This window comes from Dipodomys merriami, unplaced genomic scaffold (assembly GCF_024711535.1).
Source record: "Dipodomys merriami isolate MVZ:Mamm:240054 unplaced genomic scaffold, mDipMer1.0.p SCAF_294, whole genome shotgun sequence".
In the NCBI taxonomy this organism is placed as follows: domain Eukaryota; kingdom Metazoa; phylum Chordata; class Mammalia; order Rodentia; family Heteromyidae; genus Dipodomys; species Dipodomys merriami.
In genome coordinates, this window is record NW_027204426.1 from 999,299 (window position 1) to 1,071,387 (window position 72,089).

At 38.7% G+C, this 72,089-nt stretch overlaps 1 long non-coding RNA gene across 1 annotated transcript; it reads right to left on the reverse strand.

The window, feature by feature from the left end:
* Positions 1–11,435: 11,435 nt before the first annotated feature.
* LOC138839132 (uncharacterized) lies at positions 11,436–32,575 on the reverse strand. The gene is made up of 4 exons (XR_011375858.1): positions 32,447–32,575; positions 12,720–12,926; positions 12,190–12,296; positions 11,436–11,457 (listed from the first exon to the last, which is right to left on the reverse strand). It is a non-coding gene; the product is annotated as an uncharacterized lncRNA (long non-coding RNA).
* Between the last annotated feature and the right edge of the window lie 39,514 nt (positions 32,576–72,089).

A 72,089-nucleotide genomic window follows, 5' to 3' on the forward strand; every position in this document is an offset into this window, starting at 1 on the left:
GACAGAGACAGAGAAAGACACAGAGAGAGAGAGAGAGAGAGAGAGAGAGAGAGAGAGAGAGAGAGAGAGAGAGAGAGAGAGAGAGAGAGAGAGAGAGAGAGAGAGAGAGAGAGATCATGTTTCTCAAGGTACAGCCTGTCTGTGCTCAGGTGAATAATCAGTTGTCAAATTCATGGATAAGTCTTCTGTCACTGGTTTGGATTTTTGTGTGTTTGTGTTCTCTCTCTCTCTCTCTCTCTCTCTCTCTCTCTCTCTCTCTCTCTCTCTCTCTCTCTCTCTCTCTCTCTCTGTGTGTTGGGATAGCAGGGAGATGAGAACAATGAAAATATATTTGTCACTGTGTCTAAAAAGAGCAAGAGCATTTTATTTGTTGTTCTTTAATCACTAATGTCCAGTATGAGCCCAGCCACAATTTTTGTATTCTCTTTCACCGTTTCATGGCTCCTTTAGGGAAGGTTTCAGTAGATGTTCCTTTCCACCTCTTTCTTCCCCTTTCCTGCAGCCCACAGTAGCTGCTGGACCTGTGTTGGTCTCCCTTAGGAGGCCTGTGTGAACTGCAGACCAGAGTGGACACCTGCCCTTCTGTCTTCAGCCAGAAGGCTCATGAGGCTACTGTGACAACAGCTGCACTCTTCCAGCCAGACAATATGCTCTGGTGTGTATAATTGGAGCTAATTCAAAGTTGGGAATGTGTCTGCCAAACATAAATAGGGAATGAGATGGGGGGGAGTAGGGCAGTGGCTGTGAAGCTAGGAGGGTTGGGAAGTGTCAAACGGTGTGACATGGCAGATGGTTCACCGTGACCGAGAATGAGAGGGGAATCTTACCCAGGCATTGGCAGTGTCTGTGGGCATCAGGGAAGGGGGCTCCGGGCACCCAATGGTGGTGTGGATACCCTCCCGGGGCAGTGCACTGGTGGGCAGTCCTCCCTGGAGTTCTGCAGACTCCAATCTGTGCCCTCCTGGGCTGTTTCCAGCTGGGCAATGATAAGCAAGTGTGTTCCCCATGCTGGAGCCTGCTTGGGATCAGGACATGGCAGTTAGCTAGGGCTCTCTGAATGCCATTTTCTGTAACCTGCTGTAGGCTGTCTGCAAGGAAAAGGGGACCACTGACTTTGGAACCCTTTAAGTTTGATTGGGACAAGTGAAATACCAGATTTTCCAGGGTTTTTTTTTCTTGAAGCTGGCAATTTCTACTAATGCCTGGGATTCTGGATTGGTCAAATTAGATGTACCATTTCAGCCACCAAACAATGACGTTCAAAGTGGCACAAGCAGAGTTCCCAAGCCAGATGGTCTCCTGCTATGAAGGTCATGCCTTGACTGCCTTTCTCCGGCAGCTGCTGATTCTCCTCCGGCTCTCTCTAGGGTGACCACTACAGTTGAGGATGTCATGGGGAGCACAGACTGTGACCTCACCATCCGCAGCAACCTGCCAGCTGTGAACAGAGACAATTCCCCAAACCTGTACTGGACTCTGGGAGATTCAGAGACCCGGGATGCCTCAAGGATCCTTTCTCTGCAACATGAAATTTGGGGGCCGGATATGGTGAACCATCCTTTCTGGCCCCAGGGAGTGGAGAAGAGGGCTCTTGAGCCGGGCATTCACTTCCCAGCAACCTTGTTCACACCAGAGTAGGGAATTGAGTTCCACAGAGCAGGTCAGTGGCTGGATAGAGATCTTTGAGAAGATAGGCATCCCAGAGACCCCGGAATCCAGTGAGTACATCATGGCTCACATCCTTGGAAACAAAACAGTTAAGTGGGTGGCACCAGGAGGGTAGGAAAGGAGAGAGAACAGTGAGAAAGCTACATCAGGCTTTGCCCCCACCAAGGATGCTTACCTGAATTGAATGGGACTTTTCTGTAGTATTGTTGTAGGCAAATGCTCATTTATTTATACAACAAACGGTTACAGTGTGTGCCAGGGCCGGAAGGGAAGGGGGCGGCATAGACAATGAAAGGTTCCAGTGCTGGTTCCACAGCACATGAAGAAATCTTGGTTTGAGTTGGATGCCGGTGCTTCACACCTGTCATCCTAGCTACTTAGGAGGCTGAGATGGGAGGATTGAGGCTTAAGGCCCAGGCAGGAAAGCTTGTAAGACTCTTATCGCCTAGTAACTACCAAAAAGAAAACGCCAGAAGTGGATGAGTGGCTCAAGCCATAGACTGTTGGCTTTGAGTAAAAAGGCTCAGGGACAACACCCATGCTCTGAGTTCAAGGCTTAGGAGTGACACAAAGAGAGGAAAGAGAAAGAGAGGAGGAAACAATGGAGGGAGAAAAGGAGGAAAGGAAGGAAGAAGGGAGCATGCAAGCTTTGGTTTGGAGTCCCTGGATCAAGGGAGCCAACCATTCACAATCTCTGTGGGGTCAGTTTAAGAGCCAAAATCCAGTATGTAGGACCAAGCCACAGACCCCTCAGTCACTTCATGACATCTAGAATCTGTATGGTCGCTGACTGCAGAGGGAAACAGTCTCGGGTAGACCATAGGGTTCAGGGTGGGTCACAGAGTTTCAATCTCCCCTGTCTCACCGAGTTTATTTTCCTGTCAGATAAGAAAGTGTCCAATGGCTAGAGAGGTATAGAGTGAAAGAGTGTCAAGAGGGGTTGTCAAGGGATAAGCATTGCAACGGACCAGCTCGGCCGGAGCACTGGGACCGATGGGACAGGGATCTCGGGATAGGTGGGCAAAGGAGTTGGCGAAGTGACAAACAGACATAGACTCAAAAGAGTTGCATCTGAGTGTATCTTTATTGAGGAGAATTAACATTTTTATACAGTGTGTGATCGTGACATAGATTTTTTGTTTATTTAAGCACGTAATCAAATTTTTAAAGGCAAAGCATTGATGAATTACATGAAAATTAATGACTATTCCACCAACTGTTTAAGCTAAGTGGTGCGAAACAAGTCTAGCATATTGTTTAATAGAATACGTCATCTATTCAGCCTTTTTTATGTTTAATAATTAACAAACCTAAGACAGGGCTGTACTTACATTATACTCTTTTTAATTTTATCCAATTAATTTCATCTTTATAAGCTCCTGTATAAGGAAATGGTTCTTGGTTGGTTCAGGAAATATGTCACTAACTTTATATTTTGTGTGAAAACACCATCTATTCCCTATAACGTAAGTTGGACTAAACTTAATCATAACTGTTGGGAGAATCTTTCTTTTTCTTATATAATCAGAGGTCCCTTCTTTTTTAGAACTCTCTAAACTACTGGGATAACTCTTTCTAACTTAGTTTAGTTTATTGATTTTGTCTGTTGGACATATCTAGAAATTTTAAGTCTCTATATTTACTATTTGTGAGCTGCAAAACCGCTTGTGAAGTTGTAGGAGTTTCTGGAGGCAACGTCACATCAGATGATAGATTGATTGGGGGATTGCCCACATTTAATCTTTGGCCTTAGTCTTTATTACTTAGAGAAGCCATCTCTATTGGACTGGAAAAATACAACATGCTCTGTTCACGGATCAATAGAAAAATAGCCAAAATGAGAATAAAGGCAACGAATGTACAGCCAAGAAGAATATAGTAAGAATAAGGGTAGAGGCTATAAAGGTGCAGCCAAGTGTATGGGAAGCCTTGAACCAACACTCCTTTCCTGGGGGCATGCTTCCTTGAAGCTCTTTGTCCAACACAATCTCTCACGCAGACTCCGCAGAAGGTGGGGTGGCACCCACTGGTCACAGAAAGATGTCCACTCAGCTGGAAATACCAGGAACCACTGGAAGTGAAGAAACTTAAGCGTTTGACCTTGTTTCTCTGGCCAGAGATTATTCATTGAACTTGCAGTCCCTTATTCTGTTGTCCATGTCAAATCAGAAGCCATTTATCCACCACAGGCAGCTTTATGGAAGTGCTCTGCCCACCTGCGCCGGCCTCTCTTTGCTGAACCCAGCTAAGGACTCATTGCAGACACATCTTCATGGCTGCTTTGCCTGCTGTGATCTCTGCTCCTTTCCAAACGCTTGCTTCGGCAGCTTTCTCTCCATTGTGCCTCTCGGACTGGGTTCCCATGGTGGTTGGATACTGAGCTGCTTGTTAGAGGAGGAAACAAGAGTTGTTGTATACAATGGCAGGTCTGAATTGGCCTGGAGGCAGGACAGACGCTCTCCCAGGTGGGACTTGTCAGGGCACAGGGCAGGCATCCTGCCACTGGGCCCTGGGACACTGTGGTGAGCAGCAGTCACACTGGAATGTCTCTTTCTCAGACAACAACGGGTTAAGTCTGACCAGATTGTCTTTTTTAGGGAATCCAGTTCTCCACCATCTCCTGGGGGATGCCTGGGGCTTGAGTCTATGCCAAGCTCCACTTCTGTCCAGAACCTTTCATTCCAAAAGTTTCAACCAAGTGTATGTGGCATGGCAAAGCATGAAGATGAAGAGGGAGGACGATCCCAGATCAGGCATGTCAGGCCATTGTAGCCATGACCTCAAATGACAACCTAGACCATCAGTGATAGAGCCTTCGACACAGCCACATGGCACTTAAAATCCTGGCACTCTGGGTTCACCATTGACGACCTGGTTGTCGTTGGCTACAGGATGCCTGTGCAGTACATCCTTGGGGAATGGGAATTTTGCTGGCTCAATCTGAAAATGACACCTGCAGTGTTCATTCCTGGACAAGAGACAGAGGTAGACATGCCACTGGCACAGGACAGCCAGGAAATGAGGGCGGGAGTCAGACCCGTGTTGCTCTGAGACTTCCTCTAGGGAACTCTAGGGCCCCGTGACTGCCACTCTCTGAGGTAGAGGTGGGTCTCTTTGCTGGCTCAGCCTTTATTCTAGAAGACAGATGTAGGATTCAGAGAGGGCCGACTGAAGGTCGAGGCTGGTTGGAAAACCAGAGGCACTGGGTTCTGAGCAGGGTTGTTTCTTTGAGGATACTCACAACCCAAGATCATTCCTGGGATGGATCAGCCCATTTCTCCTTCTCGAGAGAGAGGGACCTAGAGCCCTCCAGTCTGCATCCCATGGCTGAGAAATCTATTCATTCCCATATCCTTGGTTGGATAACTAGACCTCAACTGACTGCCCAGTGTTGAGGCAGGACAGGGAGAGATCTTGAGTCCTTGATGAGGTCATGGTCAGTATGAGATGTTTTTTAAAATTTTTGTATTGTAAAGATACTATACAGAGGGTTACAGTTACATGAGTGAGGTAATGAGTACACTTCCTCTTGAACATTGTTACCCCCTCCATTGTTTTCCCCCTACCATCCCCTCCCTCCCTCCCTTCCCTGAGGTTCTTTTTTTTTTTGATTGTGATTAAGTGATTACATAATTTCCGGAAATTCACAGTATTGTGGAATAATGATGCTCATTTAAAGTCACAAGTTCATTCTAATTTTCCTGGAGCAAATTGTCTATCACAGTCTGTAATATATAACGGTGCTCACATGTTATATACCATATATGTGATCAGCAGCATGGGGATATTTGGTAGTGGTTCAACCAGATGAGTGGGAGTTCTTTGTTTCTTAAGTCCTATTAGTTTTGTCATATCACCTAACATTTTGGATTTAGCATCCACTTATCAGGGAGACCATGTACTGTTTGTCTCTTCATTCTTGGCTTACCTCGCTCAACATGATTCCTTCTAGCTCCATCCATTTCCCTGCAAATGCCATTATTCTGTCATTTCTAATGGCTGCATAATATTCCATTGTGTATAGATACCACAATTTTTGGATCCATTCATCTGTGGTGGGGCATCTAGGTTGTTTCCATATCCTAGCTATTGCGAACAGTGCTGCAATAAACATGGAGGTGCACGTGTCCTTGTATATTGGTTCCTGTTGTTCAGGGTAGATGCCTAGAAGTGGTATGACTGGGTCGTAAGGGAGGTCAATCTTTAGCTTTCTAAGGACCCTCCAGACTGCTTTCCAAAGTGGTTGTATAAGTGTACATTCCCACCAGCAGTGTAATAGCGTTCCTCGTTCTCCACATCCCCTCCAGCATTTGTGGTTGGCTGATTTGTGGATGTGGGATATTCTGACTGGGGTAAGGTGGTGTCTCAGGGTTGTCTTTATTTGCATTTCCTTCACCACCAGAGATGATGAACATTTCCTCATGTGTTTCTTTGTTTTGGCTATTCTAGGTCTTTTGTTGTTCCATATGAAATTTTGGACTGTTTTCTGTATTTCAGTGATGTACGTCATTGGGATTTTAATAGGAATTGCATTGAATTTGTATATTAGTTTTGGAAGTATTACCATCTTTACTATATTAAGTTGGCCTATCCAGGAGCATGGGAGGTCTTTCCATTTCCTAGTGTCTTCTGCAATTTCTTTCTTTAACTGTTTATAGTTCTCAATAAATAGTTCTTTTACATCTTTGGTTAGGTTAATTCCTAAATATTTTATTTTTCGGGAGGTTATTGTGAATGGGGTTGCTCCCTTTATTTCCCTCTCTTCCTGTACATTATCAGTGTATAGGAAGGCAACTGATTTTTGTGGGTTTATTTTGTATCCTGCTATTTTGTCGAAGAGAGTTATGATTTCTAAGAGATTCGGGAAGGACTTTTAGGGATCGTGGAGGTATAGTATCATGTCGTATGCAAAAAGGGATAGTTTAACTTATTCTTTCCCTATGCGGATCCCTTTAATGTCTTTTTCTTGCCTTATTGTCCGGGCTAAGGGTTCTAGGACTATATTGAAGAGGAGTGGAGACAGTGGGCATCCTTGCCTTGTTCCTGATTTTATGAGAATTGGTTGTAGCTTTTCCCCATTAAGTATAATATTGGCTATTGGTCTGTCATAAATGGCTTTTATTGTTTTTAGAAATGTTCCTTCTATTCCTATTTTCTCCAGAGCTTTTAGCATGAATGAATGTTGAATTTTGTCAAAGGCCTTTTCTGCATCTGTAGCAATAATCATGTGATTCTTGACCTTGGCTCTGTTGATATGTTGGATTACATTTATTGACTTACGTATGTTAAACCATCCCTGTGTCTCTGGGATGAAGCCTACCTGGTCATAGTGAATTATGTTTTTTATGTGTTTCTGGATTCTGTTACCTAGAATCTTGTTAAGGATCTTTGCATCTGTGTTCATTAAGGAGATTGGCCTGTAATTCTCCTTTTTGGTTGGGTCTTTGCCTGGTTTGGGAATGAGTGTGATATTGGCTTCATAGAATGAGTTTGGGATAGCTCCCTCCTTCTCTGTTTCTCTGAAGAGCTTGAGGAGTATGGGTATTAGTTCTTGTTTAAAGGTCTTATAGAATTCTGCTGTGAATCCATCTGGTCCTGGGCTTTTTTTTGTTGGAAGACTTTTGATAGCTTCCTGTATCTCATTGTAGGATATTGGCTTATTTAATTGGTTAACTTCTTCTTTGCTCAGTTTGGGCAACTTGTATTTCTCTAAAAATGCATCCATTTCTGCCCGATTTTCTTCCTTTAGAGAGTATAGCTTTTGAAAGTAGTCTGTTAGAATTGTTTGGATATCTTGGGTACGTGTGGTGATGTTTCCCGTGGCATCCCTAATCCTATTAATATGGGTTTCCTCTCTTCTTTTTTTAATTAATCTAGCCAATGGGCAATCAATTTAGTAAATTTTTTAAAGAATCACCATTTTGTGTGGTTTATTTTGGTTATGGTTTTCTGATTTTCTAATTGGTTAATCTCTGCTTTTAATTTGGTTATCTGGCTTCGTCTAGTAGCTTTAGGTCCCATTTTTTCTTGTTTTTCTAGCTGTTTTAATTGCAACATGAGATTATTTACTTGGTCTGTCTCCATTCTCTTGATGTGGGCACTGAGGGCAATAAATTTGCCCCTCAGGACTGCTTTTGCTGTGTCCCACAAGTTTCTTTGTGAGGTGTTTTCATTTTCATTGAGTTGTAGGAAATGCTTTATTTCTTCTCTGATCTCTTCTGTTATCCAGGCATTGTTAAGGAGTGTGCTGTTCAATTTCCATGTATTAGAGAAATTTCTGTGGTATGCTTTGTTATTGAGACCTAGCTTGATTCCATTGTGGTCAAATAGGATACAGGGGATTATGTCGATCCCTTTGTATTTACTTAAGTTCCTTGCATGAACTATGATATGGTCTATTTTGGAGAAAGTTCCGTGAGCTGCTGAGAAGAATGTGTACTGTGTTGTTTTAGGGTGAAATACTCGGTAGATGTCAGTTAATTCCGCTTGAAGTATGGCCTCTCTTAATTCGGTAGCTTCTTTGCCAATCCTCTGGTTGGTAGACCTGTCCTTTGGTGAGAGTGGTGTGTTAAAGTCTCCTAGTATTATCGTATTGGGATCTATTTTATTCTGTAAGTTTGAGAGCATTTGTTTGACATATCTGGGTGCACCAATATTTGGGGCATATAAGTTGATGATGGTTATATCCTCCTCTTGGATTGTTCCCTTTATTAATATATAGTGTCCGTCCTTGTCTTTCTGTACTGATTTTAATGAAAAGTTTATTTTGTCAGATATCAGGACGGCTACACCTGCTTTCTTACTGGGGGCGTTTGATTGGTAGATCCTTTTCCACCCCTTCACTCTGTGTTTGTTTGTATGTTTGGCTGAGAGGTGGGTCTCCTGAAGGCAACAGATGGATGGTTCTTGTTTTCTGATCCAGTCCTCAGTTCGTTTTCTTTGAATTGGCGAATTCAGCCCATTTATATTAAGAGAAAGTATAGAGAGATGCATTGTTGTCCCTGCCATTCCGTTTTCCTAAGTTTTTCTTCTTTCCTTTCCTCCTGTGCTTGCTCAGTTAGACTTTGAGTAACGCCTGTTTGGGGCAGGCCCCAGTTCCTGGTTGCTTTCTTCAGGTTGTGTCCCCCCTCTTAGAATTCTTTGTAATGCTGGCTTAATGTTTATGTATTCATTTAGTTTTTCTTTGCTATTAAAAGTTTTCAGTTCTCCATCGAATGTGAATGCTAGCTTTGCCGGGTATATTAGTCTGGGTTGGCAGTTATTGGCTCTCAGGGCTCGTATGGTGCTTTCCCAGGCTTTTCTTGCATTCATTGTTTGTGTGGAGAGATCTGCAGTGATTCTACTTTTTTTTCCCATTGTAGTACAGGTCCTTCTTCATTTCTGCTGCATGAAGGATTGTTTCCTTATTATTCAGATCTATCATTTTTACTATAATGTGTCTAGAAGTGTTTCTCCTGGTGTCTTGCTTGTTGGGTGTTCGATAAGCTTTTTTGATGTAGTTAAGATGGTCGTTTTTGAGGTGGGGAAAATTTTCATTGATTATCTTGTTAAATAGGTGTTGCATTCCCTTGTTCTGGAATTCCTCACCTTCGTCCACTCCAATTATGCGAAGGTTAAATTTTTTAGCATTATCTGCTGGCTCTTGAATTTCCCTTTGGTTTAATTTGAGTGATTTTTACATATCTGTCACTTTTTGGTCCAGTTGGTGTATTCTGTCTTCTGTATCTGACACTCTACCTTCCCTTTCATTCACTCTGTTGATCGTGGCTTATATTGTGGTTTGCATGGAGGAAATGGATCCCTTTATGGATTCAATGTTGGTTCTCAGAGTACTGATCTCCCCTCTCAATGAGGTATGCATTACCTCTAATTTGGGGTTTATCTCACTTCTTACTGAGGTTTGTGCAGCTTCTATTTTTGCATGCATCTCTTGTTTGATACCCTGTATCTCTTTTGATAGATCATCCTTGTGCTCTTTCAATTTCTGATCAATTTCTCGCTTTATTTTTTAAGTCATTGCCTCCAGCAACCCTTGGATGTAGCTTTTGTCTTCCATTCCTGCTTTACTCCCACTGGGGCTCTCCCCTGCGTGGCTGCTGGCTTTTGAGGTGAGCTTGCTGTCCTACATGGTGGTAAACCTTGTGATTTTTCTCTGTGATTTTCGCATGGGGGTTCAGGAGACTGCTCTTCAATTTTGTTTTGGTGTGTCTGTCTTTGCTTGGTTGCTGATTCTATATTGGTAGAGAGAGTCTGTGCCTGATCTGGGTTCTGTTGGGAGCCTATTTCCAGCTGCTATTCTGACCTACTTAGGATTCTCAGCTCTCTGCTGTAGATTGCTGGCAGTTCCCGCCTTTGGAAGGGTTGAGCAGTCTAGACCGCTTGTGTTTGCTCCTACGGGTGCTCTTTTGAAGAACAGATGCTCTGGATGCACTCTCCCAAATACTGGAGTCTGCTATGGACTCCTGATGCGTTTTTGTTTGTTTGTTTTGGGCTGGTTGTGGGCTTGAACTCTAGGTTTGGGTGCTGTCCCTCAGCTCTTCAGCTCAAGGCTGGCACCCTACCATTTGAGCCACAGCACCACTTCTGACCCTTTTTGCTTTTGTGATGCTGAGGAATCAGTTCCAGAGCCTCATACTCCAAGACTATCACTCTATTTCTGAGCCACCTTAACAGTCTGAGCTCCTGCTTACTATCAGGTGCTGGCAGCCTGTGTTGCCCAATTCCCAGTCTAGTGTATATGGGTGGAGTTTTGGTGGTGTTTGTGCTTCTCTTGTCCTGGGCCTCCAGGTCTTTTGTTGTCACAGGCGTGCTTCCCGGGGAGTGTTGTTTCCTGGTTTTCTCCCCTCTGTTGAGGCGTATGCTCAGCTTTTTACTTCAGTTGGGAGGAGTTGGTCGTGTTGTTCAGGCGCTGGATCCCCGGGCCTGGTTCCGGCCCCAGCCTTGAGCGCGGCCAGTAAAGGTTGGGGGAGGGGTCTTCGCTTTTTCTGTTCTGAAATTCTTCTTTTCCTCTCTTTCTTTTTTGTTATTTTCCACCTCTGGTTTTTCTCTGAGTGTTCATCTTTTTGTTGTTTTCTGTCTCTTGGGGAGATTAAGCGTTGGAACTCGAACTCTCTTTTTGGTTGGAGAGAGCTGTGGCGTTTCCCTACTGCCCGTCGCCATCTTGGTCCCCCCTTATACATAAGCTTTAAAATGTTGCTTCCCCCCTGTTTTTCCTTTTTTGTTTTTCTTTTTCATGGTCATGGGCCTGGGCACTGTCCCTAAGCTCTTAAGATCAAGGCTAGCACTTTACCACTTGAGCCACAGGGCCACTTCAGTTTTTCTGGCTGTTAATTGGAGGTAAGAGTGTCACAGATTTCTTGCTAAGGCTAGCTTTGAACTACCATACTCAGATCTTAGCTCCTGAGTAGCTAGGATTACAGACATCAGCTACTGGCTCCCAGCTAAAATGTTACTTATTTTAAGTTCTGTGATTTAGTTGAGGGAGTAGCATGAGTGTGTAGAAAGGTAACTTACAAATAATCTCCAAATAATTTCAGAGTTTCATTTTCATAATACTTATTGCAATGATTAATAACAGAAGCTCACAAAGTAACAGAATGATCCTTCATTTTCCCCTTCCTATAGGTATTATTGGAAGAAAATGAGTGAGATCCAAGTCTAAGACAATATGTACTTGAAATTATAAAAAATTATTTTGATGACACATAAACAACCAGATTACACAACATCATTTTCATTTTTTAAAGAAAGGAATGTCATACAGGTATATTTATTGGCAGGTTTTTTCATCTGAAAAACAAAGAAAAAAGTATCATAAAAAAGCTGATGGGAATCAGCAGCTATGTAAGTGTGATTGGAGAGTTTAAGACATGAATTTATTCAGGTAAAATAATTATTTGGGAAAGGTATCTGTTCACTGAGTTTATTCATCATTAATTTTATTCATGTATCACTTAATATATAAACACATACATGTGTGTGTGTGTGTGTGTGTGTGTGTGTGTGTGTGTGTGTGTGTGTGTGTGTGTGTATCAGCAGTATCCGTCCAGTGAACTGTTTGGTTAGGTAATTTCATGTTAAGTTCATCAAAAAGATGGACTTCCATAAACTTTAACAACCCTGCAACACCACTGCACATGCAAACTTAAGGGTTCACCATTGTAAGCCAGACCTGTGTTTTACCAAAGCATATACAAAGCGTATATAGTGTGTTATTTTTTCATTTAGGCTTGACACAAAATGTGTTTGTCCCTAGAAATAAATGATGGTATTATAACTACAATAATTTATTGTAAATCTTTACATTGAACACATGTTCAACATGAGTTGTTCGTTCTTTCTTTTTCATATTTTAATTTTAGGAAGTTGATTTGAGTTTTGATGTTGTGTTTGCCAGACAGGTACTCCACCACTGGAGTCACTACACCAATCCTTTTTGTTTAAGTTACTTTACTCATAGATTAGCAATTTTTGCACCTAGCCTAAAAAGCAGGGATCATAATTGCATTCCAATATCCCTACCTAGTAGGTGGATATGGGTGATACTTTCCTTCCTAGAATGTCTCAGAAGTGTGATCTTCTCAAATTCTACCACTTTAGTTAATAGTGTGTGATCCAGTTCTGCCTATCTGTAGAAGACAGAAATAAATGATTACCGGTAATTTGAGTTAATCATTGGCTAATATAGGTGATTTGATATTAAAATGTAGGGTAAGTTTAAAAGTATAATCACAGTAGTCACATTTTGCTAAGTAAATTTTGTTTCACATTAAAAACACATCTTAACCAGAATTAATGACTTATTTTGCTGTCTGTCAACTGGTATGTCATTTGGGAAACCTCATGTCTTCCATGCATGATAAAGGACTTTGAATGATCTGATGTACTGGCTCACATCTATAATCATGGTTAGCAATCAGAAATAAATAGATCACAATTTGAACATAGCTTAACCAAAAATTTAGGAAGTCCCAGCCTCAACAAACTAGTGAATCATGTTGAATCATGCCATTAATCTCAGTATCACAAGAGGCTAGGTTTCTGCCCAGTACCTGAGTCACTTAGGTAACTGGTTCACTTCGAGGCAGTCACCTCTTCTGATGCAGAAACTGGGCTAAGATTTAGCCAAAAGGAGGGAGGAGTCTGCCCCACCTTCCCAGAGTGGACCTCACAGAATGCAGTGAAAACATGCTTGCTTTCCTCCTCCAAATAGCTTGAGATGGCATGCTGCTGAGTGTACATTATTTGATTCCAGTGATCTGTGGTAGAGATGTAAGGAAACATTAAACTAAATTTCATATTTGCCCATTGAGCTACTCTTCCCAGCTTGTGAGTTCAATTCAGCAAGTGTTCATTATTTGAGAGTTGAGAATACTGGGGTAGGGGAGAGAGGGAGGTTTAGTGAAGGAGAGGAGAGATTGGTAGAGAGAGGGAGAGAGGAGAGATGGGGAGAGAAAAGAAAGGAAGGAAGGAATGAACAAACGAACAAAGGAACAAAGAAGGAAGGAAAGAAAGAAAGAAGGAAGGAAGGAAGGAAGGAAGGAAGAAAGGAAGGAAGGAAGGAAGAAATGATTGAGAATGAATGGTTTGGAGTCAGGAATTACATGGCAGAGGTACTACTTGTATTTGGTATTAGGTCTGCCCCAGGCCATGCAGACCCTATGCAGACACCTCCCCACTTCTTTGCTAAGTTTCCACCCTTTATGTGTTACCTAGTTATCTGGGACTCCTGAAGGCAGCCACCTCACCCCTCCCCCCCATTAAGTCACAACCTGGTCAGCTACTGGTCACACTTTCCATCTGACCAGAGGAGAGTCCCAGGCCCCGAGGTCACATCCAGATCCAATGTGGTCAGACTTTTCCCCAACCTGGGCATACCTCATCTGGTCTTTGGCTTAGATACGACTTGGCCCTAGGTTGGGTCACCAACACCCCCCCCTTTTCTACATGCCTCTCCACCATGTATGGCATGGGCAGCAGTTCAGTAAATAAACTACTTTAGGGGCTGGGAAAGTGGCTCAGTGGTAGAGCACTTGCCTTGCATGCATGGGGCCCTGGGTTCGATTCCTCAGCACCAAATAAGCAAAAAGAAAAAAGCTGGAAGTGGCACTGTGGCTCAAGTGGTAGAGCTAACCTTGAGCTGAAGAGCTGAGGGACAGCGCCCAGGCCCAGAGTTCAGGCCCCACAACTGGACCAAAAATAAATCAATACATAAAAATAAACTAATTTACCTGACTGAATACCATGTGTTGTTTTCTTCATTGGCTACCTAATGACTTAATTAATATACCTTACACTTCACAGTTTCTAGTTATGAATCCAAGGATATTTTTCTGACACATTTGAGTTCAGTATCTACAAAACATATGTACTAACTCATCATTTACCAGTATAAATCTGCCTGAAATCTTTTTTTTCAATTTTTTAAATTGTGAAAATAACGTACAGAGAAGTTACAATTACATGAGCAAGATAATGAGTACATTTCTTATGAAACATTGTTGCCTCCTCCTTTGTTTCCCCTTCCCATCCCTTCCCATCTCCCACCTCCCACGCCAAAATTGTAAAGTTCGTTTTTTGACATAATGTGTTGTACATCTCATTGTTGCAATGAGTCCACCTGTATCCTTATATGAAGAATTTGTATTTTCCCTTTCCCTCTACAAAGTGTACCAACATCTGAATCTTTAATAGCAGCATAATTAACCTTAAAGTTTATTTTGTTTGGTTTGCTTTCTTTTCTTTTTTTGCTTAAAGCAATCAAAGATTTGCTGGGCCAATCTGAAAAGATCTCTGCCTTCATACTTTCTAATCACCCTGGGCTATGTGATACCTGCTCAGATGATGGGACTTTGAAATTCTGGAAAGCAGATGCACATCATAAGGCCCTATGGCTTTGGAATTTCCCACATTCTTTTTTAAATGTAATTGTTACTCAGGTGTGTACAGTGAGTTTACCATTTCACAAAACATGTAATGTGTACATTTTTCTTGTAGGCAATGCTATCCTTTCCTTAGCTTTCTCCCAGTTTCTGTTTTTTTGTTGTTGTTGTTTTTGATTGTTTTTGTTTTTGTGCCTGACTTGCAGCTTGAACTCAGAATTGGGTGCTGCCCTTGAGGTTTTGTAATCAAGGCTACTCTACCTCTGGAGCCCCGGTTCCCTTTATGGATTTTTGATTGTTAATTGGAGAGAAGGGTCTTACAGATTTTCTCACTGGAGCTGGCTTTGAACTGTGATCATCAGCCTCCTGAGTAGCTCGGATTATAGGCCTGAATTCCCAGTGTCCAGCTACTGAAGTGTTGGTTGCATGCTTCCCTGGTTGTGTTACAATTTTCCTCGACTCTTGCACTAATACTGAATATTGCCTGGCTCAAATCTGAACTGGTGGAAATGCTTGTATTTTGAGGAAGGCAGGAATAGGAAACTATAGGCTATAGGGACATATACGCTAATCAAATTATTTGGAACATGGCATAAAGACAAGTAAGTTTACTGCCAGTTGACTTTGTCCTGTCTTTACTGTTAATTCTGCATGGCCTGTGAATGAAGTCAGACATACCCAAATGGCCACTGGCAGAAAGAAGTTCACTCGTCCTGTTCTAAAAACAAAACAAAAAACAACCAAAAAGTACTACGTATGAGTGTAGCAATGTCCTCCAATTAGAGACCAGTCTGCCCTAGTTTATGAAAAAAATGTCTTTTGTTCAAGTGCTGCTACTTTTTCTAACTACAAATATAATTAAATCTGCAGTAGTCTGTAGAATTGTATACCACAGCTTTCATTTTAGTTCACAAGAAATTCAGACATTAGATGCTGGCAAAATTGATTAACTACTTGTAGAAAACTAAAGCTAGATCCTTATATATCACCCTGCACCAGAATCAATTCCAAATGGATCAAAGACGTCAGAGTCAAAGCAAACACTCTGAAAACATTACAGGATGGAATAGGAGAAACTCTAGGTCTCCTTGGCACAGGCCAAAATTTTCTTAATAGAGACCTGGAAACACAACAAATCAAAGAAAGGTTGGACAATTGGGATTGTATGAAATTGGAGAGCTTCTGCATGGCAAAGGATTTAGCTAGTAAGATCAATAGAAAGCCCACGGGTTGGGAGATCTTCACTAGCCATACAACAAACAAGGGTCTCATATCTAAAATATACCTGGAACTCAAAAAATTAAATCCCCCAACAACAGATCCTCAAAGAAACAACTGCCTCATAAATAAGTGGGCTAAAGACTTAAAGAGAAACTTCTCTGAAGAGGAAAGAAGCATGGCCAATAGACACATGAAGAAATGCTCAACCTCCCTAGCCAAAAAAGAAATGCAAATTCAAACAACATTGAGACACCACCTCACCCCAGTTAGAATGGCAAAAATCAAGAACTCTAAATAACAACAGATGCTGGAGGGAATGTGGAGAGAAGGGAACCTTACTGCATTGTTGGTGGGAGTGTAAACTTGTTCAACCACTTTGGAAAGTAGTATGGAGGTTCCTCAAAAGACTCCACATAGAGCTCCCCTATGACCCAGCAATCCCACTTTTGGGCATTTACCCAAATGTTTACAAACAAGATCACACTAAAGCTACCAGTACGACAATTTATTGCAGCATTATTTACCATGGTTAAGATATGGAACCAACCCAGATGCCCCTCAATAGATGAATGGATCAAGAAAGTGTGGTATATATACACAATGGAATTCTTTGCCTCCATCAGAAAGAATGACATTGCCCCATTTGTTAGGAAATGGAAAGACTTAGAAAAAAATTATATTAAGTGAAGTAAGCCAGGCCCAAAGAAATATAGGTCCCATGTTTTCCCTTTTTTGCAGTAACTAGTATATGTTTGAGTCAAGCAGAAAAGGTCAGATAATTTGATGTTAGGGAAATGAACCCTAAGATATGTATTCAAATGTTTTTTTTCTTTCATGCGATTTTTTCTAACACATTTATTTATAAGATTATTTCTTTGTTGCTTTGCATGTCCCTCCCCCACGGCTTTACCCCTGCTTTCACTGTATTTGATGTTGGTAAAATTTGTATAGGGGAAGGGCAAAAACAAATCGTTTAAATAGGGATACAGGTGGACCCATTGCAACAATGATATATACAAGTTGTTATGTCGAAAATGAACTTTATAACTTTGGTTGGGGGGAGGATTAGGTGGGAAGATTGAGGGAGGATGGGAAGGGATGGTAAGGGGAAACAGAGGAGGCTACAATGCTTGATACGAAATGTTCTCATTATCTTGCCCATGTAGTTGTAACCCCTCTGTACTGTATTTTCACAATAAAAAAATTCAGACATTAAAATGCTTTTTTTTGTCAGTTGTGGGGCTTGAACTCAGGACCTGGACACTGTCTCTGAGATTCTGAGCTCAAGTTAGTTAGCACTCTATCAATTGAGCCACAAAGCCACATTTGCTTTTTCAGTAATTAATTGGAGATTAGAGTCTTATGGGGACTTTTCTTCCTGGGCTGTCTTTAAACTGTGATCCTCATATCTCAGAATCATGAGTAGCTGGGATTACAGGCATGAGACACTGGCTCCTGGCTTCAAATAGTCATTTTTAAAATGATGAACTGCTTGGTGCCTCTGGCTCACATATATAATCCTAGCTATAGGTAGGATTACAGGTATAAGAAACAAGAACTACGTGTGTTGTTTATGATGGTTTGTATTAGCATGTTTTAATACTGTTTGTTTCTTATACTACATTGCTCTTATTTTTATTTTCACCTAGGTGGGGGTTATAGGTGCTGCCAGTGTTGAACCTTCTTTGGTTGAGATGGAGCCATATGGAAGTTCTTGCCTAGTATGGCATGAAATTGAAGTCCTCCTGCTCTCAGCTCCCCATGGACATGAGATGATAGATGTATTCCATTACGCATAGCTAGGTTTTGGGAGCATTGAAGGTAAAACTACACTGGTCTGAAACTGATGTCCCAAATAGCTAGCTTTACAGGCAAAACCTTGTATTCCGTTTCACTTTGAAGAATTGTAGGTACATACTTAGAGAGTACAATGATAGCACACTACATGTTTAATATATTAAATAGTCAATATAATTAGCAGGTTTATCTCCTAAAACATTGAAGCTAATGAATTTGGTAACCTGACTCTGCTAGTTATTTTGGAATATACCATAAACATGAATAAACTGATAATGTGCAGTAGAAGATTGGAAGTTGATAGAGATCGAGACAAATTAGACTATATTTAGTAAATATATATTTATCTATTGCTGCTCTGAAGAACATTATCATATATTCACGATGACAATACCACCACATATCCATCATGACAATAATTTTCCTGCAGTGTAGAATGTTCCATTTCATAATCTGCCATCGTTTATCTTTTTTACATTCTCCTAATAAGTATGAATGTTTTCCAGTTTATTATAATGTTTTGAAATTATTATATGATGGATTAAAAAATTTGGAGAGTCTACTGAAATTATCTCATTTTGTCTGGTTTTGTGATGCTAAATCATTAAGAACACAGATTCCTGAAAGTTATGCTAGCAGACTATATCACTAAATTGTATTCTAAGTATATCTTATTATTGTATTTTGATATAGGTTTTTACTGTTGCTGTTTTATGATATAGAATGTTATGAAGCTGGACTGAAACTTGCAACCCCACTGCCGCCAGTAACAGTTTTATCACCAGGTTCTGGAGGCTCATAATTAGAACTCTAGCTAATCAGGAGGTTGAGACCTGAGATTTAGTTCAGACAGCCTGAGCAGGAAATTTTATGAGTCTCTCCTCTCCAGTTCACTACAGAAAACTTGCAGTGGAACTGTGGCACAATTGTTAGAGCACTACACTCAAGGGAATGATGCTCGGGAATGTCATATAGCCCTTGAGTTCAAGTCCTAAAACACACATATGCACAAACACACATTCACATACATTCACACACCCTCCCACACACATGTACACACACAGATTCGCAGGCAATGTTATATCTTAAATTCTTATCCGGAGATTAGACAACAGCCCACTTATTTGTGAAAGTTTTTCCTGATTATTTTGAATGAGGAGGATAGTTCGTGGGACACAGATGACAAGACTTTAGTGAGGAATACTTTATAAACGACTAGCTTATAAAAAGGACAGGAAAATAACTTTTATCTTTAAATCTTACATTCCTTCAACTATTGTATTTTGAATTATGAGAAGACAATGCAGCACCTCTTCCCTTCTCCCCCTCACCTCTGTCATAAGATATGAGAAAATTATCAAGAATAGTCTTTTATCTTACAAGAATGAACACCCATAAAAATGTCTGACTATAGGTGTAAGGTTTGTTTTTCAATACTTGTACGATTTTCCACATGACAGCACACACGGGCTTCAAGAGCAAACAGAAGATTAGGAAATAAAAACCTAACAATGTCCTAAGAAGTAGATGTCAAAAATACATCCAAGAATCAAATGGCAGGCTGAGAAGGCCCTGAGAGGCAAAATGATTTGTGAAGGATGAAAGGAATAGTGACAAATAAGGCATGGGTCTGACCTAGGAAGGGTTCCTTGTGGCTGAGATCATGCTGGCTTGTAGGCCTAGCTGAGGATGTTTGGATTTGATCATGTCCACATGTGTACAGAGTGATGTTGGAGGGGAGATTTCAGCCTCCAGGTTGTCTTTGGAATGTTCTTATGTGAGCAAGCAACTCTGATCATTGGGCTCTGAGAGATGACACTGCCTCCCTTACAATGGAATAGAATATGGAACTCTGAGAGACAGGCAACTGTAACCGACAGTCAGCTCAAGCCAGCTCACGTGGCCTGTAGCTCGGGAACAAGAAAGATGTTCCTGTGTTGTTTTCAAAGTTCAAGAGACTCAGGTCTCAGGCATGAGTGGTATGAGTGCTGCACTCGATGATACAGACATTGGATCAGTGCCAAACCATGAATCCAATGTCTCAGGCCTTTTTATAAAATAAACCAAGGGAATCACAAGGCAACTCAGGCCAGGTGTAAGTATGACAGGAAACCTATTTAATCTCATCCTAGCCTACAGTACAACCTTCTTCTTGTGTGCTTTTATATGTGTATACTGAGAAAAATTTACTATGCACTTTTCAATCCACTCTGTTACTCACTTTGAAGTGTACTCCATTTTCCATGTTTCAAAGATCCACTCTTTTTACCACCTCAGTGTGACAATGAGTCAGCCCAAAACCTGAATGTGCCTTATAATATATGCAGCTTGGATTCAGGCTTGTTGTAAATGTTGGCAATGGACCTGTTCCCTGCCTACCAGAAAGGTGATTTCTTCTGTGTTGGAAACTTCCTCCACCACTATAGAGAATTGGGAACAATGGAGCAGTTGCTGGATATTCTGTTTAAAAAATGAGTGTTCTTCTTTCAAACCCAGGGCTGATGATACGCCCCCCCCCGGCAGATTATTGGAATACTTGATACTTCTCTGAAACTGTTTCACTGAGGTCTTATCACAGGAAATTGGCTTGAGACAAAGAAGTGCACTCCAAGTTAATTCTTTAGGACTGGGCTGCCAGAATATTTCATTTGCCTCAGGAGCTAGTGGAGCCTTAGCAGTTTGCTTGCTGAGAGACTAGGATTAAAGAAATGAGTCAGCCCCACCCAAAGTCCACCCTCACCTAGGAAATCACTATCTTGTAGGCCTTTGAGGGAATATAGAAAGAAGCAAGGATGCAACTTGAATTTGGGGCCTGAGTGCTGTCCCATTCCTAGCACTCTACCATTTGAGCCCCAGTTCCAGGTCTGGCCTTGGACTGGTTACTTGAAGATAAGTGTCTTTAGAATTTTACAAACTAGACTGGGTTCAAACTGTGATCCTCAGATCTCACCCTCCTGATTAGTAGGATTAGAGGCATGAGCCATTGTGCACTTATTTGGACAGATGCATATAAACATCCTCACAGAATTTCCTTGAAATTGTATAGACATACCTCCACTTTTTGTCTGTCATGTTTACATTGCCATTTGGGACTTAGCCAGTCCCATGTGTGTCCTGTTAGTTCAGAAAAGGAGAAGCATAGAGTTAGCATCCTCCTCCCCTTCCATTGGTATAGATCCTTCTACTGTAACTGGGAGGAAGATGAAAAAGATGAAGAAGTAAGTGGATGTTGGCACAAAGATAAGTTCAGTCCTTGAAAACTGGGTATCTTTGAGGTTTCTGAATCAAAGTCAACTTTCTTCTTTGCACACCAGTTGTGATTTTTACCAGGGGGTTGAGGCTTGCCACTTCAGTGGATAGCAGATTACACAGTTGTGGATGTGTTTGTGGTTTTGGACTCTCATGGATGACAAGGAGGACTGTGTATAACAAGTCAGATTCAGTGGGGAAACAACTTTCTCTTCCTAGCACATGCAGAATTATAGAGGATTGTATTTGAGAAATTCCTAGAAGTGGGTTGTGAGGAACATCCTGCTTGCAGGAGTCTCTTCCCACTTCCCAAAATGCACGTCCTGCCAGAAAAATGCTTTAGTACAAGGCTCAGGATGGGGAGGGCGGGCTCTCATTTTCCTTATCACCAATATGCCCACAGCATGATTTGTTCCATCTTCCCTATGAGGATGCTCTTCTGCCCTGATGATTTCTATGACCACAAGAACCAAGAAACCCTGAAAGAACTTACACAGTATGTCAAGCTAAACATGCCCTCTTCAGACTTGCTCTTCTGCTTATATATTCTTCTGGAGCTTACAAATTCAGATGGAGGAATGCATGACCCATGAGACCAAGAAAAAGAGGGAGAAGTCCTTGTTTACATGCCTTAGAGCTGGTGAGTAGGAATGGAACCTGTGTCTCTAGAGATGTGCATGATTGGTCAAGAGCCTTTAGTACACCCTAGCTTGGCAAAATATCCTTTTATGGATATTCTTTAGATAATATCTGTTCTCCTTTTGAAAGAACTTGGAAGCAGCCACTCATTAGAAACACCCTAACTTGGGGGGGGGTGTTCCAGGAAGATGGCGGAGGAGAAGCTGGAATCTAAGCAAGCTCTCCCATAGAAAGCAGTTTTAGAGTTCCAGTGAACAGTCTTAAGCCAGAGAATTACACCAAGTGTGCCATCACAGGACAGAGAGTTAGGCCAGAGAGGGGAAACCCAGGCAAGGAGACACTTCTGAGCTCTTGCCAGCAGCTGCCGCGGCAGCGGCAGCTGTGGAGGTGGCGGCGGGTGAGCACAGGAGCCATACCTGAGCCACAGAGAGTCTGGGATGAAGAAGCCAGACGCAGCAGGCGAGCGGATTCTACTCAACACCAGCAAGAACTGACAAGGAGTGGACATCTTCATCCTGCAGTTTGCAGACCAGAGACAACCCAGGAACCAAGACTCGGCATGAGTAGAAGCCTGACATCTTCACTCCTTCTCAGGGAGCAGAGGAGGGAAGGCCACCCCTACCCCCAGCACCAGAGATCTCCATCTTGGATACCGACAAAGCTCAGTGGAGCTGCTAGCTCCAACTCAGGCATTGGAAGAAATCTAGAGTCATTTAGCAGGTCACAAGAACCTAACTTGAACTGCCAGACTCAGCTCCACCCAGGGAAAAGTCACACAGCTCGGGCACCAGCCCTAGGAGTGACTTTCTTCACTGGGTAATCAGAGCCAGAGGCTGCCCCTTCCTCTAGCAGCCTCAACAATCAATTGAAATTCAGTAAACAGAAACCCTGAGAATGGCTCCAGGCTGGGCTCTGTGAGTTTTTCAAAAACTAGCCCCCGGGAAAAGCTACTGTCTGTTGAAAGGCCTCAACTCTACCCAGAACCTAGCCTCATCACTGCATCCCCCTCTTTTGTGATACTCGAAGTAGATCTGCCTCCAAATGAACTAACCTGGGAGGAGGATCGCCAAATCCTGGGTAAAGCAGAGCATTTGTCTGCCTGTTCGAACAAACTGACTTAAGAAACCAACCAAGCCACAGGACCACAAGCAGACCAGAGACTCCAACAAAAGGCTGGCTACAGACACAAGGGAGATACAGGATTTTTCCCACCCCTCCCAAAAAAAATCAAAGAACTTTTCTTCTTCTTCTTCTTCTTCTTCTTCTTCTTCTTCTTCTTCTTCTTCTTCTTCTTCTTCTTCTTCTTCTTCTTCTTCTTCTTCTTCTTCTTCTTCTTTAAAAAATTTTTTTTTGGTACCTTATATAAAATTTTTTTTTTCTTTTCCAAAACTTTTTTTAATCCTTAATTTTTGCCTTTTTTGAAAAAAAATTGTTTTCCAGAAATTTTTTTTCCTCTTATAATTTTTATTTTAGGGATACATGAGTGTGCGTTTTTCTTTCTTTTTTTGTTTTCTTTCTCTCTTTTTTCTATTTTAATTATCTCTTTCTTTTTTGTTTACCTCCACTGAACTTCTCATCTTTTTTCTTCTTTTCTTATCCTTTTCACGTTCTCTTCTCTTTCGTTCTTCTTTATGTGACTTAATTCTTGTCCTGCACATCCTCAGATAAACCCTTAGTTGACTATTAGACCCTATCCCCCATTGTGTACACACTTAATCCAGAAATTTATCACTCAATTCAAAACCTCTAAGACTTAAATTCCTTAATAGCAGTACTACCTCTTTATACCTATATAATATTTTAAGCATTTTTATTTTTAGGTTTTTCACATCTCCTTTATGTCCCTCCCCTTCTCTCAATATATTCACCTTCTTCTCTAAATAGATAGTTATCGGGTCTACATAATTTTATTAATTTTTACTTTTCTATTTCTTCTGGTCTCTTTTCTTTTCTCTTTCCCTTTCTTCTTTTTTTCTCCCTCTCTATTTTCATCCTACCCTACCTATTTCCTGCTTTGAGATTAGGACTTAGTAAACTCTCTCTGAGCCTCCCCACATCAATCTATTCCTAATTTTTATCCATATCTCTCCCTAACCCTAAGAATTTCTGGTCTTCCAAATTCTTCTTTGCGGTTCGTAGCCCATTAATGTATAGTTGTTTGATGTTGAATAGATGTATCTGTTGAACTAGATTGTATCTGTAGACTATTGAGTGTACAAATTCAGACTTTGGTTGATGCTTGCCTTAAGATAGTGTTCTAGCACAAAACTGGTGCTATTTTCATCTCAAATGGGCAGAGTAAGCCGGAAAAACACAAAAAAATGGCAAATCCGGGTATCTCAATTCCCAATCTTGATAATCAGGGGACAGAACAGATAATGAATAATCCAGAGGACAATTTCTAAATAGCTCTACAAACACTGCTGGCAAACATGATAAAGGAAAAGATTGAAAACATAATAAAGGAAAAGATTGAAAACATAAAAAGGACTCTGTATGAGCGTGATAGGGAGACAGAGGAGGCAATCCAAAAGTTTATACAGGAATATCACAAGCATGAGGAAGCTACTCAAAAATTGATAAAGGATTTGCGTGAGCAGCTTGAGAATACTCAAAGAGAAAGGCAGGAATGGTGTGAGCAGGCTGAGAACACTCAAAGAGAACTACAGGACTCCCACGAACGGGAGGAAGCTAATCAAAGTGTAATGCAGGAATTGAGAGAGCAGGAAGAGAATACACAAAGATCACTAAAGGCATTCATGGAATCCATTAACAAAGAGCTGAAGGAAGTCAGGGAGACCACAAAGGGAATGCTGAATGGAGCCCAACAGAAGGAATGGGAGTACAAGGAAATCATAAGCAATCAACTAAGTGATTTGAGAATAAACACTGAACACCAAATTAAGGAAGTAAAGAACTTCATACAAGATCTAAAACAAAGCTTCAACAAAGAATTTGAAGCCATCAAAGCTGACCAATTAGAAGGAAAAGAGATAAAAAACAAAGTAGAAAGCTTTGACAGCAGGTTAGACCATGCAGAAGATCGAATCTCGGGGATTGAAAACAGCCTAGATATTATAGAGAAAGAACATACAACCATCCAAGACAAGTCCAACAAATATGACAGATCTATCCAACACTTGGAAGACACCATCAGAAGGCCTAATCTAAGGATAATGGGTGTAGAGGAGCACCTAGAAACAGAAGTTAATGGTCTAGGAAATTTGTTTAACAGGATCCTAGCAGAGAACTTCCCAAACATGCAAAAAGATAGGCCTGTTCAGATACAAGAAGCTTTTTGAACTCCAAATAGAATAGGACATCCCACCGTCACATTATAATCCACACAGGAACAACTCAGACCATGGAAAAGATCCTTAAAGCTGTCAAGGAGAAAACATTAATCACCTATAAAGGGAAACCAATTAGAATCACCTCAGATTTCTCAGCAGAGACAATCAAAGCAAGAAGAGCCTGGAATGATGTATGCCATGCCCTAAAAACAAACAACTATCAACCAAGAATACTGTACCCAGCTAAACTCTCCTTCATAACTGAAGGCCAAATAAAAACCTTCCATAGCAAAGAAAAATGGAAACAATACATCTCCACCAAACCAGCCCTACAAAAGATTCTTAAAGATGTCCTATACATAGAAAACCAACAAGACCACAATAAAGGCCAAGAAACTGCACCCAAACTGAGAATCCAAGAACGATAGGAAGAACCTAGTTTTTGCAGGCGCCAAGAAGGTGGATAACATGGCAGGAACCCCCAAATACCTCTCAGTCCTTTCTATCATCATTAACGGACTGAACTCTCCAATTAAACGACATAGACCAACTAATTGGATTAAAAAACAAGACCCTTCTATCTGCTACCTTCCGGAGTCACATCTTGCCCATAAAAACAAACACATTTTCAATGTTAAAGGCTGGAATAAAATCTACCAAGCAAATGGACCCCATAAACAGGCCGGAGTTGCAATCCTAATATCAGATAAAATAGACTTCAAATTAAAATTCGTGAGAAGAGATAAAGAAGGTCGCTACATACAAATTAAAGGATCTCTCCTTCAGGAGGATATTACAATTCTAATATCTATTCGACAAACAATGGAGCACCCAAATTTACCAAAGAAACACTACTTTCCCTCAAATGCCATATAGATCCAAAGACATTAATTGTTGGGGATTTTAACACACCACTCTCCCCACTAGACAGATCAACTGGGCAAAAACTCAACAGAGAAACCGCAGATCTAAACAGCTGCATAGATCAACTAGACTTAACAGACATTTACCGAACATTTCACCCAGCAGCATCAGAATACACGTTTTTCTCAGCAGCACATGGAATATTTTCCAAAATAGACCACATTTTAGGCCACAAAGCAAACCTGTCTAAATTCAGAAACATTGAAGTTATACCTTGCATTCTCTCTGACCACAAGGGAATAAAATTAGAACTCAACACCAAAAGCCACCAAAGAAAGTCCGGTATCACATGGAGGCTGAACAACACAATGCTGAACCACGAGTGGGTCATGGAAGAGATTAGAAAGGAAATTCAAATGTTCATGCTATTCAACAAAAATGAACATACAAACTACCAGCTCCTCTGGGACACAGCAAAGGCAGTACTCATAGGCAAGTTTATAGCTCTGAGCTCCTACATCAAAAATTGGAGAGATCTGAAACCAACAATTTAATGACACATCTAAACCTCCTTGAAAAAGAGCAGCAAGGTAAACTCAAATCCAGTAGACAGAAAGAAATAATTAAAATTAAATCAGAATGAAATGAATTAGAATCCACAAAAACTATAGAAAGTATCAACAAAACAAAGAGTTGGTTCTTCGAAAAACTTAACAAAATTGACAGACCCTTAGCAAATCTTATAAGAAAAAGACGAGCACACACCCAAGTAAATAAACTCAGAGATGAGTATGGAAACATCACCATGAGAACAACCAAGATTCAGAACATTATAAGGGAATACTTCTCAAAACTTTATGCTAATAAGTTTGAGAACTTGACAGAAATGGACCTTTTCTCTAGCAAATATTGACATGCCAAAACTAAACCAACATGAGTTAAACCAGCTTAACAGGCCCATATGAAGCATTGAAATAGAAACAGCAATAAGAGACCTTCCAGCTAAGAAAAGTCCAGGACCAGATGGTTTTACAACGGAATTCAACAAGGCTTTCAAAGCAGAGCTCACACGAATACTCCTTCAACTCGTCAATGAAATTGAAAAAGATTTCAAAAGATCCCCAAACCAGGCAGGGACTCATCAAAGAAAGAGAACTATAGACCCATTTCTTTGATGAACATTGATGCAAAATTTCTCAACAAATTTTGTCCAATCAACTTCAATAATTCATCCAAAAAATCATACACCACGAGCAAACAGGATTCATTCAGGGATGGAAAGCTGGTTCAATATACGCAAATCAATTAATAATATTCATCACATCAACAGCAGCAAGAACAAGAACCACATGGTTATCTCAATAGATGCAAAAAAAGCATGCGACAAGATTCAACATCCTTTTGTGATGAAGATTTTGGAAAAATTAGGAATCCAGGGAACATTCCTCAATACAATAAAGGCTGTATATGACAAACCTACAGCCAGCATTATACTCAATTGTGAAAAACTAAAGCCATTTCCTCTTAACTCAGGAACAAGACAAGGATGCCCACTCTCTCCACTTCTCTTCAATCTAGTATTAGAATGCCTAGCTACAGCAATAAGACAAGATGCAGACATGAAGGGGATTCAAATAGGGAAAGAAGAAATAAAACTCTCCCTCTTTGCAGATGACATGATCTTGTATTTAAAGAATCCCATAGACTCCACTCCCTAATTATTCAAGCTGATTCAAAACTTTGGCAAAGTAGCAGGGTATAAAATTAACCCCCCAAAATCAATGGCTTTTCTGTATGCCAACAATCAGAACAGGGTGGCTGAAATTAGGAAAACAACTCCATTTGTAATAGCCCCTCAAAAAATAAAATACCTAGGAATTAACTGAACCCAAGAAGTGAAGGACCTTTATGATGAAAACTTAAAAATCTTGAAAAAGGAAATCAAAACAGAAAATAGCAAATGTCAAAACCTTCCATGCTCCTGGATTGGAATGATCAACTTTGTGAAAATGGCAATACTTCCCATGGCTATCTACAAATTCAACGTGATACCTATCAAAATTCCAATCCAAAAATTCATATGGAACAATAAAAGACCCCGAATAGCAAAAACGCTCCTCAACGGAAAGAACACTGCTGGAGGAATATCAATACCAAATTTCAAACTCTAGTATAAAGCCATAGGAATAAAAACAGCTTGGTACTGACATAAGAACAGACTTCAGGACCAATGGAATAGAATTGAAAACCCAGAAATGAACCTACAGACCTATAGCCAACTAATCTTTGATAAGGGAGTTAAAATAATAGAATGGAATAAAGACAGCCTCTTCAGTAAACGTTGCTGGCAAAATTGATTAACTACTTGTAGAAAACCAAATCTAGATCTTTATATATCACCCTGCACCAGAATGAACTCCAAATGGATCAAAGACGTCAGAGTCAAAACAGACACTCTGAAAACATTACAGGATGGAATTGGAGAAACCCTAGGTTTCTTGCCTCAAGCCAATATTTTCTTAATAGAGACTCGGAAATACAAGAAATTAAGAAAGGTTGGACAAATGGGATGGCATGAAGTTGCAGAGCTTCTGCATGGCAAAGGACATAGCTTGCAAGATGAATAGAAAACCCACGGATTGGGAGAAGATCTTCACTAGCCATACAACGCACAAGGGTCTCATATCTAAAATATACTTGGAACTCAAAAAATTAAATCCCCCAACAACAAATCCTCAAAGAAATAACTGCCCAATAAATAAGTGGGCTAAAGACTTAAAGAGAAACTTCTCTGAAGAGGAAAGAAGGATGGCCAATAGACACATGAAGAAATGTTCAACCTCCCTAGCCATAAAATAAATGCAAATCAAAACAACATTAAGGTACCACCCCACTCCAGTTAGAATGGCAAAAATCAAGAACTCTAACAACAACAGATGCTGGAGGGAACGTGGACAGAAGGGAACCTTGCTTCATTGTTGGTAGGAGTGTTGAACTTTTTCAACCACTTTGGAAAGCAGTATGGAGGTTCCTCAAAAGACTTCACACAGATCTTCCGTATGACCCAGCAATCCCACTTTTGGGCATTTACCCAAATGTTTACAAACAAGACCACACTAAAGCTACCAGCACAACTATGTTTATTGCAGCACTATTTACCATAGCTAAGATATGGAAACGACCCAGATGCCCCTCAGTAGATGAATGGATCAAGGAAATGTGGTATATATACACAATGGAATTCTATGCCTCCATCAGAAAGGGTGAGTTTGCCCAATTTGTTAGGAAATGGAAAGGCTTGGACAAAATTATATTAAGTGAAGTAAGCCAGGCCCAAAGAAACATTGGTCCCATGGTTTTCCTTATTTGCAATATCTAGTATATGTATAAGTCAAGCGGAAAAGGTCAGATAACATGATGTTAGGAAAATGAGCCCTTCATTATGTATTTTTTTTGTTTATTTTATTTTATTTTATTTGAGAACATACTGTACAGAGGGGTTACAATTACATGGGCAGGATAATGCATATATTTCTTACCAAGCATTGCAGCCTCCTCCTTTGTTTACCTTTCACCTCCCTTCCCAGCCTCCCTCCTCCCCCCCCACCCAATCATACCCCTCTCCTCCCCCACACCGACATTGTAAAGCTGGTTTTGACATGACATTTTTTTTAATTTAATTTAATTTTATTTGAGAACATACTGTACAGAGGGGCTACAATTACATGGGCAGGATAATGCATACATTTCTTACCAAGCATTGCAGCCTCCTCCTTTGTTTATCCTTCACCTCCCTTCCCAGCCTCCCCCCTCCCCCCACCCAATTATACCCTCCACCCCCCCACACCGACATTGTAAAGCTGGTTTTGACATGACATTTTGTACTTGTCATTGTTGCAACAGGTCCACCTGAATCCTTAAATGACTTGTGTTTTTAAATGTGTTTTTTCTTTCATGCATTTGTTTCTAACGCATTTATAAGATTATTTTTTTGTTGCTTTATTTGTCCCTCTCCCACAGTATAACCCCTGCTTTCACTATATTTGATGTCGGTATAATTTGTGGAGGAGATGGGGAAAAACAAGTCGTTTAAGGATACAGGTGGACCCGTTGCAACAATGAGAAGTACATGTTGTCATGTCGAAAACGAACTTTACAACTTTGGTGCGAGGGGGAGGGGAGGATTGAGTTGGGGAGCCGGGGGAGGCTTGGACGAGATGTGAAGGGTAAACAAAGGAGGAGGCTGCAATTCTTGATAAGTAATGTACTCATTATCTTGCCCATATAATTGTAACCCCTCTGTATGTTCACAAAAAATAAAAATTAAAATTAAAATTAAAAGAAAGAATTAAATTTTTAGGGGCTGGAAAGGTGACTCAGTGTTAGTTCGCTTGCCTTGCATGCATGAGGCCCTGGGTTGGGTTCCTCAGCACCACATAAGAAGAAATAAAAGACGGAAGTTGCACTGTGGCTCAAGTCGTAGGGTACTAGCCTTGAGCTGAATAGCTGAGCGACAGCACCCAGGCCCACAGTTCAGGCCCCATGACCAACCAGAAAAAAAAAAAGAATGAAATGTTTAATTCCTTATTATATTAAGTCAGAACTATTGCTTACACATGAAACACATATTCCTGGATCAGAAAGGAATAAAGAAAGATCCCTACTCAATCATGCTTTGCTCACAATACCTAGAAACTTCCACTCTTTGCTCATTGTATAAAAAAGAAAAAGAAAAAAAAGAAATGTACTCATTACCTTGCTCATGTAATTGTAACCCCTCTGTATGTTATTTTCACAATAACAAAAAGAAAAAGAAAAATATATGCATGAAAAAAGAAGGATACAAACAGGAAATATGAAGACTTACCAATAGTTCATCTTTAATATTATAACTATTATTTAAATAACATTAAATGACCATACTCTTTGTCTCATGAGTTATTCTTCATAACTAAACTGAGGCAGTTTGCACAGCTTTCCATGTGCACTAGTGTTGTTTTTTTTTAATTTAATTTAATTTAATTTGTGAACATACTGTACAGAGGAGTTACAATTACCTGAGCAGGATAATGCGTACATTTCTTACCAAGCATTGCAGCCTCCTCCTTTGTTTACCCTTCACATCCCTTCCCAGTCTCCCCCCTCCCCCCAATCCTAATCCTTCTCCTTCCCTCCCTTCCCTCCCCCCCCCCCCCGCACCGCCGTTGTAAAGCTCGTTTTGGACATGACAACTTGTACTTCTCATTGTTGCAACAGGTCCACCTGTATCCTTAAACAACTGGTTTTTCCCCATCTCCTCCACAAGTTATACTGACATCAAATATAGTGAAAGCAGGGGTTATACTGTGGGGGAGGGACATACAAAGCAACAAAGAGATAATCTTATAAATGCGTTAGAAACACATGCATGAAAGAAAAAAAACATTACACATCTAAGGGTTCATTTTCCTGACATGACATTATCTGACCTTTTCTGCTTGACTCATACATATACTAGATATTACAAATAAGGGAAACCATGGGACCTATGTTTCTTTGGGCCTGGCTTACTTCACTTCATATAATTTTTTCCAAGTCTTTCCATTTCCTAACAAATGGGGCAATGTCATTCTTTCTGATGGAGGCCTAGAATTCCATTGTGTATATATACCACATTTTCTTGATCCATTCATCTACTGAGGGACATTTGCATTGGTTCCATATCTTAGCTATGGTAGGGACTTACTGTGTAGCTTAGGCTGCTCTAAAGCTTACAATCCTCCTTGGTGCTGGGATTACAGGCATGTCTACCATTATTGGCTTTACTCAGTAACTCTATTTATAACATTTTCTGCAAGAAATTCATTCATGCTCATGAAGATATGTGGCTTAAAGCTGTTCACATTAGTATTCTACTGTACAAAATATAAATAATATAGCTGGACATGGTACTATGCTACCACATGGTAATGCCAGCCAATACTCAGGAACCTGACACAGGAGAATTACGAGTTGAAGAAAGCCTGGTCTACACTGCAGAACCTTGTTTCCAAAGTTAAGAAATTCTATAAATATAAATCTACTATGAAACATACAATATGTTAAATTTATATAATGGAACAAATAGATCTTTGTTAATGGAAATAAAATCTTGGCAGAAATTTTAAATACATACATATGTATATATATTTTAATTTGGAGAAATAAAATTTCAAGTGGTATTATCTGCATCTTTCAGTCTGTCACCTATCTATTTACTGACACATTGATTTCTGTTTAGTCTTCACAAAACACTGTTTTCTCACATAAGTACCAAAAAATGAAAAAGAAAAAGTACAAAAAATGCATTGTCATAAATACAAATGTAGTTTAATCCCTACCATAATAATTTGGAAAACGTGCATTAAGTTATTGACATTGAATACTGCTCAAGAAAGGGAGTCTAGGGGAATGTACATTGTGTGTATGTGTGTGTGTGTGTGTGTGTGTGTGTGTGTGTGTGTGTGTGTGTTTTCCATGAGTGAGTCCAAAGTAGATTAATTATACTTGGTTAGTCTTTTTGCTCAAAGCTGACACTCTACCACTTGAGCCACATCTCCACTTCTGGATTTTGGGCTGCTTTAACCCAAGATGCTCAGTTTTTGACCTCTAAAGTAGCTAGGTTTTCAAACATGAGCCACTGGCGGACAGTAACTACGTTAACATTTTTTGCATGTTTGGATAAATTTTAAAGTAAGACATATATGTTACATTTGAGAATGCTGGGAAATAGTAATGAATGTTTAACAGAATTTAAAGCATACAAAGCTGAGAATGGCAAGTAGCTGAGAATAGGCTGGAATAAATCAAACTTACCTATGACAGTTTTCAGTCTGTGCCCAGAAATGATTGCATTGTTGAAGTTCAAGGCCATCAGATAGCTGAGCTCCAGCTGGCTGCTATGCTCATGAGGCCAGCTAGTGCTATCCACAAGAATGTGGTGGTGTTGGATGGCAGGGGCAGCTTCAAGTTCAGAACCTGAAATATTTCAATTAATCTAGAAGGGGAAACATAACAGGACAAGGAATGTGATTAACAGTGCAGAATGCAAAAAACATCCAGTCCAAGGAAGACAGAATAACTCTTTCTATATCTGAAAAGAGTATTCTCTCACAAAGAATCTTGTGCCGACTATGGTGGTCAATGTTTGTAATCTCTGAACTTGGGAGGCTGATTTAGAAGTTAGCTTGAGACCAGCCCAAGTTTTAGGCCAACAGAAGGACACATAGTAAAATGCTATTTTAAAACAACAACAACAACAACAAAAGACCCAATGACTGGGAATGTGATTAGTGGTAGAGTGCTGGCCTCGCATGCATGACGCACTTGATTTGATTCCTCAGTATGACATAAGCAGAAAAATTGGAAGTGGTGCTGTGGCTCAATTGGTAATGTGCTAACCTTGAGCAAAAGAAACTCAGGGAGAGTGCCCAGGCCTTGATTTCAAACCCCAGGGCTGACAAAATTAAAAAAAAAAACCAAGTGCAAAATGCTGTTTGTTGAAATAAATATGTTGAAGAATTCTTTTTACTCACTAGAAAATTGTGGTGCTGAGAATTCATCATGAACTTGGTTAGGAAAAAGTAAATTAATGATATATTGTCTGGCATTGGACAGGACATAGTGAGATCTAAAAATGATTGCTGCCTATGGTTACTTGATACAACTAATGTTACAGATACACTTGCCAGATTGTAAATTTTTAAAGATAGAATAATGGGTTTTTCTTTTTCAAAATAATTTTACTGCTGGCTGCCAGTGGCTCACACCTGTAATTCTTGCTACTAAGGAGGCTGAAAACTGAGGGTCTCTGTTCAAAGCCAGCACAAGCAGGAAAGTCTGTGAGACCCTTATCTCCAACTAAAGGTTCAGAAAATGTGAAGTGGCACTGTTGCTCAAGTGGTAGATTGCTAGCCTTGAGCTGAAGAGCTGAAGGACAATGCCTAGACCCAGAATTCAAGCCCCACAACAGACAAAAAATAATAATAGTAATAATATTAATTTTATTATTACAATTAAGGTGTTATATATAAAGGCTACCATTACAAAAGTTTGTGTATCTGCTCAAAGAAACATATATCCATATTCATTGCTAACAGCCAGGATTTGGCCATCTGCTTTCCAGCTGATCTCTGGGTGTAGAGGCAATGTGTAATACAAAGTAATACAAACCAGTTCTGACTTTAAATTATTTTTCTCTGCACATCTTAAAAATCAATGCTGACACATGAAATAAAAAATCCTTAAGTTTAAAACATTCTTCTAGACAAGTTAAAGAAATCGTGAGAACAAGTATTTTAATAATTATTTCAGAGAACTTGAACTCTGGACTTGGGTTCTGTATCTGAAATTTATTACTCGAGGCTAGTGCTGCCACTTTGAGCCACAGTGCCACTTCCAGTTTTTTTTGTGGTTAATTGAACAGAAAAGTCTCACCAACTTTCCTCTCCAACCTGGCTTTGAACTAGGCTCTAGACATCTCAGCCCTCAGAGTAGCTAGGATTATAGGCATGAACCCCTAGCACCTGGCTAGAATAATTGCTCACCTTTGACAGACGCCAGTTAGTATTCAATGCCAGTCATGTTTAACTTTGTAAAATAAAGTTAACTGAAATGCCTTACAGTAGAAATAAGGAATAAATTGTGTCTGTGGGTTACAAAGAACTTACAAAAAGCTACATATTTTCCTTGTTTTTTTATCTTCCAAAATTGTGTGGTTTCCAGAATCATACCTTATCTTTCCTTGCTGATTTCTTTATTTTATTTCATACAGGGCCACAGGTTCTTCAACTATCATTTATTTATATGAAGAGCTTGCACATATCTATTTCAGTCCAAATTCCTTGTAAGCATCTCTCATCCATATGTTCAACTGCCATAAAAAATTGTGAAGCACTAATTGTCTCTTTCCATTACTGGATATTAATGTGTAAATAAAATTTAGGAAAATAAAGAATAGCATCAATAAATATAACATGATTTTCATAGTAATGCTAAACATAAATTCAATGTTTATTATTTTCTGAGCAATTTAATAAAAACTTCAAGGAAAAGAAATCAACTTTTTTGAGTGCTAATATTTTGGTTTAAACTCAGGACCTTACCTTCTCACTTAAGCTTTTTCCCTAAAGGATGGTGTTCTATACTTGAACCACAGCTCCCCTTCCAACTTTATTTGGGGGATTATATAGAGATAAGAATCTCATGGAATAAAAACTCATTTGTGTCCATATCTTAGGGTTCATTTTACTTAACATCATCTTATATGGTCATATGATACCATGTACTAGTTACTGCAAGTAAGGGAAACTACAGACGGGACCTATGGTTTTGATCCTAACTTCAATGAGAAGGCAGGGATCTGGACATCTCACTTCAGTGTCAGCTCAGATAGGAAAGTCTGTGAGATTCTCATCTCCAATTTACTGCCAAAGAAAGCTGGAAGTGTATTCGTGGCTCGTAGCCTACAGCAAAAAGCTCAGGAACAGAACCCAAGCCTTGAGTTCAAGCCTTAGAATAGTGCATATACATACACAAGGGAAGTAAGTCACTCAAGTTCTCAACCTTCAATTTCCCTAATCCTAACTGTAATCCTGGTCAGAACCCTAAGAGTAATCTTCATGATAATAGTAACCCAATCCTAAAATTAATGGAAAATACTCGAGTTTAGATACATCCTTACAGATACGCACTGTCTTTGAAATGATTTGCAGTTTGCTCCAAAGACTACAGATTCCTAGACTTGGACTCTGATATCTATCTTGTTCCCTATTACGAATCATTAACCTCAAATCCTCATATCATGAAAAATACCATAGTTTCCACTAATCTTAACTTGTACAGAACTCCTATATCTCCAAAAAGAAGTCGCAGGTTTGCATAAAATCTACTCTAGTTCCTAACCCTTACTATATATCTAAACCTTACTAGAAACCTAACTCTAAATTTAACCCCATTGAACCCTGCATAGGAAACTTAGAGAAACTCTGTAGTTTTTGTTAAATTTCAAACATATTTTACTTGAAAATGTTAACAAAAAATTCAATTTTATTTAAAGCTTACCCTTCCCTAACCCTAAGCCTAACCTGAATTAGAAAAGTAACCCTAACACTGGAACTAATGTGCTTTGGATTTTAAAAGCCACACAAATACATTAGTTTTTATTCATCCTAACTTTGATTCAACTTATCTTTCTTAAAATAGTTTGTAGTTTTGCTCATTATCTTTCCATTATTGTAACCCTAACTCTAACTGGAATATTCAGGTTAACCCTCACACTAATCATACCCTAATCTTAATATTATTAGCCGTTTCCTATTTCACATTCATCCTAATTATAACTCGACTTATTCGAAGATTTACTTACAGTTGTACCCTAACTTTCCATTTCCCTAATGCTTACACTAAGCCAGCTGGAACTGAAACCTAACTTTCACCCTAATGATAGTCGAATTCTAATGTTTAAGAAAAAGACTAGTTTTTAATCATACTAATGAATACTCCAGTTTGCACTCTGGAAATTAGTTTCAGTATGCCCTAATTCCTACAAATTTTCTGACTCTACCTCTGAAGTTATCTTGTTCTCTATCATGAACGATTATATTACTTGTCCTCAAATTCTCTTATCAGGAAAAATTTTTTTATGTTAGAATATTTAATATTTATTGCCCTGTTCATAAAGTTTTGCTTCAGAAACAAAAACTATATAAATATCTTTAAAGAAAACATAAGATCTTATTTTTCACATTACTATAAAGTATGATATCAAAATTATAAACATTTTGGTAAAAATCAGCGTTTTGTGTCTTCTTCATAGATGATGGTAATTCAGAGATTATTGAGTCAAAATCCAAATGTGAAGTTTAGGGTTAAACCTATTCTTAAACTTTTTTATTTCATTGCAAAACCAGTTGAAAATTTTCCTGTCAGATTTGAGCCACTGTACCTAGTTTAAATCTTGATACTCTTAACTTAGATTGTTCCACAATAACTATTTCACGTTGGACAGTTAAGTCCCAGGCTTTTTTTTTAAATTTTATTTTATTTTATTTGAGAACATACTGTACAGAGGGGCTACAATTACATGGGCAGGATAATGCATACATTTCTTACCAAGCATTGCAGCCTCCTCCTTTGTTTACCCTTCACCTCCCTTCCCAGCCTCCCCCCTCCCCCCACCCAATTATACCCCCCACCCCCCCCCCACACCGACATTGTAAAGCTGGTTTTGACATGACATTTTGTACTTCTCATTGTTGCAACAGGTCTTATCAGGAAAAATTTTGTAGTTTCCATTCATCCTACCTTTTCCACAAACCCTGTACCCTAAAACAGTTTCAGATTTACTTACCCTCTAGTCCATTACTTAATGCTAACTCTCAACCTAAACCTGGCTGGAAAACTCTCATTAATCATTACAAGAATGATCACTGAGAAATAAATATAATGATAATGCTCTAGTTACTATTCAGTCTCATATTTTTGCTTCTACTTGTTAGTGAGGACTGAATTTTATACTAAAAACTTTCTTATTCATAACAGTCATCATAATCAGACCAAAATACTGACCTTAATCTTAATCCTAATTGTATGACAATACTAACACTAACACAAGTACACTAGTTTTCACTCATCCTAACTTGATTCAAATAAGCCTTCCAAAAATGGATTTCATTTTTTCGAATATCTTAGTCATTTTCTAACCCTAACTTAATCTTAACTGGAACATTGACAATAACCATAAGCCTAATTGTAAGTAGATTCTAATATTAATAGCAATACTCTAGTTCACATTCATTCTAATTACCAGGCTTATTCTAAAATTTACCTTCAGTTTGAGCCTCATTTTCTTCTCCTTCACTCTAACGCTAACCATGGCTCGAATCCTAACCATAACCTTGATACTAATAGTATCCCAATTCTAAAATTTATGAAAAATGCTCGTTTTCTGCAATCCTAACTGAAATTCCACTTATAATTCTTGAAATAAATTTCAGGTTTTCTGTAAACCCTACAGATTTTCTCACTCTTAATTCGGAATATATCTTGTTCCATAACAGGAATCATTATACCCATTGATCTCAATTCCTGATATTATGAAATAAATTGTACTTCCATTATCCCAGTATTTCCTGAATTCCTAGAACCTAAAATAAGTTCAGCTTTACTCATCATTTAACACATTTCTTTTTTTTTTTTTTTGTCGGTCGTAGGGCTTGAACTCTGGGCCGGGGCACAATCCCTGAGTTGTTTAGCTCAAGGTGTGTGCTTTACCACTTGAGCCACAGCACCACTTTTGGGTTTTCTGGTGGTTAATTGGAGATAAGTACACGTACTTTCCTGCCCGGGCTAGCTTTGAACTGTGATCCTCAGAAATCAGCTTCCTGAGTAGCTAGGATAATAGGTGCAAGCCACTAATTTACCCCATTTCTTTACTCTATCCTCAACCCCGGTTAACCAGAAACCTAATCTTAATCACCGTCTGATTTAACACCAAATGGTTAATGTAAGGAAAATTATCTAGATTCTATTTAATCACACATTTTTTGCTTCTACTTCTTAGTGTAAAAGTAAAATTGACAGTAAAGCTTATCCTTCCCTATCCCTAGCTAGAACAAACAAAGTATCTCACACTTTAAACCAAATTATATCTGAATGTTTAAAGTAACACTGGTTTTCATTCATTCTAACTTTGATGCCCTTCATTCTTCTTAAAATATGTGGCAGTTTTACACAATATCTTATATCTTTTTTCTCATCCTAACCCAACTCTAACTGGAACACCTTGCCTAATTCTAAGCCTACATATATCTGAATCATCATGTTAAGAAGAAGCCTTTTCACATTTATTCTAACTCTTGCTCAGCATGTAGGTCTAAATTTTAATTGCATTTTGAACCTAAAATTTTTAAGTGTTTTCCTATGTACTGGCAGGTTTTATTTTTCATTATTCTTTTAAAAAATTTATTTTGTTGTAAAGATGCTTTAAAGAGGGATTAAGTACACTTGTAACATAAGGAGTACATTTCTTGTTGAGCATTGTTACCCCCTTCTGTCTTGTTCTCCCACTATCCCATCCCTCCCCACTTCCCTTACTCCTCCCTCCCCAGGGTGTAAAGTTCATTTTCAACATAGTGTCTTGTGCATATCATTGTTGCAATGGGTCATCCTGTGTTGAACCTAAATTTTCTATTTCTCTAATTCTAATTCTAATTCTGTCTGGGATCCTAACCCTAACCATAATAATATTGATAACTCAAGTCAGAAGTTAACAAAAAATATTGAAGTTTTTATTCATCCTATTAATCCACTGTAGATCTTGAATTAAGTTGCAGTTTAGCTTAAATATTCCAAATTAGTTTATATGCACGTATATGAAGATGTAATTTTATGTGAAAAGCAGAAGATCTTTGGAGAAAGGAGCAATGAAAAGGAAATAGAAGGAGTATAATCAAATGCTTTAAATATATTATAGAATTGCCACTTCTGACAATTAATAACTATTAAGAAAATAACTAAAAATTAATAAAGAGCACACTGCTTTCTCGTGTTCCTTAAGAGAGCCATGATATGTCTTGTGAAAGAAATACTTGTGTTAGATAAACTTTGTTCATGCATAATTTATATTGTTATTGGCCAATTATTTAACTTAATGAATAAAAATATATCAAATAATATCCCATGACAAAAAATATAAAACAATTACTTAGCAATTGTTTGAGAAAAAGTTATAGTCATGAGTTTTAGGAAATTGAATTTCTATTTCCCAGAAAGTAATGAATTAGGTTTACTAATCTAGTATTTATAGTAAATTTAGAGAACATAATTGGCATGAAAAACAACTAACTGTACATCTTCTTTCTTGAATGAGTGATATTTTAAACATTGTCTTTTATTCAAATGAATACTTAGGTTTACATTTCAAAATAAATGCAATTTTATCTCCTTTCAGAACAAGTACTTACCCTGCAATTAAATGTACTAGCATATTCAAGTATTTAAAAGCTAAATTTTCTATGTTTGATATGTAACTCTACATATTCAGAACTACATGACTTTTTATTCATAAATGGCTAAACTCAGATTTTTGCTTCATCAATATAAATTGTTTCATGAGGTTGTAGTGAAGGCTCCAGTAACCAGAGTGGTCAAAACCATTTCCTGAATTCTAAATTTTAAATCTAATCATTTTAAGCCTTTGATTATATCATTTATTGTCTCTTCAGAGCAATTAAGCTAAAATAAATACTACTTTTCAAACATTTCACTCACATTGTAAATAATATTAACATAGGTAAAAATACACTAATTATTTCAGACTCATCATATTTGGTGATCTTAGTGTGAAAAATGAAGAGAGTAGAAGGACTTTATACTCAATAAATATTTTTGGTTAAATTAAATCATATATCTGGATTTCTAATTTGAAGTTTAAACACATGGAAACAGGAAAACAGTAAAAAAATAATTACTTTGGGATCATTTTTCTTCTTAAAATTATGAAGCAAAAATATCTCTAAGAAATATATTTTTCAATAAAATGTTTCAACCCTTAGTAAAGTGCATTATACTTTAATATGAAGTTTTTCTCAAAATAGAAATTTTGCACTAATCTAATGTATGTATTTATGCACAAAATGCTGTGACTTCTAGTCTTGTTATGTGATTTTATGTATATTTTTAGTTGTGACATGATTCCTACTTACATTTATTACAAACATCTGTAATTATACAAATCATGCCTATACACACTATTTTACATAAGATAATATTCAAACAAAATTATCTTTTTGCCTGTTTCCAACAGGGAAGGATGATGTGCTGAAGTATATTAAATGAAAGCACTCTAATGAAGAGTCTTTATGGAACGGAAATTTGCAACATGAGAATGGAATCATGAGCATTTTCTACTTGGCTGAAAAGGAATTCTTGCTTCTACTTTCTTACCTTTTAATCACATAAGGAAAGCCACAAAATTTGAAGTTCATATGAAGGAATTGCATTCCTAAATGATGTGGCAACCCTGCTCAAAAGTTTGATCTTTTCACTAGTTCTTTGTGCTTGCTGGCTGATCTATTTCTGTATCATATCTTTCATATTATTAAGCATATTAGTAATTCAGCTGTGAGTACATTGAAAGAGAGTCCTGAAAATCACAACTATTGCTGTGTAATAATCAGAAGAGAGGAAAAAGATTATAATAATCTCCAATACCTCCCTTTGGCCTTCAATATACCAATTAATTACCAAAACAATCCTGTAAGATGTTAGTTTATTTTTTTCTTTTTAATTAGAGATTAAGCAAGTGCTTTTAGCAGTTAAAAGTGATGACAGTGGTATCAGAGCCTGATATGAGCACCTTCTCCATAGCAAGTAATGCTCTATGGACTGTAAATATGGAAGATACACTAAAATTCTCTCTCTCTCTACACACACACACACACACAAACACACACACACACAGAGCTGCCACCAGACACATCAGAGATCAGTTCCATTCATTTGTAATAATAGTTGATTGATGTTTGCTCCATTGCTTTATCTTGGCTTCAAAATCTTGCCTGGACCTTTATCTTTCTCTGAGATCAAGTACCTAGATCTTAGTATACTCTGTCTGTATATTCATAATATGTTCCTGGCTGCTTCAGGCCAAATCACAATACCCTGAATACAGGATCCTCAAACTTGACATCAAAGCAAACTCCATGAATTTATACTACTATTCCAAAATACTAAAATTTATTGGATCTAGAAATGAAAAAAAGACATAACTTGTTACTTTAGTAGCAATTGACATCATGCAAGTAGAAGAATATTGATCAGGACCTGAGGTAAGAGAAATTGGACTATGTCTAAAATGTAGAATACAGGATCTGTATTACAGATACAAAATCTTGTTCAATAGGCTCATGAATTGAAAACTTGTAATCTTATATTGGAAGCAAAATTTACATATACAATTTTCCAGTTATTTTGCTTACATATCACTTCTGATCACATATCCTCTTATGAATGTTTATCATATCTTTGAATAAATCACACAATTTGCGTGTACTTATCATCTTAAGGAAAGACAGTCTGATTTTATATCTTTCCTTATTTTTTGCTTCCCTGTTTGCTGAAAAAAATGTATCCCTGGAAACAGGATACTGACAGCAAATCTGGGTGTAATTTTCATTTTTTAAATTTCAAATATAATATAAACTTTGTTATGACTAGCCATTTTCTAACAATGAGTGATATTCATGAGCACTAATATTTTGGTGCCTTTAAATAAATTGAGACGATGTTCTGGTACCTCTTGGTTCTAATTGACTTAATCATTGGATCATTCATGTGCAAACATTTGCATTGTACTTTTTAATTTTTATATATATAATAGTCCCCAAAGTTTTACTTTAAAGTGATAATGGGAGGGTGTCTTCATGTTCAAAACTTTATATTTATTTCAATTAAAGTACTGAAAACACATGATGTTCACTGGAGCAATATGATGAGAAACATGAGAAAGATGAGAGACATATTTCTAGAAAAATATGAGAACATATTTCTAAAGAGAAGGGATATATTGATTAAAACATAGAAAAGAGTAAAATAGGAGGAGTTCCGGGAAGATGGCGGAGGAGAAGCTGGAATCTGAACAAGCTCTCGCATAGAAAGCAGTTTTAGACTTCCAGTGAACAGTCCTAAGCCAGAGAATCACACCAAGTGTGCCATCACAGGACAGAGAGTTAGACAAGAGAGGGGAAGCCAAGGAAACGCACCAGCTGCCGCTGCGGCGGCAGGGTCGCGGCGGCGACCACCGCCGTGGGGTCATACCTGAGACACAGAGAGTCGGGGACGAAGGAGCCAGACGCAGCGGACGAGCAGATTCTACTCAACACCAACAAGAACCGACAAGGAGCAGACATCTTCATCCTGCAGTTTGCAGACCAGAAGACCCAGGATCCAAGACTCGGCGTGAGTACAAGCCCGATGTCCTCACTCCTCAGGGAGCAGAGGAGGGAAGGCCACCCCTCCCCCCCCCCAGCACTGGTGATCTCCATCTTGGATACCGACAAAGCTCGGAGGAGCTGCGAGCTCCAGCTCAGGCCTTGGAATAAAACGAGTCATTTAGCAGGTCACAAGAACTTAACAGCAAAGTGACCTGCCAGACTCAGCTCCATCCAGGGAAAAGTCACCCAGCTCAGGCGCCAGCCATTGGAGTGCCTTGCCTCACTGGGTAACCAGAGCCAGAGGCTGCCCCTCCCTCTAGCAGCCACCACAATCAATTGAAAAACAGAAACCCTGAGAATGGCTCCAGGCTGGGCTCTGTGAGCTTTATCACAAAACAGACCCAGGGAAAAGCTACTGTTTGTTGAAAGGCCTCAACTCTACCCAGAACCTAGCCTCACCACCACATCCCCCTCTTTTGTGATTCTCAAAGCAGATCACCCTCCCAGAAAACTAACCTGGGAGGGGGATCTCAAAATCTTGGGTAAAGCAGAGCATTTTTCTGCCTCTTCCAACCAACCCACTTAAGAAACCAATCAAGCCACAGGACCTCAAGCTGACCAGAGACTCCAACAAGAGACTGGTTACAGACAAAAGGGAGATACAGGATTCTTCCCACTCCTCCCCCCCCCCAAAAAAAATCAAAAGACTTTTTTTTCTTTTTTCTTTCTTCTTCTTTTCTTTTTTTTGCTTGTTTTTTGTTTTTTGTTACCATATATATATATATATATATATATATATATATATATGTAAATTTTTCCCTTCTAAAACTTTTATTAATCTTTAATTTTTTCCTCTTCTGAAAAAATAATCGTTTTCCAGTAACTTTTTTTTTTCCTCATCTTATAATTTTTATTTTAGGAATAAGTGAATGAGCGTTTTCCTTTCTTTTCTTGTCTTCTTTCTCTTTTTCTTTCTTTCTTAATTATCTTTTTGTTTTTTATCTAGCTCTACTGAACTTCTGATTTTTTCTTCTCCCTTTCCCATCCTTAAAGTTTTTCACATCTCCTCTATGTCCCTCCCCTTCTCTGAACATATTCACATTCTTCTCTAAATAGACGGTCTTTTAACCTCTATAATAACATTAATTTTTACGTTTCTATTTTTTTCTGGTCTCTCTTTATTCCCCTTTCCGTCTCTTTTTTTTTCTCTCTCTCCCTACTTGCATCCTACCCAACCCATTTCCTGCATTGTGATGAGGACATAGTTAACTCTCCCTGTGCCTCCCCACACCAATCTATTCCTATTTTTTACCCACATCTCTCCCTAATCCTAATAATTTCTGGTTTTCCAAATTTTTTTCTGCGGTTCGAAATCCTTTAACATATAGTTGTTTGATGTTGAATAGATGTATCTGTTGAACTAGATTGTATCTGTAGACTATTGACTGTACAAATGCAAACTTTGGTTGATGGTTGCTTTAAGATAGTGTTCTAGCACAAAACTGGTGCAATCTTCATCTCAAATGGGCCGAGTAAGCCGGAAAAACACAAGAAAGATGGCAAATTCGGGTATCTCAATTCCCAATCTTGATAATCAGGGATTAGAACAGATAAAGAATAATCCAGAGGAGAGTTCCCAAATAGCTCTACAAACACTAATAGCAAACATGATAAATGAGAAGTTTGACGATGTACAAAGGACTCTGTATGAGCTTGATAGGGAGAGAGAGGAGGCATCCCAGAAGTTTATACAGGAATATCATAAGCGTGAGGAAGCTACTCAAAAACTGATACAGGATTTGCGTGAACAACTTGAGAATATTCAAAGAGAAAGGGAGGAATGGCGTGAGCAGGCAGAGAACACTCAAAGAGAACTGCAGGAATCCCACGAACGGGAAGAAAGAGAACTGCAGGAATCCCACAGACGGGAGGAAGCTAATCAAAGAGTAATTCAGGAATTGAGAGACCAGGTAGAGAATACACAAAGATCACTAAAGGCATTCATGGAATCCATTAACAAAGAGCTGAAGGAAGTCAGGGAGACCACAAAGGGAATGCTGAATGGAACCCAACAGAAGGAATGGGAGTCCAAAGAAACCATAACCAATCAACTAAGTGATTTGAGAACAAACACTGAACACCAAATTAAGGAAGTAAAGAAATTCATACAAGACCTAAAACAGAGCTTCAACAAAGAACTTGAAGCCATCAAAGCTGACCAATTAGAAGGAAAAGAGATTAAAAACAAAGTAGAGAGTCTTGACAGCAGGTTAGACCATGCAGAAGATCGAATCTCAGGGATTGAAGACAGCCTAGATATCATAGAGAAAGAACATACAACCATCCAAGACAAATCCAAGAAATATGATAGGTCTATCCAACACCTGGAAGACACCATCAGAAGGCCCAATCTAAGGATAATGGGTGTAGAGGAGCACCTAGAAACAGAAGTTAATGGTCTAGGAAATTTGTTTAACAGGATCCTAGCAGAGAACTTCCCAAACATACAAAAAGATAGGCCTATTCAGATACAAGAAGCTTTTAGAACCCCAAATAGACCAGACCAGAATAGGACATCCCACCGTCACATTATAATCCACACAGGATCAACCCAGACCAAGGAAAAGATCCTTAAAGCTGTCAAGGAGAAAAGGTTAATCACCTATAAAGGGAAACCAATTAGGATTACCTCAGATTTCTCAGCAGAGATAATCAAAGCAAGAAGAGCCTGGAATGATGTATGCCATGCCCTAAAAACAAACAACTATCAACCAAGAATACTGTACCCAGCTAAACTCTCCTTCATAACTGAAGGCCAAATAAAAACCTTCCATAGCAAAGAAAAATGGAAACAATACATCTCCACCAAACCAGCCCTACAAAAGGTTCTTAAAGATGTCCTACACATAGAAAACCAACAAGACCGCAACAAAGGCCAAGAAACTGCACCCAAACTGAGAATCCAAGAACCATAGGAAGAACCCAGTTTTCGCAGCCCCCAAGAAGGTAGATAACATGGCAGGAACTCCCAAATACCTCTCAGTCCTATCTCTTAACGTTAACGAACTGAACTCTCCAATTAAGCGACATAGACTGGCTAGTTGGATTAAAAAACAAGACCCTTCTATCTGCTGCCTGCAGGAGTCACATCTTGCCCTTAAAAAGAAACACATTTTCAAGGTTAAAGGCTGGAACAAAATCTACCAAGCAAACGGCCCTCATAAACAGGCGGGAGTTGCAATCCTAATATCAGATAAAATAGACTTCAAATTAAAATTCGTGAGAAGAGATAAAGATGGTCGCTACATACCAATTAAAGGATCTCTCCTTCAGGAGGATATTACAATTCTAAATATCTATTCGCCAAACAATGGAGCACCCAAATTTATCAAAGAAACACTACTTTCCCTCAAATCCCATATAGATCCAAAGACATTAATTGTTGGGGATTTTAACACACCACTCTCCCCACTAGACAGATCAACTGGGCAAAAACTCAACAGAGAAACCGCAGATCTAAACAGCTGCATAGATCAACTAGACTTAACAGACATTTACCGAACATTTCACCCAGCAGCATCAGAATACACATTATTCCCAGCAGCACATGGAACGTTTTCTAAAATAGACCACATTTTAGGCCACAAAGCAAACTTGTCTAAATTCAGAAACATTGAAGTTATACCTTGCATTCTCTCTTACCACAAGGGAATAAAATTAGAACTCAACACCAAAAGCCACCAAAGAAAGTCTGGTATCACAAGGAGGCTGAACAACACACTGCTGAATCATGAGTGGGTCATGGAAGAGATTAGAAAGGAAACTCAAATGTTCATGCTATTCAACAAAAATGAACACACAAATTACCAGCTCCTCTGGGACACAGCAAAGGCAGTACTCATAGGCAAGTTTATGGCTCTGAGCTCCTACATCAACAAATCGGAGAGATCTGAAACTAACAATTTAATGACACATCTAAACCTCCTTGAAAAAGAGCAGCAAGATAAACCCCAATCCAGTAGACGGAAAGAAATAATCAAAATTAAATCAGAATTAAATGAATTAGAATCCAAAAAATCTATAGAAAGAATCAACAAAACAAAGAGTTGGTTCTTCAAAAAACTTAACAAAATTTACAGACTCTTAGCAAACCTTATCAGAAAAAGGACAGAACACACCCAAATTAATAAACTCAGAGATGAGAATGGAAACATCACCACGGAAACAACCAAGATTCAGAACATTATAAGGGAATACTTCTCAAAACTTTATGCTAATAAGTTTGAGAACTTGACAGAAATGGACCTTTTCCTAGCAAATATTGACATGCCAAAACTAAACCAAGATGAGTTAAACCAGCTTAATAGGCCTATATCAAGCATTGAAATAGAAACAGCAATAAGAGACCTCCCAGCTAAGAAAAGTCCAGGACCAGATGGTTTTACAGCGGAATTTTACAAGGCCTTCAAAGCAGAGCTCACACCAATACTCCTCCAACTCTTCAATGAAATTGAAAGAGAAAGCTCACTACCGAATACATTCTATGAAGCCATCATAACCCTCATCCCAAAACCAGGCAGGGACTCATCAAAGAAAGAGAACTATAGACCCATTTCTTTGATGAACATTGATGCAAAACTTCTCAACAAAATTTTGGCCAATCGACTTCAACAATTCATCCAAAAAATCATACACCATGATCCAACAGGATTCATTTCAGGGATGCAAAGCTGGTTCAATATACGCAAATCAATTAATATTATTCATCACATCAACAGGAGCAAGAATAAGAACCACATGGTTATCTCAATAGATGCAGAAAAAGCATTTGACAATATCCAACACCCCTTTATGATGAAGGTTCTGGAAAAATTAGGAATCCATGGAACATTCCTCAATACAATAAAGGCTGTATATGACAAACCTACAGCCAGCATTATACTCAATGGTGAAAAACTAAAGCCATTTCCTCTTAACTCAGGAACAAGACAAGGATGCCCACTCTCTCCACTTCTCTTCAATCTAGTATTAGAATGCCTAGCTACAGCAATAAGACAAGATGCAGACATAAAGGGGATCCAAATAGGGAAAGAAGAAATAAAACTCTCCCTCTTTGCAGATGACATGATCTTGTATTTAAAGAATCCCATAGACTCCACTCCCAAATTACTCAAGCTGATTCAAAACTTTGGCAAAGTAGCAGGTTATAAAATTAACCCCCCAAAATCAATGGCTTTTCTATATGCCAACAATGAGAAAAGTGTGGCTGAAATTAGGAAAGCAACTCCATTTGTAATAGCCCCACAAAAAATAAAATACCTAGGAATTAACTTAACCAAAGAAGTGAAGGACCTCTATGATGAAAACTTTAAAATCTTGAAAAAGGAAATCAACACAGAACTTAAAAAATGGCAAAACCTCCCATGCTCCTGGATTGGCAAGATTAACATCGTGAAAATGGCAATACTTCCCAAGGCTATCTACAAATTCAACGCGATACCTATCAAAATTCCACCCTCATTCTTCAAGGAAATAGAAGAGGCAATCCAAAAATTCATATGGAACAATAAAAGACCCCGAATAGCAAAAACGCTCCTCAACGGAAAGAACACTGCTGGAGGAATATCAATACCAAATTTCAAACTCTACTATAAAGCCATAGTAATCAAAACAGCTTGGTATTGGCATAAGAACAGACCTCAGGACCAATGGAATAAAATTGAAAACCCAGAAATGAACCTACAGACCTATAGCCATCTAATCTTCGATAAGGAAGCCAAAACAATAAAATGGAAGAAAGACAGCCTCTTCAGTAAATGGTGCTGGCAAAATTGGTTAACTACATGTAGAAAACTAAAGCTAGATCCTTATATATCACCCTGCACCAGAATCAACTCCAAATGGATCAAAGACCTTGAACTCAAAGCAGACACTCTGAAAACATTACAGGATGGAATAGGAGAAACCCTAGGTGTCCTTGGCTCAGGCCGAAATTTTCTGAATAGAGACCCGGAAGCACAACAAATCAAAGAAAGGTTGGACAAATGGGATTGCATAAGATTGCAGAGCTTCTGCAGGGCAAAGGACATAGCTGTCAAGATCAATAGAAAGCCCACAGACTGGGAGAAGATCTTTACTAGCCATACAACGGACAAGGGTCTCATATCTAAAATATACTTGGAAAAAAAATAAAATATACTTGGAACTCAAAAAATTAAACCCCCAACAACAAATCCTCAAAGAAACAACTGCCCAATAAATAAGTGGGCGAAAGACTTAAAGAGAAGCTTCTCTGAAGAAGAAAGAAGGATGGCCAATAGACACATGAAGAAATGTTCAACATCCCTAGCCATAAAAGAAATGCAAATCAAAACAACATTGAGATATCACCTCACTCCAGTTAGAACAGCAAAAATCAAGAACTCTAACAACAACAGATGCTGGAGGGGATGTGGACAGAAAGGAACCTTACTTCATTGTTGGTGGGAATGTAAACTTGTTCAACCACTTTGGAAAGCAGTATGGAGGTTCCTCAAAAGACTTCACATAGATCTCCCCTATGATCCAGCAATCCCACTTTTGGGCATTTACCCAAATGTTTACAAAGAAGACCACACTAAAGCTACCAGCACAACTATGTTTATTGCAGCATTATTTACCATAGCTAAGATATGGAACCAACCCAGATGCCCCTCAGTAGATGAATGGATCAAGAAAATGTGGTATATATACGCAATGGAATTCTATGCCTCCATCACAAAGAATGACATTGCCCCATTTGTTAGGAAATGGAAAGGTTTGGCAAAAATTATATTAAGTGAAGTAAACCAGGCCCAAAGAAGCATAGGTCCCATGGTTTCCCTTATTTGCAATATCTAGTATAGGTATGAGTCAAGCGGAAAAGGTCAGATAATGTGATGTTAGGAAAATGAACCTTTAAATATGTATTTTAATGTTTTCGTTTCTTTCATGCATGTGTTTCTAACGCATTTATAAGATTATTTCTTTGTTGCTTTGTATGTCCCTCCCCCACAGTGTAACCCCCGCTTTCACTATATTTGATGTCATTATAACATGTGGAGGAGATGGGGACAAACAAGTCGTTTAAGGATTCAGGTGGACCTGTTGCAACAATGAGAAGTACAAAATGTCATGTCAAAACCAGCTTTACAATGTCGGTGTGGGGGGGGAGGGAGGTATCATTGGGTGGGGGGAGGGGGGAGGCGGGGAATTGAGGTGAAGGGTAAACAAAGGAGGAGGCTGCAATGCTTGGTAAGAAATGTATACATTATCCTGCCCGTGTAATTGTAGCCACTCTGTACAGTATGTTCTCAAATAAAATAAAATTAAATGAAAAAAAAAAAGAAAAGAGTAAAATATGTTTCATGCTTGAGACTGCGTAAATTACATATGAATGTTGCTCAAGATGCGACGGAGAGATGAATTCATATTTATATTACTGAGATTTACATCACAATATAAGAAATATATGTATTTTAAGGAATTGGTCATTGAAAGCCCTAGATACCTAATCGATTAAGAATGGAATTGAAAATTGCAGATGAAAACAAACCAATATGCAGGTATTATGATTTTATAATACTAATATGAAATAACTGAAGCTTTTGTCTTCTGAAAAAGAATGGTTAGCCTATAATTTCAATGTAAGGAATCAGTTGTAATGAGTCTAAAATCTTTTCCTCCAAGATATCCAAGAGTACTATACTCATCCTCTAAAGAGTAAATAAGTAATTATTTTCCTTAGTTTTGCTTAATATTAATTTACTTGTAGCAAAAGGTTAAAATGTCTGCTCTCTTTCTTTCAATGTAATAACATACATTTCATAATATTACTGTCTCTTCATAGAAGCCTGAAATCACTATTTCAAAGTAATACAAACAGAAACACAAAAATAACCGGATACAACCATCACAAATCCTAAATTATGTGAAAAAAGCCACAATATCAAAAATAAACCTGAGGAAGTGGAAAAACAATGGCAGAATAACAACAGAAAATTACCCTAGCTCTAGCTAATGAAACAGAGATTTAGAGTCCTAGCAGGTACTCCACTTCTAGCAGGTCAAACCAAGTCAGGTATAATTATATATAGATATATAATTCAAAAGAAGATTTTTATACTGTTTTCACAAGGAAACAGAAATCTATGATAAGTTACCTAGCCAGGCAGGTGACTGCTGTGAAAAAAAGCACAGCCGCACTGTGGAAATAAAAGGGCCACATGGGAAAAAAGCAGGAACAGAGACAGCCACATCCAAACACAGACACAATTCACCTTACCACTGGACAGTTCGAACTGTCTTTGGAACCACAAGTATTAACATGACAACATTTCACCACAAATGATCTCTAATCCTATACTTAACGGTCTAGACAAAAACCTAAGTCTAGAAAAACAAATCACAACAGAAGACCAAACCAACACCTGGCAAATCAACCAAGAACATAGAGAGTCACCTGTTAAGATCATAGATCCCCCAAATGAAAGCCAATAAATCCTCCAAATGGACAAAATAAATCAGAAAAATACAAGAAAACTGATGCCAAGGTAGTATACTTCACACAGGAAATGACCAGACATTAGAACAGACAGTTAAGGACCTAGAAGATAGTATTCAAAATACATTAAAAGTAATGCTGAAAAATGTGATTAACGAAAAGATACAAAACCTCCACAAGGAAATTTGTGAACAAGATGAGACCAACCAAAGATTAGCAAAATAATTCATGTAGACTACAAACAGAAAGATAAATAAATTCTGAGAAGGCAAAGGAGTCCAAGGAAAAAAATACATACCTAGTTAAAAGGTATGAGAGAAGATACAGTGCCCCTACCCAAAGAAAAGATGTAAACAAAGTCCACACAAGACCTAAAACAAAGCTTTAATAAAGATAGAAGCCCTAAAAATGACCAATTAGGAGACAGAGAAATCCAAAACAAAATAGAAAGTCTCTACAGCGAAAAGATGACATAGAAGATAATGTTGGGCGTCAAAGACAGACTAGGTCTAATAGAAAAGAGGAGATAATCATTTAGAACAAATCCAAGAAACAAGAAACGGTCTTGCTGGAAGTTCCAGATTCAGTTAGAAGATCAAACTTGGGGGAGATAGGTATCAAGAAGGAGAAGAGCAGGAAACAAAATGGATGGGAAACATATTACAGAATTCAAGCAGAGAACATGCCAAACATCCAAAGAGATAGGCTCATTCAGAGAAGAGAAGCCTTTAGAAAACCAGAGAATACCAGAACAGAACAACCCACCACCACATCATAATCCATTAGAGGATCATAAGAGATCAAGGAAAGGATTCTTAAAGCTGCCAGGAGAAAAGACTGATTATTTATAAAGGATATACATTCAGAATAAATAATGATTTCTTAGCCGATATGATAAAAAGGAGAGCCTGGCATGATATATGGCAAACGTTAAAGGCAAACAACTACCAACCGTGAATATTGTCCCAAGCAAATCTCTCCTTTACATTTAAAGGATATATAAAAAATATTTCATGACAAAGAGAACTTGAAACAATTTATCTCCACCAAATCGGCAAGATTGAAATTAATCAAATATATCCTACATAGAGAAGGTCAAGAAGAACAGCAACTGGTTATATAAAATGCTCCCTACCAGAGAAAAAAGTAAATATAATAAGAATAGATGAGGCACAGCTCCTAACAGCAGGTGTATGAAATAGCAGGAATTATTAGATATTTCCCAGCCTCAACTCTCAATATCAATGGACATAAATTTCCAATTAGAAAACACAGATTAGGGGCTGGGAAGGTGGCTCAATGGTAGAGTGCTTGCCTTGCATGCCTGAGGCCCTGGGTTCGATTCCCCAACACCACATAAGCAGAAGAAAAAAAGTCAGAAGTGGTGCTGTGGCTCAAGTGGTAGAGCACTAGCCTTGAACTGAAGAGCTGAGGGACAGCGCCCAGGCCCAGAGTTCAGGCCCCACAACTGGACTCCCCCCCCCAAAAAAAAAGAAAACACAGATTAGATAGTAGTTTCAAAAAACAAGACACATCCATCCAGTTTCCACTAGAGATACATTTCATTGACAAAAACAAACACATACTCAAACTGAAAGGCTGGAAGGAAAATTTTCAAGCAAATGGACAGCATAAACAGGCCACAGTAGAATTACTAACATAAAATAATATAGAATTCAAATTAAAATTAGCAGGAAGAGACATTACATATTGATAAAGGCAGCTCTCCATTAGGAGGATATATCAAGTTTAATATCATTGCCCTGAATCCTGGAGCAGCCCACATCATCAACCAAATACTACATAACCTTTAAACACATCTCAACCCATCATTGTCATGCATGGATTGGTTATTCAAGAGAAACTCAACCAAGAAACTAAAGACCTAAATAATTGCATTGACCACCTAGCCCTAAGAGACATCTACAGAATATACACTCAGTGTCAGTATATACATTCTTTGCAGCAGGTCATGGAAGATTCTCCAAAATACAACCTATCCTATGTCACACAGAAATTCTGTCCAAATTGAAAGAAAAATTAATTGAATTCCCATACCTTGTCAGACCACAGCAGAATAAACTTACAATTAAACAGCTAAAGCAAAAATAATTGTCAAACCCATGAAGACTGAACAACATATTGCTGAATGACCAGTAGGACACTGAAGAGATTAGCATAGAAATCTGAAAGTTTCTGGAATTTAACAAAAATGAACACACAAAATACCAGCTCCTCTGGGACATATTAAATGCAGTACTTACAGAAAAATTTATAGCTTTGAATGCCTACATCAAGCAATTGGGGAAATCTCAAATCAGTATTTTTGTTATGTACCTAAAGCTCTTTGAAGAGAGGAACATGTCCAAACCTAAGTGGGCGGAAACAAATGAAAAAATTAAGTCAGAAATAACTAAATAAAGACAAAATAAAACATAGAAAGATCAACAAAACAGAGCTGGTCCTTTCAATAAATTAACAGACTTGACAGACCCTTACCAAATCTGACTTAAAAGAGACCTTATATAGATAGAAAGATAAGTAAAAACACACAGATTGGGAGAAGGTCTTTAGTTGCTCTGCAACATACAATGACCTCAATCTCAAATATTCTTAGAGCTCCAAAAGTTAACCCCCCAAAAAAACAAATCCTCATAGAAACAACAACCCTCATAATATAAGTGGGCTTAAGATTTAAGGAGAGACCTCTCTGAAGAAGAAATATGAATGGCCAATAGATACATGAAAAATATGCAACATTTCTGGCCATAAAAGAAATGCAAATCAAAGCAAAATTGAGATTCCACCTCACCCCAGTTTGATTGACCATTACGAAGAAAACTAATAATATCAGATGCTGGGCTGGTGGGGATATGGCCAAAAAGGAACATTACTATACTCACTATTGGTGGAAATGTAAACTTGTTCAAATACTCTGTAAAAAAAAGTATAAAGGTTCCTCACTAGAGCTCCCCGATGACCCAGCAATGATGGATCAAGAAAATGTCATATATATTCACAAGAAAATTCTATGCTTTCATCAGAATGAATGAAATTGCCCCATTTGTAAGGAAATGAAATCATTTGGAAACATAATAATTCAAACAAGCCAGACCCAAAGAATCATAGGCTACATATTTTGACTCATTTGGAAAAACTAGTATATGTCTAGGATATTCCCAATAGCTCAATAGCAATATGCATATCACCATAAAATGATGCTTATCGAAATGAGCTCCAAGAAATGGATACAAGATGATTGTATAGTGAACTGTTTTTAGTTATTTCTATTTAGTTTTTACCCTTTGGTTTATTCCCTGTAGTTACTGTTTTTGATTTCTGTACCCTTTGTCTTATACATAAGTTAATCTGATTTGGGGAAGGGAAGGGAAATCACAGAAATGGTCGACAAAGATTAACCAAAGCAACAGTGATATGCACTAGACGCTATGTTAGAAATAAGCTTTACAATTTTGTGGGAGTGGGATGTCAGGGTTGGGGGAAGCACGAAAAAATAAGGAAGGGGTAACACTGTTAAAAATGTACTCATTACTTATGTAACTGTAACCCATCTCTCTGTATATCACCTTCATAATAAAAAAACAAAACAAAAAGAGAACTCATCCAAATACAGAAAATCAGAGACAAAAATGAGACAACACAACAGATATAAGCAAAATTGAGAAGTTATAAGAGAGTACTTTGAAAATCTTACGTCAATCACCTGGAGAATCTTGGAGAAATTGATGCTTTCCTATACTGGATCTGAAGCAAGAAGTAACACATAAGAAGAAATGAAAATGAAATGTCAGTAAACCACTTCCCATTCCAGAAAAATCTAGGCCTCAATGAATTTACCATGAAATTAAGGCCTGCAAAGAACTTACAATACACAGATGTAACTCTTCAATGGATAGAAAGGGAAATGGAATTATCAAACACATTCTATGAAGCTAGAATTAGACTCTTCCTCAAATCACATAGGGACTCACCAAAGAAAGAGAACTATGAACCCAACTCTTTGATAAGCAATTATGCAGAACTTCTTAATAAAATTCTCACCAACTAATTTCAGCAACTAACAAAAAATAATATTGTATGATCAAATAGGATTCACCCTAGGATACAATTGGATTGAATATTCTTGTCAATAATCATAATACAAACCATCAGCAGAAGCAGGGACAAGAAACACATGATCGTCTATAGGGATGTAGTAATAGCTTTTAACAAGCTCCAATACCCCTTTATGATTAAAAGGTCTGAGAAGCTAGGAATGCATGGAACATTCCTCAATATAATACACACACACACACTCACACACACACACATATGACACACACACACATATATATATATATATGAAACACATATCACACACACACACACACACACACACACACACACACACACACACACATGACAGAGATAATTAGCATTTACCTAACCGTGGAAGCACGGAGACATTAACATCAGGAATGAGACAAGGATGTCCACTCTCTGCACTACTCTTCAATATGGTAGTGGACTTTCTAGCAAGAGCAATAGGCAAGAGAAAAACATAAAGGGGATCCAAATAGGGCAGAAGTAAAACTATCCCTTTTTTACAGATGAAATATTCCTGTATTTAAAGGACTCTATAGCTTCTTCCTCCAAGTTACTAAAGGTGACACTAGCCTTCAGCAAAGCATCAGGGTATAAAACCACAAGAGTCAGTAGTTTTTCTGTGTTACCAACAATGGGAAGATCCAGGCTGAAATCCAAAAAACAACCTCATATGTATTAGTTTCAAAATCAAATCAAATCTAAACTAAACAAAACAACAACAGGAATTAATTAATTTAATTAAAAATGTGAAGGACCTCTACTGTGAAAACTTTAAAAATCTAAAAAGGGAAATTGAAGGAGACTCAAGGAAATGGAAAATCTTTTAATGCTCCTGGTTGGAAGAATTTACATGAAGAAACTGCAATACTACCCCCAAACAATTGACAATGCAATACTCATCAAAATCCCAACTATATACTTCAATACAATAAAGAAAGCAATCCAAATTTAATACGGAATTACAAAATTACAGATGAAACAGAAGGCTTAGAAATGAACTCATGGGCCTATAGTGGTCTTACACACACACACACACACAGAGAGAGAGAGAGAGAGAGAGAGAGAGAGAGAGAGAGAGAGAGAGAGAGAGAGAGAGAGAGAGAGAGAGAGAGAGAGAGAGAGAGAGAGAGAGAGAGAGAGAGAGAGAGAGGCATTCTATTCACCCATCAGAAAGGATGACTTTTCACCAGTCTTAAGGAAAATGAAAGGCTTGGTAAAATTATACTAAGAGCAAAAAGAACGGAATGCAGACTCAGAGCAATATAAGTTTCATGGATTCATTCATTTATGGTAGCTAGAAGGTGCCTACAAATCTACAAATAAACAAGACTGATTCTATCTCGTCCCAGTTAGAATGGCCATTATCAAGAAAGCTAACAATAGCAAATGTTGACATGGATGTAGCCAATTGGGAACTCTATTACACTGTTGGTGGGAAATTACACTTGTTCATCCACTGTGGAATGCAATACAGAGTTTCCTGAAAAGACTAAATATAGATCTCCCTTAAGACCCAGTAATTCCCCTCATCGGCAGTAATTCAATAAATAACAAACAATCTCACATGAAAGCTACCTGCATAACACAGGCCCAGAGTTCAAGGACTTGCAAAACGTTACCACTGCTGTTATTTGTTTCTTCAAATATGAACTTTTGACATGAGAAACCAAGTCATTCTATTTGCAGTAGCTAGGATAGGACTTAAATGTTGTGGGTGATAAAAAGGCTTCTTTGTTGAATGTTAGGAAAAGAGGTAGGCAGTCCAAGAAAAGGGAGATTTTTTTTGTTGTTAGTCTGAAGGGCTTGAAGTCTGGGCTTGGGCACTGTCCCTGAGCTCTTCAACTCAAGGTGAGTTCTCTACCTCTTGAGCCACAGTGCAACTTCTGGTTTTCCTGTGGTTAAATGGAGATATGAGTCTCAGGGACTTTCCTGCCCAGGGGGCTTTGAACCACAGTCCTCAGCTTCCTGAGTAGCTAGGATTACAGTTGTGAGCCACTGGCACCAGGATAAAAATGGGGGAATTTTAGAAAAGAAAATCCACCTCTTCACCTGTGTCTAAACCTCAGATATCACTATTAGAACACTCCATCCTCAACTCATTTCATCAGATATTTGTAAAGTTTCTCTTTCCCTTTATGTAGGAATACTGCAGTCAATATCAACTCAGCTGTGGGACTGGATCAATTGTATGTTAATTTCTAGCACCTAAATCAAGAACTGTTACATCAAAACAAATGAACCCCTCAGTTGGAATAATTGTTTTCTCTTTTTATTACAAATCTGTGCTTTATTAATTCCTAATGTGATACTCGACCTCCTAACAGACTGATGATATTTTCTTTCTCTTCAGCAATTGTCCTTCTCCCACATGTGGTCAAATATTTAAGATTTCAAAGATTTCCATTGATAATTCATTAAGTTGACCTCTAAGATAATGTGCATTTCTGGAATTTGGTCTGCTGTCTTGTTCTTACATGCACAGGCTTTCTATGATTTATTTGTTCTACAAGCAATTCTACTTTCCAATCTTCGTGTGATCAATTTTAGTCCCTCTCCTCAGTCTTTCTGACCCTCTCTCTGGAGTCTCATTTGAGTCTGTCTCATAAAAAATATATTATCAACTAAATGACTCTCAACTTCTGTTTCTGGCCTGACTGCATGTAGTCTGTGATAGCAGCCCTGACTGGCTGTGCTTACTGGAGTGTTTTTTGTTTGTTTTGTTTTGTTTTGTTTTGTTTTTAGAAGTCTAGGATCACTATTGAAGGTAGTAGCTTTTCTGAGCCTTTGTGATCCCCTGGCTTAGAGTCAATGGGTTTTTCTCCTAAAGATACAAAGAACAGGTGACTAAATTCCTGTTTAAATTGTCTCAAAATGAGGCAATCTGGCATCCTTGCAAAGCCATAAAAAATCCTCTATAACCAATTACAGAAATGTTATATCAAGATGGCTTGTTAAGATGACTGTTCATTGGAAATGTTCATCTCCAAGTCACCACCATACAACTGATCACATTCCTGGGAGCAGACTTTTGGAAGAAAGGTTCCCCTTCCTTCCTTATCTTATTATAGATCAAACCATAATATTCTGCAGTTGTGGTCAGCCTGGAGCACTTTTTCCCAAGAATATTCTGTAGTGTAAAAGAGGACCAACTATCAAAATAAAGGTGAAAATACTTGTCTACTACAGAATGATTTATTGTGTTTATATCTATTGTTATTTTAACAAAAAATCTATTGTTATTTTCATTACTTTAAACACATGGATAATTTATATTGGGATTAGACAAGTGGCAAAGGATTAATAGAATAAAGATTCCATTTACTTTCATATATCCAATATAATACACTTAACCCCTTATGAAAAATTAAATCCAACTGTAGAAACAATGTCAAAAATATAAAATAAGCCTTAATATGAATAAGGACTTTTTAGAAATTCAGCTGCTAGATTTCTCATGGAGAGCTTTCATAACACTTTGTGAAGCACAAGTCAGAACCTCACTGAAGTGTAGATGGTTTTCCCTCTCCTTTCTGTCATGCTCTGTCATTATCAATCAACATATAGCTAATCTTGAATAATCCTCTAATAACAAAATGTTGATGGAGTGTTTATATGTAGAAAATCTGGGAAGGCTAACTTTTTCCAATTAGGACAGTCTGTATTCTATGACCCAGCAGAGAGAAAACTAGGTAAGCATCCATTTGCAACCTTCTGAATAATTCTGATTCTGCCCACATCAGTTATCTATCCATACCTGTGCACAAGTAAGAAGATTTTAAAAGCATTTAGCATTTAAAATTTAAACTTAAATATAGAATGAAATTAGTTCCAATGCATAACATTAAGATATTTAGAAACAACTGAGAAACCTAAAGGTCTATAAGATTTATTTTTATTGGAAGTGAAGGAATATTGGAATTTGATTCTCTACTGTTTAAGCAATTTGCAGCAGACTTGATACTTATTAAATTTTGTATATTGAAAGGAATACAAGCCTCAACAATATGTCAATACTATCCTCTTATTTATCTCTAAAGGTTTATGCTTCTGGTCTCTTAATATTAAAACTTCAAAAAATTTTATCTGTAGCAAGTTGTGCAAAGGGGTTTCACTTCCTCATGTCAGTGTTGAATAGAGTGTATGTGCATTTCAATGTTCAGTGCATCTGGATCATTGTCAAATTTTCCATTTTTCTTCCTTCCCTTACCCCAAACCCACCTATCCCTTCAAATTTCCTACTTATAGTCTCACATATGTACATTGAGTGTTATGACTGTATTAGTCCACCATTTCATTCTCCAGCCTTCTTCTCTACTCCCTTTAAGCCAAGATCCCCTTTTAAGACTTGTTTCAACTTCATGGTATTTTGTTAAATATCTCTACCATTGGCATTTGGCTATGGGCTTGCCACATCCTCTCTTCCATGTTTGACCACATAAATGAGTATATTTCTCCACATTTCTAATCTCTGAATGGCTGAGATAGGTCTCTTTTACTATTCACCTTCTGTCCTAAATTTAGAATTGCACCTTCAGGGCCATCCTATAGAGTTTTTTCTTCTCTACACACTGAAGATGGAAAGGTAATAATTTCCATGCTCTTAGCATTATGCTATCCATCATGAATTTCCATGCTTATCACTTCAGCAGTCTATGTTTAAGGAAGATCTTCAATTTCTGATGATAGGAGCATGAGTCAGTTTTAATTATGCAGATTCCACTATGTAGTGAGCCCTAAATTTTCAATAAATTTCGAGTAACTTTTTATTAATAATTTAAAAAGTTTTATTTCAGTATTTGAAATGCTGCCCCAATTATTTTAAAAGTTTCACAATATGTTAGACTGAACTTTCCCCCCCATTTTCCCCACTAGTTCAGGTTAAGTCTCCTTTGGCTTTATTGTTTGAGAGGCCAAGGGATGAGGGTAAACAGAGAGATGATCATTATTCAGATATCTCCTTCCTCTTCTGTTTCTGCTATTCTTGTTGAGAGGAAGACTGGAGCAGGGAACAAGAGTGATGCTTGACTTCACCATACAAGGGAGCATTCCTGGCATGTCAATTATTGTTTCTCAGTATAACTTAAACTGCTTACTCTTGCCTTCTCTGTAACAGTAACCGAACTGTGGCTTCCTTGGTGCAGGAGGAAGCACACTAACAGGTTACTACCTGTAAATTGGTATCTTATATCTCAGCTTACTACCAAAAATATAAAGCTTTGGCTACATAAATGCAAAGGTGCTGATTGTCCAACAATACCTTAGTGAGCAGTAGACAATTCTACTCAGCTGCCCTCTTCTCTCATATCCTCCTCTTAATTCCCCTCCACTCATTTACCCTTCCATCCCTTCTTTCTTTGTCTCTCTTTCCTCCATATTAATCTCTATCTTCTCTCTTTTTCTTTTCCAGTAGCAAGTGATTTGGTTTATCAGACAACACATAAATAATTGAACAAATATTTATTTCTCCTCTTTTTGTGATTATTTATTCTTAAGAAGTGAGTTCTAGCACAGCACCAGTGGCTTACACCTAGATACACAGTAGGTTCAAATTTGACAATTGCAATTCCAAGCTATTTTAAGTAGATAAACCTAAGACATTCTTTTCTGCACTTGTGGTAAAAGGAAGAAGTGAAGGTGTGGCTCAGGTGGTATAGAGCAAACATTGAGAATTAAAGCCCAGATAGAGCTCAAGGCCATGAGTTCAAATCCCAGTACCAGCACAATATAAAAAAAACTGAGTCCTTTGTCTTTGAAAAGGGATATTTCTCCAAAAATTCATACCCAGGGAAATGTTCAAGGTCCAAGACTCTTTGTAAGTCTCTTTCACATCTTAAACTGATTCCTCTGCTTGATTCACATTATGGAAAATAGTAGTCACACTTCACATTAAAAAGTATGTGCATTGCTGACAGTTCTTACCATTTTTAATGTAAAGGAAGCATGAGAGAGGAATTCACCTCACTTGTGTGAGTTAGGTTTGACTCACTGACAGACTTTTGTAAGTAAATGAGGGTCTGTTTACACATAAAGAAGTCTATACAGATGGTTTTCTAGGAGAGAGAACAAGGTAGCTGTGGTCCAAGTTTGAATCAGAGTAAGTTTATTCCGATGATATGGCAAAGAGAAGCTCATCTCATAGAACTCTATGCAGACAGTAATTTCAAAAGGATTAAAAACCCATGTCTATGTTGTGAACATCCAAGTTTTCACAAACAAAAAGCAGTTTCCTTAGCCATGAAAATATAAGTTAGAGCAAAAGGAAATATGTTAAATATAGTTAATGGCTGAGTGACATGTGTAAAAGAGTTCTGTAATTACAACTAAACTATAAATTTTTCATCATGTCCCTAACAAGAATCTCAAAGATAGGCCTGGCTAAATCTGTCGTAGAGGACTGGGTTCATGAAATTGTCAGTTTTGTTTAGAGTCCAATATCTTCTACAGTCGCTTGGGCTGCAAACCGCTCACACCACATGCAGTGTCTGGAAAAACATGCTGTCTTGCTAGGCAGCTAAGGGATTTTTGTGCCACTGTGAATATTTATCGTTTTTCTTATAATTATACCTGTCAGTATGAAGTCATTTCACAATAAGAACAATAGTTACTGTACCCTTTGTCCCACTAACAAATCTCAGATGTAAATATAGCCTATAGCCCGTGGCTCATGCCTATAATCCTAGCTACTCAGGAGGCTGAGATCTGAGGGTCACAGTTCAATGCCAGCCCAGGCAGGAAATTCCATAAGATTCTTATCTCCAATAAACCACCAGAAAACTGGAAGTGGAGCTATGTCTCAAGTGGTAGAGCTCTTGCCTTGAGCTGAAGAGCACAGAGACAGCACCCAAGCCCAGAGTTCAAGTCCCAAGACTGACCAAAAAAAAAGTATGTATATATATATGTATGTATATATATATGTATAAATGATGAGATTAATTACATTTAAATATAAATCAATATTTATGATATACATTTAAAATATATATATATGATATATTTATAATATATACATATATTTATATATAAGATCATATTATATCTATATGTTTATAAATATATTTGTAATTAATGTCCAAAGAGTACATCTGAAGATTTTGGGGAAAATGTAGTGTGTCTAAAGGCTTATTACTGATCCATCATACTTTCAATCATTTTTTCCACTTATTACAATGTCTGGAGTACCAAGACAATGATTATTTTATTCCTTACAATTTTGGATTAGAAACACCTACTTACTTGGTATGAAACCTACCAAAATATGATCTTGAAATCACACACCACAAACTGGACATCTACATCAATTTAGCAACTTACAGGTCTCAAACATTTATTTGAATCCTGTATCTCGTATACATTGTTTCCTTCGAGTCAGCTACATATACAAACATGCCTAGATTTTCATCCTCACATGACATAGTAAACATAACACTGTAATAAAAAATAATATGATACTGAAAAAACACCTTCGCAAAAGTAATTAAATTTTATTTTTTAAATTTAATACACTATTGAAATACTGATGAAAGAGCAGCTGAGAGAATGTTTCAAATATTAGAGTGCCTGCCTAAAGAGCATGTTTCTCATTCCAAGCATCATTATTTACATCCTTCCTCCTCCCACATAAAAAATAAATAACTACAGAATTAACCTACATGTTCCTTAATCACTCATTGAAGAAAGAAATTGTAATATATATATATATATATATGTATATACACACAATGATGTACTATTTAGCCACACATAATTATGAAATCATATTATCTTCAAGAAAATAGAACTGGAAACATTCATATTAAAGCAATAAGCCATTCTGTGAAAAACAAATACTAGATTTCTCATATGCAGACTCTAGACCCAGAAAATAAAATGAATGACCCAGGTGTAATAGATAGAACTGATTAAATTTGGAAAAAAGTAAGAGAGGAGATAAAGAGAAATGCTGTGGAGTAAATATGTTCAAATATTTCATAAGTTAGTATGATGACATAATAAAACATAACTATAAAAATAGGCTAATGAAATTAATAAAAGGAATAAAATTTAGCAAGCTACATTATATGAACATATGTGTATAACACAATAAAATACCTTGTGAAATTAATATTTGCTAATAAAAAGGCAAAAATTAATTCCAGTTTTTATAGATTCATATGTTAATTTCCATTTTTTGCCCAGATATTTCCCTGATAAAGTAAAAGGAGAAATAGGTTTTGTTCATTTAAATTATTCCAGTTAACTACTGTCAATGTGAAATTGTTCAACTTAATTATTATATTAGAATATTTCCAATGTACTCTTCAAAATATTACCCTATAGGTATATACTTTTTGCTATTTATTGAATATGGTTCCTTTACTTAATTAGTATAGACCATTTTCTGAATGTAGTTTGGTTTATGCAACTAAGATATATAATACCTGACCAGGAAATCAATTATTCAAACAGTTTTTTATCAAAAATGCCTATAACAAAATAAAGAGGTAAATCCAAAGTATGTATATTTGAAGACAATACCTGTTTAGTCCTCTTCTCACATTCCCCATTCCCTTCTTGAGAATAATACACATTGTAAGGAAATGCTTTAAATGTTTTACAGAAATAGGTTGACTTTAGACCAATGAGTTACTCTATGCTGTATTTTTATTTACATTATATACAAAAAAGCTAAATTCTTACCTTATCATTTTCCTTAGACTTTATACTCATGTTTAAGCTCTGATGGGTGACAGATAAAGATATAAACATTTTTGAACAGTGGCTAAATTTAGGCTGAGGAATTTATGTACAACTATACTCTTGCAGATAAGCCTCATCAGTGCTGAGACCACGATAGCAAAATGTTAACCCAAGGTCTTAACAGTCTCTGAGCACCCTGAACATCCCACCCCCAAGATGTCACTACCATCCTGAGACCAAGTGTAGACAAATCTCAGGACATCTCACACATCTGGAATGGCTCATAACACATCTTGGCATTTCCTAACTGTACAAACCACTATGCAGAAAACTCAGCTACCTTATTATTGGTTGTAGGTCATGGGGTTTGAACTCTAGGCCTGCACGCAGTCCCTCAGCTCTTCAGCTGAAGGTGGGCGCTCTACCACTGGAGGTACAGCACCACTTCTGGCTTTCGGGTGGTTCACTGGAGATAAAGTCTCACAGATTTTCTTGTGCAAGCTGGCTTTGAACCGCAATCCTCAGATCTCAGCCTCCTGAGTAGCAAGGATGACAGTTATAAGCCACCGGCAGGGACCGGCTTCAGCCTCCTTCATTTTTTTTTTTTTTTTTAATTTTTTTATTGTAAAGATTCTATACAGAGGGTTACAGTTACATGAGTGGGGTAAAGAATACACTTCCTCTTGAACATTGTTACCCCCTCCATTGTTTTCTCCCTACCATCCCCTCCCTTCCTCCCTTCCCCAAGGTTCTTTTTTTTTTTTTGATTGTGATTAAGTGATTACTTAATTTCCGGAAATTCACAGTATTGTGGAATAATGATGCTCATTTAAAGTCACACGTTCATTCTAACTTTCCTGGAGCAAATTGTCTATCACAGTCTGTAATATATAACGGTGTTCATATGTTATATACCATACATGTGATCAGCAGCATGGGGATATTTAGTAGTGGTTCAACCAGATGAGTGGGAGTTCTTTGTTTCTTAAGTCCTGTTAGTTTTGTCATATCACCTAACATTTTGGATTTATCATCCGCTTATCAGGGAGACCATGTACTGTTTGTCTCTTCGTTCTTGGCTTACCTCGCTCAACATGATTCCTTCTAGCTCCATCCATTTCCCTGCAAATGCCATTATTTTGTCATTTCTAATGGCTGCATAATATTCCATTGTGTATAGATACCACAATTTTTGGATCCATTCATCTGTGGTGGGGCATCTAGGTTGTTTCCATATCCTAGCTATTGTGAACAGTGCTGCAATAAACATGGAGGTGCACGTGTCCTTGTATATTGGTTCCTGTTGTTCAGGGTAGATGCCTAGACGTGGTATGACTGGGTCGTAAGGGAGGTCAATCTTTAGCTTTCTAAGGACCCTCCAGACTGCTTTCCAAAGTGGTTGTATGAGTGTACATTCCCACCAGCAGTGTAATAGCGTTCCTCGTTCTCCACATCCCCTCCAGCATTTGTCGTTGGCTGATTTGTGGATGTGGGACATTCTGACTGGGGTAAGGTGGTATCTCAGGGTTGTCTTTATTTGCATTTCCTTCACCATCAGGGATGATGAACATTTCCTCATGTGTTTCTTTGCCATTTTTATTTCTTCATTTGAGAAGTCCCTCTTTAGTTCCCTTGCCCATTTAGTAATTGGTTTGTTAGGTTTGGGAGGGATTAGTTTCTTGAGTTCCCTGTATATACAGGATGTTAACCCCTTGTCTGATATATTGCTGGTAAATATTTTTTCCCAATTAGTTGGTTGTCTTTCTAGCTTGGTTGCGATAGCTTTATCTGTGCAGAAGCTTTTTATTTTAAGGTAGTCCCATTTGTCGAGTCTCTCTCCAACTTGTTGTGACCCTGGGACTCTGTTCAGGAAGTTCCTTCCTGTGCCTATTAGTTCAAGTGTCTCTCCTACTCTGTCCTGCAGTAGTTTCAGAGATTCAGGTTTAATGTTAAGGTCTTTAATCCATTTTGAGTTGATGTTGGTGCATGGTGATAGGCTGGGGTCCACTTTTAGTTTTCTGCATGTGGCTGCCCAGTTTTCCCAGCACCAGCGGTTGAAGAGGCTGTGTTTCTTCCATTGTATGTCTTTGGCTCCTTTGTCGAATATCAGCTGGCTGTAGGCCTGTGGATTTATTTCTGGATCTTCTATTCTGTTCCATTGGTCTTCGGGTCTGTTTTTGTGCCAGTACCATGCTGTCTTTGTTATTATAGCTCTGTAGTAGAGTTTGAAGTTCGGCATGGATAGCCCTCCCATATTGTCTTTATCCCCTAGAATTGTTTTGGCTATTCTAGGTCTTTTGTTGTTCCATATGAATTTTTGGACTGTTTTCTGTATTTCAGAGATGTACGTCATTGGGATTTTAATAGGAATTGCGTTGAATTTGTATATTAGTTTTGGAAGTATTACCATCTTTACTATATTAAGTCGGCCTATCCAGGAGCATGGGAGGTCTTTCCATTTCCTAGTGTCTTCTGCAATTTCTTTCTTTAACTTTTTATAGTTCTCATTAAATAGTTCTTTTACATCTTTGGTTAGGTTAATTCCTAAATATTTTATTTTTCGGGAGGTTATTGTGAATGGGGTTGCTCCCTTTATTTCCCTCTCTTCCTGTACATTATCAGTGTATAGGAAGGCAACTGATTTTTGTGGGTTTATTTTGTATCCTGCTATTTTGCCAAAGTGATTTATGATTTCTAAGAGTTTGGGGATGGAGTTTTTGGGATCTTGGAGGTATAGTATCATGTCGTCTGCAAAAAGGGATAGTTTAACTTCTTCTTTTCCTATGCGGATCCCTTTAATGTCTTTTTCTTGCCTTATTGCCCTGGCTAAGGGTTCTAGGACTATATTGAAGAGGAGTGGAGACAGTGGGCAATCTTGCCTTGTTCCTGATTTTAGGAGAATTGGTTGTAGCTTTTCCCCATTAAGTATAATATTGGCTATTGGTCTGTCATAAATGGCTTTTATTGTTTTTAGAAATGTTCCTTCTATTCCTATTTTCTCCAGAGCTTTTAGCATGAATGAATGTTGAATTTTGTCAAAGGCCTTTTCTGCATCTGTAGCGATAATCATGTGATTCTTGACCTTGGCTCTGTTGATATGTTGGATTACATTTATTGACTTACGTATGTTAAACCATCCCTGTGTCTCTGGGATGAAGCCTACCTGGTCATAGTGAATTATTTTTTTTATGTGTTTCTGGATTCTGTTAGCTAGAATCTTGTTAAGGATCTTTGCATCTGTGTTCATCAAGGAGATTGGCCTGTAATTCTCCTTTTTGGTTGGGTCTTTGCCTGGTTTGGGGATGAGTGTGATATTGGCTTCGTAGAATGAGTTTGGGATAGCTCCTTCCTTCTCTGTTTCTCTGAAGAGCTTGAGGAGTATGGGTATTAGTTCTTGTTTGAAGGTCTTATAGAATTCTGCTGTGAATCCATCTGGTCCTGGGCTTTTTTTTGTTGGAAGAATTTTGATAGCTTCCTGTATCTCATTATAGGATATTGGCTTATTTAATTGGTTAACTTCTTCTTTGCTCAGTTTGGGCAACTTGTATTTCTCTAAAAATGCATCCATTTCTGCCCGATTTTCTTCCTTTAGAGAGTATAGCTTTTGAAAGTAGTCTGTTAGAATTGTTTGGATATCTTGGGTACGTGTGGTGATGTTTCCCGTGGCATCCCTAATCCTATTAATATGGGTTTCCTCTCTTCTTTTTTTAATTAATCTAGCCAATGGGCCATCAATTTTGTTTATTTTTTCAAAGAACCAGCTTTTTGTTTGGTTTATTTTGGTTATGGTTTTCTGATTTTCTAATAGGTTAATCTCTGCTTTTAATTTGGTTATCTGGCTTCTTCTAGTAGCTTTAGGTCCCATTTTTTCCTGTTTTTCTAGCTGTTTTAATTGCAACATGAGATTATTTACTTGGTCTGTCTCCATTCTCTTGATGTGGGCACTGAGGGCAATAAATTTGCCCCTCAGGACTGCTTTTGCTGTGTCCCACAAGTTTCTTTGTGAGGTGTTTTCATTTTCATTGAGTTGTAGGAAATGCTTTATTTCTTCTCTGATCTCTTCTGTTATCCAGGCATTGTTAAGGAGTGTGCTGTTCAATTTCCATGTATTGGAGAAATTTCTGCGGTATGCTTTGTTATTGAGAGCTAGCTTGATTCCACTGTGGTCAGATAGGATACAGGGGATTATGTCGATCCCTTTGTATTTGCTTAAGTTCCTTGCATGAACTATGATATGGTCTATTTTGGAGAAAGTTCCGTGAGCTGCTGAGAAGAATGTGTACTGTGTTGTTTTAGGGTGAAATACTCGGTAGATGTCAGATAATTCCGCTTGCAGTATGGCCTCTCTTAATTCGGTAGCTTCTTTGCCAATCCTCTGGTTGGTAGACCTGTCCTTTGGTGAGAGTGGTGTGTTAAAGTCTCCTAGTATTATCGTATTGGGATCTATTTTATTGTGTAAGTTTGAGAGCATTTGTTTGACATATCTGGGTGCACCAATATTTGGGGCATATAAGTTGATGATGGTTATATCCTCCTCTTGGATTGTTCCCTTTATTAATATGTAGTGTCCGTCCTTGTCTTTCTGTACTGATTTTAATGAAAAGTTTATTTTGTCAGATATCAGGATAGCTACACCTGCTTTCTTACTGGGGGCGTTTGATTGGTAGATCCTTTTCCACCCCTTCACTCTGAGTTTGTTTGTATGTTTGGCTGAGAGGTGGGTCTCCTGAAGGCAACAGATGGATGGGTCTTGTTTTCTTATCCAGTCCTCAGTTCGTTTTCTTTTAATTGGCGAATTCAGCCCATTTATATTAAGAGAAAGTATAGAGAGATGCATTGTTGTCCCTGCCATTCCGTTTTCCTAAGTTTTTCTTTTTTCCTTTCCTCCTGTGCTTGCTCAGTTAGACTTTGAGTAACGTCTGTTTGGGGCAGGCCCCAGTTCCTGGCTGCTTTCTTCAGGTTGTGTCCCCCCTCTTAGAATTCTTTGTAATGCTGGCTTAATGTTTATGTATTCATTTAGTTTTTCTTTGCTATTAAAAGTTTTCAGTTCTCCATCAAATGTGAATGCTAGCTTTGCCGGGTAGATCAGTCTGGGTTGGCAGTTATTGGCTCTCAGGGCTCGTATGGTGCTTTCCCAGGCTTTTCTTGCATTCATTGTTTGTGTGGAGAGATCTGCAGTAATTCTTATTTTTTTCCCATTGTAGTATAGCTCCTTCTTCATTTTTGCTGCATGCAGGATTGTTTCCTTATTATTCAGATCTATCATTTTTACTAGAATGTGTCTAGAAGTGTTTCTCCTGGGGTCTTGCTTGTTGGGTGTTCGATAAGCTTTTGTGATGTAGTTAAGATGGTCGTTTTTGAGGTGGGGAAAATTTTCATTGATTATATTGTTAAATAGGTGGTGCATTCCCTTGCTCTGGAATTCCTCACCTTCGTCCACTCCAATTATGCGAAGGTTCAATTTTTTAGCATTATCTGCTTGCTCTTGAATATCCCTTTGGTTTAATTTGAGTGTTTTTTCCATATCTGTCACTTTTTGGTCCAGTTGGTGTATTCTGTCTTCTGTATCTGACACTCGACCTTCCATTTCATTCACTCTGTTGACAGTGGCTTCTATTGTGGTTTGCATGGAGGAAATGGATCCCTTTATGGATTCAATGTTGGTTCTCAGAGTACTGATCTCACCTCTCAATGAGGTATGCATTACCTCTAATTTGGCGTTTATCTCACTTCTTACTGAGGTTTGTGCAGCTTCTATTTTTGCATGCATCTCTTGTTTGATACCCTGTATCTCTTTGGATAGTTCATCCTTGTGCTCTTTCAATTTCTGATCAATTTCTCGCTTTATTTCTTGAGTCACTGCCTCCAGCAACCCTTGGAAGTAGCCTTTGTCTTCCATTCCTGCTTTGCTCCCACTGGGGCTCTCCCCTGTGTGGCTGCTGGCTTTTGAGGTGAGCTTGCTGTCCTGGGTGGTAGTAAACCTTGTGATTTTTCTCTGTGATTTTCGCATGGAGGTTCAGGAGACTGCTCTTCAATTTTGTTTTGGTGTGTCTGTCTTTGCTTGGTTGCTGATTCTGTATTGGTAGAGAGAGTCTGTGCCTGATCTGGGTTCTGTTGGGAGCCTATTTCCAGCTGCTATTCTGACTTACTTAGGATTCTCAGCTCTCTGCTGTAGATTGCTGGCAGTTCCCGCCTTTGGAAGGGTTGAGCAGCCTAGACTGCTTGTGTTTGCTCCTACGGGGGCTCTTGTGAAGAACAGATGCTCTGGATGCACTCTCCCAAATGCTGGAGTCTGCTATGGGCTCCTGATGTGTTTTTGTTTGTTTGTTTTGGGCTGGTTGTGGGCTTGAACTCTAGGTTTGGGTGCTGTCCCTCAGCTTTTCAGCTCAAGGCTGGCACCCTACCGTTTGAGCCACAGCACCACTTCTGACCCTTTTTGCTTTTGTGATGCTGAGGAATTAGAACCAGGGCCTCATACATCCAAGACTATCACTCTATTGCTGAGCCGCCTTAACAGTCTGAGCTCCTGCTTACTATCAGGTGCTGGCAGCCTGTGTTGCCCAATTCCCAGTCTAGGGTATATGGGTGGAGTTTTGGTGGGGTTTGGGCTTCTCTTGTCCTGGGCCTCCAGGTCTTTTGTTGTCACAGGCGTGCTTCCCGCGGGAGTGTTGTTTCCTGGCTTTCTCCCCTCTGTTGAGGCCTATGCTCAGCTTTTTACTTCAATTGGGAGGAGTTGGTTGTGTTGTTCAGGCGCCGGATCCCCGGGCCTGGTTCCGGCCCCAGCCTGGAGCACGCTTGTTAGGCCTGTGCTGATGTGTATACCACCTAGGTTATGCAGCCTGGAGCGCACTCGTTAGGCCTGTGCTGATGTGTATACCACCTAGGTTATACAGCCTGGGGGACACAGTTCAAATTTCTTCTACTGTTGGTAGTCTTGACCCAGGGGCGCTGTTCCTGGCTTGGGCATTTAAGCTCCCTTCCAGGGGTGCTCTTGCTCTAGCCTGGCCAGCTGAGTGTGCTCCACGGGCTGGTGGAGCTCTCAAACAGTTCCCAGTTTTAGTGGGTCCTGTGGTCCGGGTGTTGGGGTAGGGAGTCTAGGTCAGGGTCTGGGGATTCCCTCCAGCTCTGGTCTCCCTTGAGGGATACACTTCCCCTGTGGAGTACTCATCCTGGAGCTGGTTGTTTCTGTGTGGTGTAGGTCGTCAGTTGTTGTTGCAATCCGGGCTGGGTTGGGCGGTGGTGGCTCTGTGTGATTCTTTTCTGTCTCTGCCCCTGTCGAAGCTGTTGGGTCAAGAGTGTCCCCGCTCAGACAGCTTCTTCGCGGTACCTCTGGGGCCCGAGTGGCCCCACCGGGTCGTTGCGATCGTGATCGGGCGGGCGGGTGGGTGGTCTGCAGACAGTTCCCTTTGCGTGCTGCTGGCGGTTTTGGCGGGATGGAACCTCTCTGCTCGGGTGGAGAGTGCCGGGTCGTTGCGATCGCGATCGGGCGGGCGCGCTGCTGGTGCCAAGCGGCTTTGGCGGGATGGAGCCTCTCTGCTCAGGTGGAGAGTGAGGGGTGGGGGTGGGATCCTCGTGGAGACTCCCGGCTGGTAGGCTTCTCTGTTCCTGGCGATCCGCTGTTCTGTAAACCAGTACCTGGTGATCTGAAAGCGGCCCCCTGTGTCTCTGCTGTGTCTCTTGGGGCTCCCGCAGCCCCCGCCGGGCCGGCTGGCCGGCGGCTTGGCGCACTGCCGCGCGGCCAGTAAAGGTTGGGGGAGGGGTCTTCGCTTTTCTTCTGAAATTCTTCTTTTCCTCTGTTTCTTTTTTGTTATTCTCCGCCTCTGGTTTTTCTCTGAGTGTTCGTCTTTTTGTTGTTGTCGGTGTCTTGGGGAGATTAAGCGTTGGAGCTCGAACTCTCTTTTTGGTTGGAGAGAGCTGTGGCGTTTCCCTACTGCCCCGTCGCCATCTTGGTCCCCAGCCTCAGCCTCCTTCTTAAACACAGGGGAAACCGAACTCATCAGGCCACAAACCACAGGCAATCCTTCAATTCAGACTTTGTCACCAGCATCCAAAACCATTCTTCCATGGATGGACAGCATATAATTGACACTACCATCCCACCCCTGCTCCCTTTCACCCACCCCCTGCCTGCCACAGGCCATGACCTCTGGAGTTCTTGGTAAGGCACCGCCCACCCTGCTATGGCTTCACACTGGGGCAAACCTGGAGAATTCTTAGAAAT